At 53.4% G+C, this 70372-nt stretch overlaps 1 protein-coding gene across 1 annotated transcript; it reads left to right on the plus strand.

Moving 5' to 3' along the window:
• The first annotated feature begins 12900 nt into the window (after window positions 1-12900).
• Window positions 12901-29766, plus strand: LOC129127809 (sacsin-like). Its single transcript, XM_054644672.2, has 7 exons — window positions 12901-12963; window positions 16193-16280; window positions 16463-16565; window positions 16823-16969; window positions 17331-18657; window positions 18907-18995; window positions 19482-29766. Exons 1-7 carry the CDS (start codon window positions 12941-12943, stop codon window positions 29537-29539), a joined length of 11835 nt encoding a protein of 3944 aa, XP_054500647.2. The 5' UTR covers window positions 12901-12940; the 3' UTR covers window positions 29540-29766.
• The last annotated feature ends 40606 nt before the right edge of the window (window positions 29767-70372 follow it).

Genomic DNA, 70372 nt, shown 5'->3' on the forward strand with positions numbered 1-70372 from the left:
CCCTCCAGGTAATGGCAGATGTAGCTACCTCTGTCCTCGTAGGTGGCATTAGAGATGGAGAACTCAGCCCTGCCACCACTCTGCTCCAGGGTGGGGACCTGGTGGCTGCCCTTGTACATCATAAACTTCCCATTGCTGCACTGGCAAATGCAGCAGATGGTGGTGGAGCCTCCAGGTGGGATCACCCCTGGTGGCTTCTGGAAGATGGAGATTGTGGGGGCACCTGCACAGGGAGAGAGATGCTGCCAGCCAGACAGGGAGCCCCAAGCAGCTGCCCTGCTGTGAGCCCGGGGCTGCCACCAGGCCCCATCTCTACACAAGGGTGAGTTTTGTTCCAGGGGGCTGTGGAAGAGCCCTGGGAAATGGGTAGGCCCAGAAATGTGTCCAAACTCCCCATCTACCTGCTCAAGATACTCACTCGGTGTAGCCTCGCCCTGTGACACCAGCCAAGCCCCTGCAAGAGAAGCAGCTGTGTAACACCTCCATGGAGTGTCTGGCAACACCTCCTGTCACCCTCTGGGAATCCCCACAGCCTCTGGCACTCACCCAAGGCCAGCACACGGGTCACAGGCAGCATCACGTCCCTCTTGGCTCCCTCAGTATTCGGCTCAAGCAGGACTTCTTCAGAGGAAAGCGTTGGCCAGAGGCACCGAGCAGCTGCGTGGCTCCTTGTGGCTCCTGATACAAGTTCGTTGTCACAAGCCACCTCCTGTCCCACGGCTTGGCTTTCTGCAGCACGACTGCAGGGCTGGGGCGCTTGAACTGGAACCACAATGTCCAGTCACATGCCAGGGCTGGGCCCCTGTGACAACTTAGGTCTTAGGATCCGTCAGACCTTGGGGGAAAGGCTATCGGGACTTTTTGTTTCTCTTTCTTAGATCCGGTCACTTGATGGTGAAATGGTTTCTTCCCTGCCTTATGAAATAGGGGGTTGTTTTGCAACCACAAACCCACAAGTTTGGTGGCTCAGCAGATTGAAATAGGAGGGAAGGAACTTGACTTCCTTTTCAGTCCTTTCCTGGGCTACAGGGTCCGTCTTTGCAGGAGGGACAGCAACACCTCCTACCCATAGGTCTGGGTGCATCCCACAGCATTGGTCCCACTCTTCATCCATCCAAACCCCCTCAGTCCCACACTGGAGCAACCCATGGTCCTTACTGCAGACAGCTGCTCCCTTCCACCCACACCTGGAGCCAGGTGCACCTCAGCTGCATCTTCTCTGGATTGCCAGTGATGAACACAGAGCTCCCTTTGACAATAACGAAGGGCTAATGAAGCAGGGATAGTGGCTTGCACCCCTGGATGTGGGAGAAGGGATGAGTTCTGGCACTGGGGCTGTGTGGGACACGTGCAGCTTGGCCAGGAGTCCTGCTCTGAAGGTGGCAGTGTCTGCAGCTCCCTGTCCTCCTGTGAGCTGCAGGCAGCACATCCTGTCCCCTCTGCATCTGCAGCCTCTGCCACAAATGGCCCCTGCAGGAAAAACAGGGAAGGCTCAGGGCTGGGTGGGTGGGGGTTATATGGGTGTAAACCAGGGGGAAAAGGCAAAGCTGTACTTCTTCCAGACCCTTTTCTACCCTTTTCCTTCTTCCTCCTTCAGCCCTTTTGGTCTCCCTTGGAGATTCCATGGGCAAGGAGAAGTTTTGGCAGCAGGGTGCCCTATGGCCTCTTCCTGTTCTGGGCACCTCCTCTGGCCCTCTCTTCTGTCTAACCACCCTTTGCCTCCCCCAGCCTCAACTGATTCTTGGCATTGATGACTTAGTATTTAAGCTTTTATATTTTTCATATATTTGCAATCCTGCCATTCTTTAGTGTATAACTCTAAACTCCATATTCAGTGTGAGCTGCTGCTTTCCCATTTTGGTCAGACACAACAATTCCTCTCCAGGCCTGGGAATCAAGGACTCCTCACTGTCTCAGGCCCCAAGAAATGCAAACAGTGAGTTGGGGGGAGCAAAGTGGGGGTAAATGATTTCATTACCTGAAGCTGTAATTGGAAGATTAACCCTCAACAGGCAAATGGACCAATCTTATAAAAGTCATAAAACTATGAAAACCTGTGAACCATTGTCCATTTAGGGTGTAGCCCCTGAGGGGCTTCGTCTATCTGAAATAGACAAAGCCTGAAGGCCCTTCAATAAATAGAACTGCTTATTATTCCCTTAATTTTATCTGGCCTCTGTTTTTAGGTAGCCCCAAAAAGGCATCAGTATCTCCTTGGAGAGCCTCCTTTCAGCCCCACAGCCCCCAGTGGAAAAGAGATTTCCCCCTCCATCCCCACTGCTGGGAATTGCCTGATCCAGCAGCCTGAGACAGAGGAGGCTGGCACAGCTCCAAGGCCCCAGGTCCAAGCAGTTGTGAGTCCCTAGAGGACAGGTGGGGTCACACAGGTCTGGACAGGCACACAGGGCCTCCCACAAACAGCACCAACAGGATGTGCCCCTCATTGTATCCCTGCAAGTACATTTGACCTTAAATTTCAAAAGCTTTAATGAACAATGTACTGTCAGGGTCCCACCACCATAAACGGTTCTACAGGCAGTATGGAAAGATGTGGCTGGAGGCAATTCCTCATATCCACTTCAGCAACTCCGAAGAACTGCCCTGTGATCTGGGCTTCACCCTCAGCTACAGCTACACCTCCCTCTACTGCCCAAAGGTTGCTCCTCAGCAACTGCATTGCCTACAAGACGAGGATGTCACCCTCTGACAGGAGTCAATGTCCCCAGCATTCCTGATCCCAGCCAGTTTAGCCCTTTCTACATTCTCACCTCAGAATCACAGAATATGCTGGCTTGGAAGGGAGCCATCAGGATCATAGAGGAAAACTCCTGGCTACAGTGCAAAAATGTGAATCAGTAGATTCTTCTTTTTTTGGCCCTGAAGGAAACCATTATCACTTGTGTCGAGGTTTAGGGCAAATTTGGAGGAGAATTTCCAAATTAGGGCTCCTCCAGTTAGCAAACCCACACAGCCCCTCCCCCCAACCGGTTCGGGAAGGATTTCTCGGAGAGGAGTGGAAAGAACCTGTTTATTTAACAAGCACAGCACCCCCCAGCACACAAAATGAACAATACCGGATGACACCACTCTGAAAAAAGATGACAAATTCAGAAAGTCTCTCTGGGGGTGGTCACTCTGGTCTCAGTCCCTCCGGCGCTGGGGCTGCTGCTGCAGGCCGCAAGGTGCAGGATCTTGGTGTTTCCCAGGTCCCAGTCTGGAGCAGGTTCGAAGTGATCAGAAAAAAGGAAAGGAGAAACCGTCCAGGAAGAAATTGGACAGTTTAGCTGAATTAGCTAAAGAGCAAAAGCAAGCAGAAGCAAAGCAAGCAAGAGCGAGAGAGCAAAAGCAAAAAGCAAAAGCAGCAAAAGCAAAAGCCACAGTCTCCGTGTCCCGCCAGGCTGATAAGAAAACCAAAACAAAACTTTCCCGCTTCAGAGCCGGTCTTAAAGGTACAGAACATAATATCCAATATTAACAGAACACATGAATGGGGATACAAGCATCATAACGTCACCCTAGGACATTCCACCCCTTATCCCCATATCATCAACATACTACCATACATCATGCATTTATTCATACAAAATTTTCATCTGCTCCCGCACAATTTACAAGCAACACTCATTATGTCCTCATCACATCCCCACACTGGACCACTGAATCCATGCCCTATACTACAGAGCGGCAGGATTTCACCCCTTTCACCTTACTCACTCAAAGCTCCATCTATCACTTGCTCAGACCTTCGACACTTGCCCATCTCCTTCTCCATCTCCCACTTGCCCAGACCTTCAACACTTACACATTTCCTTCTATCTCATGTCTGTATGGTTTTCTCACCCCACAATCAGATCTCCCTGTGGTACACATCGTGTTGTTCCATCTCTTTGCATTATCCACCATGTGCAACCTGGTCCCTGAGCAAAGACAACCCCACGAATGGGTTTGTCTGTACTCAAGGCAGAATTGACCCACACATTCTTCCCTAACAAACCTCTGACACGTACCACTGGGACTTTATCTCCATCTATTACATTCAGGGACTCAGACTGGGCAGGACCTGCTCGGTTGGTGGAACCTCGGGTGTTAACTAACCAGGTGGCCTTTGCTAAATGCTGCTCCCAATTTTTGAAAGATCCCCCACCCAAAGCTTTTAGCTGGGTTTTTAGTAGTCCATTGTACCTCTCCACTTTGCCTGCAGCTGGTGCATGGTAGGGGATATGGTACACCCACTCAATGCCATGTTCGCTAGCCCAGGTGCTGATAAGGCTGTTCTTGAAATGAGTCCCATTGTCTGACTCAAGCCTCTCAGGGGTACCATGTCTCCACAGGATTTGGTTTTCCAGGCCCAGGATGGTGTTCCGGGCAGTAGCATGAGACACAGGGTAGGTTTCCAGCCATCCAGTCGTGGCTTCCACCATGGTCAGCATGTGGCACTTGCCCTGGCGTGTCTGGGGCAGTGGGATGCAGCCAATCTGCCAGGCCTCCCCATACTTGTACTTGGACCATCGCCCACCGTACCACAGGGGCTTCACTCGCTTGGCCTGCTTGATGGCAGCACACGTCTCACAGTCATGGATAACCTGTGAAATACTGTCCATGGTTAAATCCACCCCTCGGTCTCTTGCCCACTTATAGGTGGCATCTCTGCCCTGATGGCCTGAGGCATCATGGGCCCATCGAGCTAGGAATAACTCTCCCTTGTGTTCCCAATCTAGGTCTATCTTTGACACCCCTATCTTTGCTGCCTGGTCTACCTGCTCATTGTTTTGGTGCTCCTCATTGGCTCTACTCTTGGGGACATGGGCATCTACATGGCGGACTTTCACAGGTAGCCTCCCTACCCTGGTAGCAATGTCTTTCCACTCATCAGCAGCCCAAATTGGTTTTCCTCTACGCTGCCAGTTAGCCTTTTTCCACCTCTCCAGCCATCCCCACAGAGCATTGGCTACCATCCATGAATCAGTGTAGAGGTAGAGCTTTGGCCATTTCTCTCTTTCTGCAATGTCCAGGGCCAGTTGAACGGCTTTGAGTTCTGCAAGTTGACTTGATCCACCTTCTCCTTCAGTAGCTTGTGCAACCTGTCGTGTGGGGCTCCATACGGCTGCTTTCCACTTCCGGTTCATCCCTAAGATGCGACAGGAACCGTCAGTGAAAAGAGCATAGCGTGTTTCCTCTGGGGGCAGTTGGTTATATGGAGGAGCCTCTTCAGCCCGTGTCACTGGTTCTTGTTCTTCATCTGTGACACCAAGATTCTCACCTTCGGGCCAATTTGTAATTACCTCCAAAATCCCAGGGCGATTTAGTTTACCTATATGGGCGCGCTGAGTGATAAGAGCAATCCACTTGCTCCATGTGGCACTGGTGGCATGGTGAGTGGAAGGAACCTTGCCTTTGAACATCCACCCCAGCACCGGTAGTCGGGGTGCCAGGAGGAGTTGCGCTTCTGTACCAATCACCTCTGAGGCGGCTTGGACTCCTTCATAGGCAGCCAAGATTTCCTTCTCTGTGGGAGTGTAGTTGGCCTCAGAGCCTCTGTAGCCTCGACTCCAAAATCCCAGTGGTCGACCCCGAGTCTCCCCAGGCACCTTCTGCCAAAGGCTCCAGGACAAGCCATGGTTCCCGGCTGCAGAGTAGAGCATGTTCTTCACATCTGGTCCTGTCCTAACTGGGCCAAGAGCTACTGCATGAGCTATCTCCTGCTTGATCTGGACAAAGGCCTGTTGCTGCTCAGGGCCCCAGTGGAAAGTGTTCTTCTTGCGGGTGACCAGGTAAAGAGGGCTCACGATCTGACTATACTCAGGAATGTGCATCCTCCAAAAGCCTATGGCACCTAGGAAAGCCTGTGTCTCTTTCTTATTGGTGGGTGGAGACATTGCTGTGATCTTGTTGATGACGTCTGTAGGAATCTGACGCCGTCCATCTTGCCACTTCACTCCCAGGAACTGAATCTCACGAGCTGGTCCCTTTACTTTGCTCTTTTTAATGGCGAAACCAGCTCCCAGGAGGATTTGGATGATTTCCTTTCCTTTCTCAAACACTTCCGCAGCTGTGTTCCCCCACACAATGATGTCATCAATATATTGCAGATGTTCTGGAGCCTCACCCCTTTCTAGTGCAGTCTGGATCAGTCCATGGCAGATGGTGGGACTGTGCTTCCACCCCTGGGGCAGTCGGTTCCAGGTATACTGCACTCCCCTCCATGTGAAAGCAAACTGAGGCCTGCATTCTGCTGCCAGAGGAATGGAGAAAAATGCATTGGCAATGTCTATAGTGGCATACCACCTCGCTGCCTTGGACTCAAGCTCGTACTGGAGCTCTAATATGTCTGGCACGGCAGCACTCAGCGGTGGAGTCACCTCATTCAATGCACGGTAGTCCACAGTCAATCTCCATTCTCCTTCAGATTTTCGCACAGGCCAAATGGGGCTGTTGAAGGGTGAGTGGGTCTTGCTGACCACCCCTTGGCTCTCCAGCTCTCGGATCATCTTATGGATGGGGATCACAGCATCTCGAGTGGTTCTATACTGTCGTCGATGCACTATGGAGGTGGCAATTGGCACTCGTTGATCTTCTCCCATCAGACATCCTACTGCAGATGGATTCTCAGACAGCCCAGGCAAGGTGTTCAATTGCTGGATGCCCTCTGTCTCTACAGCAGCTATCCCAAATGCCCACTTGAGTCCTTTTGGGTCTTTGAAATACCCACTTCGAAGGTAGTCTATGCCCAAAATACATGGGGCCTCTGGGCCAGTCACAATAGGATGTTTCTTCCACTCATTCCCAGTGAGGCTCACATCAGCTTCCACCACAGTGAAATCCTGGGATCCCCCTGTCACACCAGCAATAGAAACAGACTCTGTCCCCACATGTCTCGACGGAATTAATGTACATTGTGCGCCAGTATCAACCAAAGCTTTATACTCTTGTGGTTCCGATGTACCAGGCCAACGAATCCACACAGACCAGAAAACACGATTTTCCCTGGCCTCTACCTGGCTAGAGGCAGGGCCCCTCTAAGCCTGGTTATCCTTCTTTCCCTGGGCATATGTCTTAGATGTTCCTTCAAGGGGATCAGACATGGCATCATCAGCATCATACCTGGCGGTTCGGCTACGGGCAACTGGAGCTGCTTTCTTCCTGGTGGCTTCCTTCAATTCACGCACCCGTCGTGCCAGAACAGCAGTAGGTTTTCCATCCCACCTCCTCATATTTTCTCCACAGTCACGCAGGTAGAACCACAGCTCTGTTCGTGGGGTGTACCTTCTCTGGCCATCTGGGGAACGTCTGCCTTGGATACCAGAACCTCTGATCTGTACTGCCGAGATTTGGAGAAGGTCTTCTTTAATCTCCTCTCTGAGCTTCTTATGATTCTCCTCTATCTTATCCTCTAAGTTCTGCAGACGTGTTTCTACCGCTGCAATTCTGGCATGTGTTGGGCCATGCACAGCATCTGCATATGCTCGGAGCTTCCTTGCCATATCCAGCACAGTCTCGTCCCTCTCATCCCGCTTCATTATGGCTAGGGCAGAAGCATATTCGTGTGGCCCAAGTCGCACAAGTTTCCGCCACATCACAGACGTGCATGGCACCAAGTCTGGGTTCCTAGTTGTCACATCATCTGAGAAGATCATCTCTGCCACTGCCATCTCTCTCAGGCGTTGGATCCCTTGCTCTATGGTCTTCCACTGTGTCTGTTGCATATAAAGATCATCTGCACACAGGTATCTTTGTGCAACACTTTCCAAGACCCGTGCCCAGAGGCTCTGAGGGTTTGCCCCCCTCATCATTCCTTGGTCAATGACAGGATCATGTGACAGGGATCCCAAATGCCTTGCTTCCGTGCCATCCAGAATTGTAGCCTCGCCTGCAGCATCCCAGAGACGGACTAACCAACTAATTATGGATTCATCAGGTCGTCGGGTGTAATCCTTCCGTAAGCCACGAAGGTCCTTCAGGGAAAAGGACTCAATATTTGCATCTGGTCTTGCACCTGCTGCTTTGACTCCTGATTTTATGTCAGGAGGCATTGAGGTTCCTTCTGCTGCATCATCATCATCATCATCATCCACTGGTCGATTGGTCTTGTCTGTGCATTTCCCACTTCTGGTACTGGTAGCAACAGCCATTGGTTTAGCTGCTGGCTTAGGCTCACTATCTGGTTTGGCTGCTGGCTTTGAGCCTGTGGTGTTGGCTGCAGCCTGAGTGACTGGGATAGCTGATTTATCTCCCTGCCCCCCTGCCTCCGTCTGCTGTCCTACAGTCTCCAACAGAGTGCGATAAGCATATGCCAGGGCCCAGCTCACTGCAATGACCTTTCTCTCCTTAGGCTCATCCTGGTATTTCTCTTTCAGATATTTCCCCACCTCAGCTGGGTTCTGAATTTGTTTATGGGGAAAATCCCAGACTATAGGGTCGGAGAATTCCTTCAGGATGTGGCCCATTTCCTCCCATTTCCCACACCACTCAGGATGTTTCACACCTGGGTCTACTCCTAAGTCAGGGGTCTCATCAGCCCGTCTAGAAATCTCAGCCCTCATTCTGGAGAGACAGCAGACTGTATAGAGGAAGGTTACCAGATTGAATACAAGAAAGATGGTTTCTCTAACATTCAGGGGAAACTGAACATCCTTTACTACTGATGCAACCGATTCATAGGAGAGGAAGGAAACCAAAGGCTGAAAAGCCTCATTCCCTGCTGCTCCTCCTCTAACAAACTGGACGAATAACCATAGCCAAGAACCATTCATACCTGGAGCAGACCCCAACATGTTTATAAACTTCTTGCACATCATTGCCATCAAGCCCAGCAGGATAGCTATTCTGGTCACTGCCCCTCTGCTGTAAAAACTACGTATGAGGGACAATACTAGAACTATTTCAGGATAGGAAAATAAACCTAGGGACCACAGAGGTATTAAAATCTCGAAAAACCCTAGGGACCAGAAGCACATGCAAGCCTTCACCCCAACACTCATCATGAATTCAAAAAGCATGGCTATTAGCTGCTTCAAACAGAGAGTAATGGCAACCAAAATACCCACAAAACAGGCTTTTTCCACTCACTCTCTCGAGCCCAGCGTTGGGCGCCAAGATTTTGTCGAGGTTTAGGGCAAATTTGGAGGAGAATCTCCAAATTAGGGCTCCTCCAGTTAGCAAACCCACACAGCCCCTCCCCCCAACCGGTTTGGGAAGGATTTCTCGGAGAGGAGTGGAAAGAACCTGTTTATTTAACAAGCACAGCACCCCCCAGCACACAAAATGAACAATACCGGATGACACCACTCTGAAAAAAGATGACAAATTCAGAAAGTCTCTCTGGGGGTGGTCACTCTGGTCTCAGTCCCTCCGGTGCTGGGGCTGCTGCTGCAGGCCAGAAGGTGCAGGATCTTGGTGTTTCTCAGGTCCCAGTCTGGAGCAGGTTCGAAGTGATCAGAAAAAAGGAAAGGAGAAACCGTCCAGGAAGAAATTGGACAGTTTAGCTGAATTAGCTAAAGAGCAAAAGCAAGCAGAAGCAAAGCGAGCAAGAGCGAGAGAGCAAAAGCAAAAAGCAAAAGCAGCAAAAGCAAAAGCTGCAGTCTCCGTGTCCCGCCAGGCTGATAAGAAAACCAAAACAAAACTTTCCCGCTTCAGAGCCGGTCTTAAAGGTACAGAACATAATATCCAATATTAACAGAACACATGAATGGGGATACAAGCATCATAACGTCACCCTAGCACAACTTGACATTTTCCTTTCAGTCATCTACCTTCCCCAGTTTAATTCTGCAGCCTCAAGTCACTGGCTAGAGCAGAAGTATGTCCATAATAAAAACAAACAAACAAACAAACAAACAGGGAAGGATAAAGAAATACAAGCTGTTTCCAAACCATGCAAATATCACAAGAAACCACCCCTGCTGCCAAAATCCAGCAACTGCAGCAGTGCTCCGGCTCAGCAAAGCAGACTCCAGCAATGATTTGGTGGGACCATCATGTTTGTAACCCCTGAGCCATGTCGCCCCATAGCCCCGCTGGCCTTGGCTGTCTCTTCCCACCTGGATTCTCCCTGGCTCTTGGTGGAGGCCTTAATCACACAAACTCTCCACAATGCAGAAGCATCTTCAGACAAACTAATCACGAAACAAACTCTGTATGCCTGTTCGCACAGCTCCAGGTGAGCGTGCAGCCGCACTCCCAGCGTGCAGCCAGAACCAGCCTGCAGCAGACTTCCCAGGAAAGGGCTTCACAAATGTCAGGGCAGACTGCACAGCCTTCTAACCTGCCTCTGCTGAAGAGAGGCAGCACACTCGGGCTCTCAAGGCAAGCAGCAGCAACCCACAGTTCACTGAAGTACACCCTAAATTCTACATGGTGCAATATTGACTACAATTTGTGCCACAGACATTTTTAGATTTTAACCATTAAGCTAAGCCACAAATGGTTTTTTACCTGTCACAGAAATTTTAGAACTGTGATTAAAAAAAGCCAAAAAACTTGTTCAAGATAATGCTGCTCAAGAAGACAAATGAAAAGACATTCCTAAGATTAAATTACAAAAATATTTTATGTAAATGATATTTTTATATTCTTTTTTTTGGTTAATTTTTCACACTTTACACTATGCATTAATTCAAATACTGCGATAAAAGCATCATCTTGAATTATAAAATATTCTTCTTGAAAATATCAACAGGAAAATGTTTTTTCCACCTGAGTTGTTTCAGATTAGTTCAGAATAATAAAAACTGATTCTTACAAGCATGTTTTATTGGTTTTTCAGTGAACCTGCATTTTCCAAAAGAGAAAAAAAAATATTATGTCAGACTTGTTTTGGGTTCTACTTTCTTTTCTTATTATCTACCTATTTTTGCCTTTCATTTTCAGTTTCAATTCTGAGAGCCAAGATGCTGGAGAATAAATGTCTCATTAGATCACTCCCTGTCCCTCCTCTCTGAATGCCAGTGTTTGTCCTGGCTGTGCTATATCCAGAGAGAACTACAAAGAAGACTTTGCTCCAGACATGCAAAACTGCTCCAAACAGCCCAGGAGGTACCTCAGCTTGCTCTGTCCACCTCTCAGCCCAGCAAATGAGAAAAAGCAGGGAAGAGAAGGGTCAGTTTTATTGCACCTATCAAGGGAAGGACTCATTTTACTTACCTTCTGTCATGGTATAACCCCAGACTACAACTGAGCTTCACACATGATCCTTGGTGGGACAGTGGAGAGAATCAAGTGGTCAAAGTGAAAAAACCCCCAGTGGTTTGAGGTAAAGGTGTTTAATAAGGGAAGGAAAAGCTGCACATGGAAGAAAAGCAAACCAAGGGATTCATTCCCCACCTCCCACTGGCAGGTTCAGCCATCTCCAGGATAGCCTGGCTCCCACATGGTTACAATGATAGGAGGACAAATGCCACCACCCAAACATCCCCTTCTCTCTTCCCCAGCCTTCCCTGAGAGCACAACGCTGCTGTGTCCCTCTGTCCCCAGCTGGCCAGAGCTCCTGGCAGCACTGCAGGACCCATCCCCACCCCTGCAGAGGGGGAGCACGGAGCACAGGCCCATGGCTATCTGCAGTCCCACCACAGCTCTGAAGGTCACAGGGATGAGGGTCTGGAGGAATGGGAATCTGCCTGGAGAGGGGTCAAAGCCGTGGAGCACTGGCCTGCACATCACATTCGGCAGCAAGGTGAAAGAAGGAAGACGTGAGGAGGCTTCCCTGCAGAGGTGCCTCACTGCATCCCCTGAAATTTGTCCTACATTTGCCCCAAGTCACCGTGTCCTGCAGGTTCCTTCTTCACACATTCCAAGTGGTCTCATGTCTCCGTGGTCTTTCTGCCTGCACTCTGCAGTCCAAGTAGCCTCAATGTGGTGTCATGTGGTCCCCACATGGTCTGTAACAGTCCATGGGGCTGAAATTTGTTTTATGTGATCTCTGCAGTACAAATTATCTCCATATGGCCCCATGATCCATTAGACAGAGCCCCTTCACCCAGGACAGTTTGGGTGTTTCTGCAGGCCAGTCTGAGGCAGGAGACCAGCCCTGATGGCCCTGGGCCCATAGCAGTGTCCCCACATAGTCACACACCACATCTCTGCAGCCATATCCCCATGTATGCCCATATCACATCCCTGTAGGTGCATCCCTACATTTTCCATATCCCTGTAGCCATATCCACACGTGTGGGAAATGGATTTGTAGAGAGTTCTCAGGGCCTGACAGAAGGCTCACACAGTATACATCCATATGCAAACTTTGAGATAAGAAATGTTGACTTAGAAAAGCCATGGAATAGGACAGATACTGGTGAGAGACAAATGGAGCTAGAAACAAGTTTCAAAAGATGGCCTTGCAAATAAGACTAAATACTTTAGAGAAATAGAACCATGAAAGATGCATTGTAGTGGGACCCACAAGGAATCGTTTTAGATGATTGGCTTTAAGGCATCTACAACATGGTGTGGCTAAACCTGATAGGCCAAGAAACAGTTAATAGTGTATTGTAATTAGGAAATAGTTAACTCCTGATTGTGATGATGTGAATTATAACAGCTGTATTGTCTCACCCTTCTCATGACACTGAAAATAGAATAAAAGTTTTTAAAACACCTCTCAGTTATCCCATCTCTAAATCAGAAACACATATCATCCAACACCCACGTATTCCCATACCCCATCCAGGTATCCACATTCCCATATCCCTGCCCCATAGGCAAGTTCCCGCCCCGGTCCCGCGCACCGCCTTTCATGTCTCCTTGCTCCCCGCCGCTATTTTAGAAAAAAACCTAGCAAAAGCACATTTCCCCGAATGTGCGTCTGCAACGGAGAAACGAAACTTTCGGTCTGGGAGGCGGGACCAGGGAGGCGGAGCAGGGGGCGGACCGGAGCTCCGAGCGGCGGCGCCGGGCAGGCAGCGGCAGCAGCTCCGGGAGTGGGCAGGGGTCCCCTGCAGTGCCCACCATGGCCCTCAAGCAGCCAAAGGCGTGAGTGGGTCTGGGGGCATCACTGGGGGTTTGTGGGGGACACAGGGCATGGCTGGAGCGTTCTGGGGGTCACAGGGGGCTGTTGGTGGGGCAGGGGGCTCAAGGGGTGCTGGGGAGAACTGAAGGGTGACTGAGGGAGGTGGGGACTGCAGCGGTCAGGGCTCACAGGGAGGGGTTTTCAGGGGCTGCTGGATGTCTTGGTTTTGACTGGGAGGGAGAGAATTTTCTCCCCAGAAGCTGCTCCAGCGCTGTTTTTGGTATTCAAAGTGAGAACAGCGCTGGTAACGCGTTGAGTTGGAGCCCTGTCGAGCTCACTCCAAGGCAAGGACTTTTCAGTGTCCCATGCTCTGCCAGCAAGGGGGAGCATGGCCAGGAGACCCAACCCCAGCTGGCTAGGGGGATATTCCAGACCACAGAACCTCCTGCCCAGTGCAGAAACTGGGAGGGGGTTGGGAGCCACCGATTGCTACTGGGGAAGAGGCTGGGCATTGGTCAGTGGGTGATGAGCAACTATTGGGCACTGCTGGTTTCTATTGCGTTTTACTCTGTTCTCTCTCCTTCCCATTACTATTTTTAATAGTAGTAGCAGCAGTAATATCAATTTATTTAGTCTTGTTTCAGTTATTTAACTATACTTATCTCCACTAATGGGTTTTACCTTTTCTGGATTCTCTCCTCTATCTCACCAGAGCAGCGAGTGCCTGTGTAGGACTGAGTTCCTGGCTGGGGTTAAACCACAACAGTCCTCTCTTTAGGGCACAAAGAGCTGAGATCTGAACAGAGTGTGGTAAAACAAAGTTGTAAGCATCTCTTGTATTTATTTAATAGCTCTGTGTCACAGCTTGCTCTCAATGGTTCCTGCCCGTGCGCTCACAGGTGCATTTTATAAAATCCTTCCTGGTGTGTGTGGTCCCGTGGGAATGTTCATCCTCCCTGGCTCTGGGCTAAGGTTATCACTCTGTTGTGGTTGGTAACACGGGGCTGTGGTACGAGAGGACGGCTGGAGCTGAATCGAAGCTGCCGGCTTGCTCAGCATTGCCGTCCCCGCTGGGCTTCGGGAGCCATCCAGTGGGAACTGCCAATAATTACACCCTTAGGCTTCTCTCCTGCGAGAGCCAAGCCATGAGACAAATCTTCCAGCTCAGCCTTTCCTTTCCCCTTCCCTTCTGTCATGGTTTGACACTGGCACAATGCCAGTGCCCCCATGAGTATACTCTCTCCCTGGTTTCTGCTGTGAGATGTGACCAGGAATAAGCAAAGCAGGCTCCCACTTAGGAAAAAAAATAATTATTTTATTAGGGAAAGGGAAAAAAAAAAAAGAAACACACAAGGAAAATGAAAACTTCACAAATACATCTCCTCCTCCTCCTCCCCAAATTCCCAATACAATACATCCCCCAAATCATCGACTCTCAGTCCGGCACCACCCTTCAGAATACTCAATCCTCAGTTCATCAAGAGGAGAAGGAGTCCTTCTTGTGCCAATGGTGACCTCTTCCTTTCATGTCCAGCCCTCTCACCACTGAACACGGACCAGGGCTGCTTCTAGGGTCAGCTTTTAAGGATGCTTCGTCCCACTCCAAAAAGGCACAGTCTCAACTTTGGGACATCTGTCCCCCCCATATTTCACCTCTTGGGCCCGAGGGGCACCAACACTGAGCCCTCTTGGTTCTGAGGCATTGCCTCCCCCTAGATGCAGTCTCTGTGTCACAAGGAACATGGTTCTGTCCATGGCTGTACAAAAAGAGTCCAGCAAAAGCCACTCCATCATCTCTTCCCACTAAGATTCTTCTCTATTCTTCCAACATCTCTCACTTGCCCAGACCTCTCTCACACTTGCCCATTTCCTTCTTCATCTTCCACTCTATCTCTCTTCTAGGAAAGGTTAATGTTCTGTAAAGTCTTCATTGTCTGAAAAGAGGTTAAAAGCTCTTACAAGTGGCCGGCTGCACCCCCCCTTCTTCTCCTTCCCAGCCGTGCTGCCGGCACAGGCACGCGTTTATCAAGTCTCAAGGTTACAGTCCCAGGCACCGGCTCTCTCTCTCTCTCTCTCTCTCTCTCTCTCTCTCTGTCTCCCGGGGGGGCTGCCTGATGGCTCCCGGTGTCTCTCTCTCTCTCTTCCACCCTTCCACCCCCGGGCTCAGGCCTACCTCTCCCGGCTACATGGCTTTTCCCCTCCGCCCGCCCAGCCAGCAGCTGGGCTGGGGGAGAGACCCGAACTCTTTCCCTATGGAAACCCAAGAGAGGCTCCCAGGGGAGAGCCCTGCTTTTAACCCCGTGTTCTCAGAGGTGGTCCCAATGGCCACATTAGGTGCCAATATTAAAATCTGAGCACCAATTGGCCTGACCACAGCATCCCAGAAAACATATTTCCTGTCAAACCACCTTCCCTTCCCTTCCCTTCCCTTCCCTTCCCTTCCCTTCCCTTCCCTTCCCTTCCCTTCCCTTCCCTTCCCTTCCCTTCCCTTCCCTTCCCTTCCCTTCCCTTCCCTTCCCATACTCTCTGGTTACCCAAACCCTCAGGACAGTTTAACCCTTGCCCAGCTGTTCCCAGTGGGGGAGAATCAAAAAGAAAAGGTAAAACCTCTGAACTGACACAAGAACAGTTCAATAATCGAAACAAAGCTAAATGTATTGATGTTACTGCTGCTACTAATAGTAATGAAAAGGAGAGAGAATGGGATAAAATCCAAGAGAAACCAGTAATGCCCAATAGTTGCTCATGCCCCACTGCCCAATGCCCCACCCATCCCACAGCAGTGATTGGTGACTCCTGGCCAGCCCCCTCCTAGTTTCTGCACTGGGCAGGAGGTTCTGGGGTCCGGAATATCCCCCTGGCCAGTTGGGGTCGGGTCTCCTGGCTGTGCCTCCCCTTTCTGGCAGAGCGTGGGACACTGAAAAGTCCTTTACTGAGCTCCAACTCAAACATCTGTGTGCAACTGACACTGTTCTCATGCTAAATCCTGAACTTAGCCCTGGACACACTTCTGGGAAGAAAATTAACTTTATCCCAGTCAAAACCAGTGCTCTGGAGCATCCCAGGAAGAGATGGGGGTTTGGGGAAGTGTAGTTGTTGTCCTTGCAGGTGGTTGTTTCAGTGGATCCTGGAAAGAGATGGGGTCCTTGACCCTTTCCAAGCAGAGACACATCCTGTGGGATCCAAGGAGGATGTGGGTGTCATGGTTACAGAGCCTCCCCCACACCTTCTCTCCCTCTCTCTGCTTTACAGGGAGACCTTCTGCCAGCGGGCACCCACCTTCCTTGACTACCTGCACAGCATCCTGCAGAAGTACCCGGATGGAGGGCAGATCCTCAAGGTCAGACCCCCAGGGAACCCCATCTGGGATCTCCTGCCCAGTGGGGCAGGCACTGCAGGCAGTGGGGCCGGTCCCTGTCCAGCGCCAGCCCCAGGACCTTGGTGCCCAGCTGGGAGAGGGGGTCGGTGCTCTTCTCAGGGCCTGTAGGGCCCAGGTCACTGGGCACTGATCTGTAATTCCAGGAGCTGGTGCAGAACGCGGATGATGCCGGCGCTAATGAGGTCGTGTTTGTGTCTGACGAGCGGGAGTTCGACATCACCAGAGGGGGACTGGAGGGCACCCAGGGTGAGAGGCACTGTGGGCACTGGGAGAAAAATCAGATGAAGCCCTGGGTTGGCACTGGCTGGTGCTGGGAGGGACTGGGGGAACTGGAACTGGTGAGGGGTTCTGGGATGTGCTGGGAGCACTGAGGGTACTGGGAGGACTCAGTGCTGCTGAGGGGGGTTTTGTGGGACTGGAGCTTGTGGGGACACTGAGTGTGAATGACAATTCCCACTCCATGTCCCAATTGCCCCCAACCCATGGATGGTGCTGACCGCCAGGCCCAGCTCTCTTGGCCTACAACGATGCCGTGATGTCACCCCGGGACTGGACAGGGATTCAGCACCCAGGGGTGTCACACAAGCGGGAGGATCCCCGCAGTGTGGGGCGCTTCGGCTTGGGCTTCACTTCTGTCTACCACCTCACTGGTAAGTGGCACTGGGAGCCTCAGCTGGGACTGAACTGGGCATGTGGGTTTTACTGGAGGCACTGAAATACAGGTGCTGGGGAGAACTGGGGGCACTGGGGGTGTGCAAAATGGAGGGCTGTGTCCAAAGTGAGGAAACTTGAAGCATCGGGAGGCTTGGAGGGAGGCTGGCTGGCAATGGAGAGCAGGGCTAGGGAGACAAACTGAGGGAGGACTGGTGAATTGGGATTAAGCTTTGGATCATGGGAGGCACCATGGGGTTAAACTTGAGGCCATTGTGTGGGCATTGATGGGTTGGGATGATCTGGGAAGGCAGTGGTGTCCATGTCATCTCTGTGGCCTCATGGTTCCCATGTCTCCAGACCTGCCAGGTGTGCTGAGCCCCCCGTACTTGGGGGTGCTGGACCCCGAATGCCAGGTGCTGCCTGGTGGTGGCAAGCGCTGGGACATCTCTGAGGCCCAGGACCTTCCTGGCCTTTTCGAGCCCTTCTGGGCTGGGCTAGAAGCTGTAGGACAACACCGTGCCTCAGCCCAGGGCACCCTCTTCCGCTTTCCCCTTCGACGGCAACCCTCAGAAATCGCCCCAGGGGTCTCCGATCCTGAGCGCATCTGCAACCTCATCCAGACCTTCCTCACAGAGGCTCCTCTTGCCCTCCTCTTCCTCCGCCATGTCCGCCGTGTGGCCCTGCACCGTGTGGCCCCTGACGGGGTCCAGACACTCATGGGAACACTTGTGGCATCCCCTCAGCCTCTCCCTGTCCCGGTGCCATCAGGGGCTGAGGGGCTGAGTCTAGAGTGGTGCCTGGTGGCCCTGCACGGGGATGAGGTGGGTGCAGGGAGCGAGTGGCTGGTGGCCACAGGCAGAGCCACTGAGGGGCCAGCCGTGGCTCTGGGCACACGGCTGAGGTGCTGCCCTGAGCTGAGCCTGGCACACCCCCTCCACGGGGCCTGCCAAGGGCGGCTCTGCTGCTTCCTGCCACTGCCAGCCACTGACGAGACGGCCACAGGACTGCCTGTCCATGCCAGTGCTCCCTTTGCCCTCTCTGATGATCGCCGCCACCTGCGCTGGCCCCAGGAGGGTGAGGAGGGTGAGGAGGACGCCCACTGGAATGCTCTTCTACTGCTCGACCTCCTGCCCCGGGTCTACAGCCATTTGGCCGCCGTGGCCGTGGCTCTGCCCAGTGCAGATGCCTACAGCCTGTGGCCAGACCCCGAGTGCACGCCGAGCTCCGGCCGGATCCACAGCCTGGTGAGCCGCGTGTGCCGGGAGCTGGTGGCCGCCCCCGTCCTGCTGCCAGCCGGGGGGCAGGGGTGGCTGCGGGCCCTTGAGGCTGTGCTGCTGCCGGTGGCCGCGGGCGATGAGGCCACACGGCGGGCGGTGCAGGCCTTGCTGGTGGCAGCTGGGGAGCCGGTGGCCGAGGTCCCACCCCATGTGTGGAGGGCGCTGAACTTGGGGATGCCGAAGGGTCTGCGGGAGGCCACGACGGGACACGTGCGGGAGGTGCTGCGGCGCCACAGGGCTGCAGAGCTCCCGGCTGCCAGCCGCCTCTCCCTGCTGCACTTCATGGCCGGGGATGGGTGCCATGCTGAGCTCCGCGGCCTCCCCCTCCTGCCCCGTGCCGATGGAACCTTTGTGGCCTTTGGAACTGCATCGGCCGTGGTCTACGTGGACACATCCGACTGCCCCAGGTGAGCCTGTGACCCCTGGCAGCTCCGCTCCTTGCAGAGTGGGCAGGACAGCCAGCTGGCCACAGTCACAGCTCTCGGTCTTGAATTGGGAAGGGGAGGCATGGCCAAACCTGGATATTTGGCCCTGGATATTTGGGCTCCTCACTTCCCTCCTTCTCTAGTGTCACCAAGTGGGAGCTAAGGCAGGTGTCCAGAAAGCTGCTCCCCATTACCCCTCTGGTCCCCCAGCACCTCTGTCTGTTCCCACAGGGAGCTTCTGCCTGGCTTGGCTGGGTCCTTCCTGCCCTCAGACCTGGAGCCAGGCTTGGACAGCCTCCTGCGAGGCATTGCCAAGAAGGGTAAGAGATGGGGGTCCCTGGATCACCTTTAGGTCCCTGGTTGCCCCCCCTAAACCCCAACATGCTCAGGCAGCCTTGTACACCTTGGGGTTCCTCTGCAGCCCAGTATCTCCCTGTACATCCCTGTCTCTCTGGGGGATCCATGTCCTTGCTGTTCTTCCCACATTCCCCTGTCCCCTCTGTGCTCCCTCAGGTGCTGAGTCTCACTCTGCTCCTCCTCTGAAGAACTCTGTGCTCCCCAGTGCTGGTCCCCCTAACACCTTTTTACTTCCCATATCTCTTTCTTACATCCCCACCCACCCTGAGGTTTCTGGGTTCTCTGTGCTCCTATTAAGGGTATCCACCATCCCTCCAGAGCCCAGGTCCTCCCATATCCCATATGGGGGCCACTCATCCCCTGCAGGTTCTTTCTCCCCCATCCTGTGTCCCCCTGCCAGGGCCCAGGTCTCACGTGTTTCTAATGCAGCCTCTGCTTCTTGTACACAGGTCTCTTCCCCAACCTGGTTCTGCTGGACCCAGCCGTGACTGTACAGACCCTGCGCTTGGCTCTGCCCCCCACCTGGACATCCCAGTCTTCAACCCCAGTGATGTGGTGCCCAGCCCAAGGCCTCCCCCAGCCCCCAGCCTCCTGGTTCCCAGCCCTGTGGCAATTCCTGGCCCACCACATGGAAGACCTGGGCCCTCTGGAGGGGCTTCCTCTCATAGCCCTGTCCTCACTGGATGCCCCCACTGTCCGTCTGGCTCCACTGATACCTGAGTCCAGTCTTATCTTCCAGGCATGGGAGGACCAGCTCCTGCCACTTGATGTGGCCCCTGTGCTGGAGGTCCTGGGTTGCCCTGTGGTGCCACCAAGCACATGGCACCGCTCGCTGCCCCGCTATGTCCTGCCTCCATCCCCCCTCAATGCCCTTCGGGCCCTGGGCAGGCAGGGGGCTGCAGCAGTGGCCTCCCGCATGGCCTTGCTGCCTGATGCGGATGTGATCACCCTCCGGAACTACCTGGCAGACCTCCCATCCCTGACAAAGCAGGACATGGCCACTCTGGCTGCTCTGCCCCTCTTTCTGCCACTGCCCTGCTTGGCCACCCCACAGCCCACAGAGCTGGTGCCAGCCGCTGCCACCCCGGTGCTGGAGCCAGAGCTGGAGCTGCCCCAAGATGTGGTGCTGCCGGAGGCCGTGTTGCGGTGCCGGGATGAAGTTGACCGGCAGCTACTCAGGAGGCTCCAGAGGCCCCTCATCAGTGCAGCCTGTGTGATGCTGAAGGCCGTCAGAGCCGTGGCCCAAGGGGCGTATGCGGGACGAGCGGCTGAGATGCAGGCTCTGCTGCTCTGGGTGCTGCAGCACGGAGACACTGTCTTTGCACAGAGCCCCTTGCTCCAGCAGGCCTGCAGCACGCTGGCCTTCCTGGAGACCCCTGCCGGCCCCGCATGCCCGCAAGACCTCTATGACCCCTGTGACAGCACCTTGCAGGCGCTGCTGGGACCCGAGCGCTTTCCTCCTGCTGCCTTCCACAAACCGTCTGTCCTCCATGCCTTGAGGGCCGTGGGCTTGCGGCACGGTGAGGGGTGCATGCTGCCCTCAGACATCCTGGCAGCTGCAGCAAAAGTCAGTCAGGGTGGCACGGCAGCTCTGGACAGGGCTGAGGCACTGATCACAGTCTGCAACCACCCCAAGGCACTGGATGGCTTCAGTGCTGCAGAGCTCGGGCAGCTCCAGGCCCTGCCCTGGGTGCCTCGCTCCAAGTGCACAGGAGAGCCTGGGCAGCCCTTCCTGCCCCCCAAGGAGCTGAGATCCATGCAGTACCAATCCCTGGTGGGGCTTGCCATGCCCCTGACTGACGCCTTTGTGCCAGAGGCAGAGAAGAAGCTGGGGCTGAGCCAGATCCCACCGCCGGAGAGAGTGTGGGAGCAGCTGAGAAAGCTGGCGGGGCGCAGGAACATGGATGAGGTGGGTCCTGCTCTCCAGCCCATCTACTGGCACATGCAGGAAAACCTGAAGGCCTTTGGGACTGCCCCGGATAGCGCTGTTGTGTGGACTGGGTCTGGGCTTGTCCTGCCACGTGATGCTGTGCTGGGCTATCCTGAGAAGCTGGAGCTGGGGATGCTGGTGCCCCGGGTGCCCCCTGACTTCCTGTCCTACGGCTGCCTCTTCAGGGCTTGGGGGGTGGAAGACGGGGTGAATGAGGAGAGGGCGGTGTCAGCCCTGCGCTCCCTGGGGCAGGACATAGACAGGCGCAGCTCCCGAGCGGGCACTGCTGCAGAGTTGGCGGTGGTTGTAGCTGTCCTGGAGTGGCTGAAGAGGCGGGGCCACCAGGGCGAGGGCACTGTGCCGGTTCCTGTGAGGATCCCGCAGGGCTCAGGCTTTGCCCTCCGTCCAGCTGCCTCTGCCGTGTACCTGGACATGGAGCTGGAGGAAGAGGAGGATGTTCAAGAGGTGGTGCACGAGGCAGTGCCTTCCAGCACAGCCATGTTCCTGGGCACGGAGCGTCTCAGTACATGGGTGCTGGGCCCGGAGCCGTTCACAGCCTGTGGCCCCTCGGAGCCCATCACCCGACGCCTCCGCAACATCCTCCAGGAGTACGGCGACGAGGGCGACCTCTTCACAGAGATGGTCCAGAACGCAGAGGATGCCAGCGCTACCGTGTGCCGCTTCCTCCTGGACCTGCGGTGCCGCAGAAAGGCCACCTCTGGGCTGCTAGACCCAGGCATGGCTACCTGCCATGGCCCAGCCCTCTGGGCCTACAACAATGCCCTGTTCACAGAGGATGACCTCCAGAACATCACCCGGATTGGGGCTGCCACAAAGGAGGGCCAGGCAGGCCGGATCGGGCGCTTTGGGCTGGGCTTCAGCTCTGTGTACCGTGTCACGGATGTGCCGGCAGTGCTGAGTGGGGAGACACTGCTCATCTTTGATCCCAATGGCACCCATCTGGGCAAGCACATCACCAGGGCCGGCTCCCCTGGCATCCGCCTGGACTTCTCCAGCCGACCACGCATCCTCCGTGTCTTTGCTGAGCAGTTCCAGCCCTACCACGGTATCTTTGGGTGCTGCCTGCCTGAGCCAGGACCCTTTCCAGGAAGCCTTTTCCGCTTGCCTTTTCGCACTGAAGAGGAAGCTGTGACATCGCAGATTTGCTCTGAGGCCTTTGGTACAGAGCGCATCCAGTCCCTTGGAACTGCTTTCCTTGGCTCTAACCGGCTCCTGCTGCTCTTCCTGAAGAAGGTGAGGGAGCTGTCCCTGGAGATGCTGCCAGACACGGCCACTTCTGCAGAGGATACCATGTCTCTGGCCACGCTGCAGAGAAAGGAGATCCGAGACTTGGGGGCCCCTGGGGATCCCCCAAGTTGGGCAGCCATCGAGCAGCTCTCAGCCTGTGAGGAGGAATCCAGGACCACATGGCACTACCTGGTTTTGGTGTGTCAGGGTGATGGGGAGTTGTTGGAACTGTTTCACCAGAACACACAGGCAGGACTCCATCCTCCACTTCCCATGGCTGGTGTGGCCCTTCCCCTTGCCCCTACTGAAGATGGCAAGTGGGTGCCACGTCTGGACGCTGAGAAAGGGCAAGTTTTCTGCCACCTTCCCATGCCGATCATGTCAGGGCTGCCAATCCACCTGCATGGGGCCTTCAGCATCCTCTCAAATCGCAAGGGGCTGTGGAGCACGGCGGAGCGGGGCAAGTGGAACCAGGTGCTGCTCCACAATGCTGTGCCGATGGCCTGGCTCCGGGCACTGGACCATCTCCGTGCCATGCATGAGGCAGGCGAGTTAAAGAACTATGAGTATCATCTCTTCTGGCCAGACATTAGCACTGCCCGTTACCCCTTTACAGAGGCTGTGACTGGTTTCTACCAGGCTGTGGCAGCCAGGAGTGGCCCAAGGCTCTTTTCCGATGGCCACTCCTGGTGCTCGCTGCAGGACGCCCGCTTCCTGCACCAGGCTGTAGAGAGACACCCTAAGCTGGGTACTGTGGCACAGCGAGTCTTTGCTATCACTGTGCCCCGTCCCCTGTTGGCTGTGGCCTTGCCTGGGAAGGTGCAGGAGGGCCTTGGGAAGGCGCTGGATGCTGGAACCTATGACTGGAGCCGCTTTCTCTGTGAGCTTGTGCTTCCCAACTTGGAAGATCTCCCTGATGCTGACCGGAACCTGCTGGTGCTCCATGCACTGGATATGTCTCATGAGGGTGTGGACAAAGTGCTGCAGACAGTGCCCTGCATCCCTGTCACCCCTCATGGCCACCTGCAGCTCATCAATTACCTGGTGCATCCCAGAGGCCGTGCTGCCCCTTTATACAACCCTGACGATGGGCGCTTCCCCACTGGGAATGCCTTCCTTTCCCTGGAGAGACTAAACCAACTGGAGAGGCTGGGCATGGTGAAGAACACTGTGTCTCTGCCAGAGCTGCTGGAGAGGGCAAAGACTGTGCAGCTTGTCTGGACCAAGAATCATGCCCAGGGCTACCAGAGGGCTGCCTGCATCCTTGAGTTACTTTGGAATGCAGTGAAGAAGGGAACAAACGACACCCTGCAGGCCGCTTTCCAGACTGTGCCCTTCCTCCCTGCTGCACAGCACACCAGTGACCCTGTGCTGCTGCCAGCTGCCCAGCTCTACCATCACCTCCATGAGCCACTAGTGGGACTCATCCAGCCTATCTTGGCTCCTAAAATGCTGGGGAAAAACTTCAGCCTCTCCGAGGAGGTAGCGTCCTTCTTGGGGCTGGACCGGCAGGTACCATCAGCTCAGGTTCTTGAGCAGCTGCGAGCACTCCATTGTTTCTCCAACACTCTCCCTTTGGAGACCCTGCAGTACAACACCAACTGCTGCTACCAGCACCTGAACATGCTGCTCCGGGAACATCCTTCCAGCCGGAATGAGGTGGCTTCGGCAGTGGCCCCAGGGGAGCCCTTCATCTTGGTGGGCTCCCGTTTTGTGCCAGTCACAGCTGTGGCTGAGACACTGTCATTTGAGGCTGCCCCATACCTTCATCAGCTCCAAGACCAGTACAAGCCCTACAGAGAGCTCTGGGAGTGTGTGGGGCTGCGCCACACATTTGCCTGGGATGATTATGCCCGAGTGCTCTGCATCCTGGCAGAGACACATGCGGGAAAGGCACTGCCTGCTGCGGAGCTGAATCTGGCCCTGCGGCTGGTGTCTTGTGGCTTGATGGAAGATGGCAACCAGCCAGATGCCTGCCAGACCCAGCAACTCTTTCTGCCTGATGAGGAGGGCATTTTGCACCCAAGCGACAAGCTCTACTTCAATGATGCACCATGGATTCCGTTGGACAGAGATGTCCTGCTGTGCCATAAACAGCTGTCCCGAGAGGCAGCCCTGCACTGTGGGGTGGCCACCACACGCCACCGAGCACTGGAGAGGTGTGTAGTCAACACTGATCACCTGAGCCTCTGGGCGCAGCCGTTTGGTCCCCATGAAGATTTGCCAACGCGACTGAAGAACATCTTGAAGGAGTACTCTGAGTCCGCTCCTGATCTGGTGAAGGAGGTGCTTCAGAACGCGGATGATGCTGGTGCAGGGCTTTTGCACTTTGTGTGGGACCGCCGGCAGCACCCAGCAAAGGCCACTTTTAGTGAAGAATGGAAGATCCTGCAGGGCCCTGCCCTCTGCATCTACAATGACCGCCCCTTCCAGGAGCAGGACATTAAAGGCATTCAGCATCTGGGGGTCGGTAGCAAGCAAGACCGTCAGGATGTTACAGGCAAACATGGCCTTGGCTTCAACACTGTCTACCACTTTACTGACTGCCCAGCCTTCCTGACTGGAGACAGTACCCTGTGTGTCTCTGATCCCCATCTCTACTACGTGCCCACAGCCACAACTGAGAAGCCTGGTAGCATGTTTACTGTCAACACTGACTTCAAGAAGAATTTTCCAGACATTTATGACACCTTCCTACCATCCTTCTTCAACCTGAAACAGGGCGTCCTTTTCCGGCTGCCGCTTCGCACTGCAGCTGAGGCTGCCAAGTCCAGGGTGTCTGACATGGTCATGCGAGACCAAGACTTCAAGAACATGGAAGAAACACTGGCTAAGGAAGGTGAGGACTTGGTGCTCTTCCTCCGGCATGTCCACACCATCATCTTCTCTGAGATCCCCCCAGATGGGAAAGAGTTGGTGGAGAAGCTGCGGGTAACCACGGAGCTCACAGAGGATGATGCAAAGTTGAGACGGGATTTCCAAGCAAGATTAAGCCAAGCCATGGATGGGAACATCCCCACCCCTCTCTCCTATACCATGAGAGTCAAAAATAGCAGGGCCAAGACCACAAGTTTGTGGAGGGTGATCTCCCAAATTGGGGTGCAGGACAGGGCTGAGGAGTCTCCAGAGCTTAAATGGCTGCCCTATGGGGCTGTGGCTGCCCGCCTGGAGCCTCTGAACCAAGTCACGGGCAGAGCCTTCTGCACCCTCCCACTGCCCTTAGTCACTGGGCTGCCTTTACACATCAATGCCAACTTCTCTGTGGATGCAGCCAGGTGCAGTCTCCACTGGGACAAAGGTGGCACAGGGGCAACCTGGAATGGCTTCTTGCTCCGGCGCTTGGTGGTTCCACTGTACTGTTACTTTCTCACCAGGCAGTGGCAAGCCCTGGAGAAGCTCCAGTATTGGTCCCTGGAATCCTGCCAGCAGCACCTGAACTCCCACTTCCTCCAGTTTTTCCCTGTTATGAAAAGGGTGTTACCTATGTTCCAGGACATGGTGAGAGAGGTCTACAAGCACCTCAGTCATGCACGCCTGCCCCTTGTGCCTGTGTACAGGGAAAAAACGTCACCTGGCAGGGTGACAATAACCTGGGCATCTCCAGGTGGAGGGGACATGCTAACAGAGCCGTACTTCCTCGAGGAGATGCCTCAGCCAGAAGTCCAGAAAGTGCTGGAGCAACTTAACATGAAACTGGTTCCAGCATTCCCCCACCTGCAGCAGATCCGCAAGGAGTTCATTGAAGCCCAAGTGAACACTGTTGTCTTAGGGCCAGACTCTCTCCGATGCTTCCTCAAGGCCCTGGCTCTGCCTGTGCCCTGCAAGCTGGCTGAGACACCCCTGAGGACCCCAGAGAGCTGCACCTACCTGCTGCAGTACTTAACAGGATGGAACAGGCACTCTCAAGGTACTCAAAAGGATAGGGACAAGGCAATCCTGGAAGGCCTGCCCTTGCTGGCCACAGAAGATGGTCTTCTGAATGCTTTCAGCATCCACCACCCTGTCTTCAAGAACTCCTTTGCCCACCTCTTCCCCAAGCACAGCCACCGTTTTGCCCAAAAGTGTGTTCCTGCATGGATCCCACCTTGCTTTGTGAAGGAGCTTGACCTCCCACAGGCCACACCACTCATCCAGGAGGCTTTGGGTCAATGGGAGTGGACTCAGGGGGAAGAGTGGCTTAAGGGGCTGTGGACCTTCTTTGAGAGTGTGGTCCTCTCCAAGACCTCAGATGTGACCATGGACTCATTCATGAATCATCTCCAGAATATGGCAGTGCTGCCTATTCGGGGGAATAAGACAGACTCAAAGCACCTACTGCCACTATCCTCCCTCTCCAGGGTTCTTTATGAGTGTTACTCTGAAGTGGGAAAGGTGCTGCACAAACTGGGCATCCCTGTGCTCCAGAAATCCCTGCTGCCCCAGGATATTGCCTACCGTTTCCTGAAGCCAAGGGCACTGCAGGTCACAGATCCCAGGGCTATAGTGGCCCATCTGGCAGACACAAGAGCTGATCTCTGCTGGGGGGATTTAGAGGAGCAGGATTTGTCAGCCCTGCTAAGGTTTGTCCAGCAGGGAGAGGGAAAGCTGGATTCATGTGCACTGGAGCAGCTCCAGCACCTGCCTCTCTTCCAGAAGTCTGGGGGTGGCTATGTAGCTGTGGCTCCCTACCACAGGGTGCTGTTACTCGACAGACAAGTGCCCTCAAATGCCCAAGCCCTGTATGACTTGGACAAAGACATGCTGCTTCTCACACCAAGCCCGTTCCACAAATGGCTGGCCGAGCGTTTGAAGTGGGAGGTCACAGATGACCAAAAGCTCTTCATGACTGTGGTACTTCCCCGGCTGTCCCAGCTCACACGGCAAAACCTCATGGAAGCTGTACGATTGTTCTTTGTCATGAAACCTTTCTTGGATGATGAGAGTGTGGAGACCATTGTGGCAGCTTTTCAGAAGGTGGCCTTTATACCAGATGCCCACGGAACACTGCGCCTGGCCTCCTACTTCTACCTTGACATGCCCTCCTTCCACACTCTGCGGCTCCAAAACCGCTTTGTGCCTAAATCTTTCTTTAAGGAGCTTCGTTTGAACCAGCAAGAAATTGTGCATTTCTTCCTCAAGGCAGGTGTCCGCACCAGCCTCTCTGTAAAGGATTTTTTGGCACTGGCTGAGGAGATAGAGCATGAAGCCACTCAGGCTACATGCCATGCTGCAGAACTGCTGAAACAACAGCAGGAGATGCTCAAGCAACTTGCAATCCTGTTGAAAAATCCTGACTCAAAGGGTTTCCTGAGCAAAATTGCCTCAATCCAATTCCTGCCTCCACTGGATATCCCCCCAAACTTGATGAACCTTCACCCTCCTTTTGCAGACTGCACTAAGGCTGTGGCTCTGAAAGGCAGCATTTCCTACTGCAAAAATGTGGCTGAACTCCTGTGGACATCAGCCATCATCCTGCCAAAATCCCTTAAACTTGAGAAGACATCCCTGAAAGCCATGGGAGTCCTTGTAGAGATACCCACTGCCCTGGTGGTGGCCAACCTGGAACATGTGTGCAGGGCAGCTTGCTTGACACAAGGGCAGGTAAGCACACGGGCCAAGGTGCTCTGTAGCATGTACAGCTTCCTGCAGACCCATCTGGAGGAGGTGGATGCAGAGCACCTCGCTGAGCTGCCCGTGGTGCTGGCCAAGTCACGCGACATGGCCAGGCCATGGCAGGTGGTGGCATCACTACCGGACGAGGATGACTTTTACCCCTACCTCCTCACGACTCACCCCCACATGGCTGTCTTTAGAGATCTCCTGCAACACCTTGGCGTTGTCCAGGTCCCCACACTTACTCACTACAGCCGTGTCCTGGCCCAAATCTACCAGGAGAGCCATGGCAGTGGGACCCTTTCCAGTAGCCAGAAGAAGACGGTCCTGCTGGCCACACAGCATTTCTTCCAGCTGCTGTGGAAGGAACCGGAGCCCCCTGATTGCTCTGCTGTGGCTGAGCTGTACCTGCTGAGCACTGCTGACTGCCTGGAGCTGTCCCACAAACTCTGCTTCAATGACTGTGTGCCCTCAGAGACTGCTCAGGCCCTGGAGAAGACCTTTGTGTTCATGGCTGCACTGCCGGTGTCTGGGTGTAATGCCAGGTGGCTGCTGCAAAGGCTGCCACCACGGCTGCAGCCACAGATGCTTTCAGAGGTGACAGAGAAGCAGCTGGAGGAGGGTGGTCCACAGCCATGTCAGTATGGCTCTCAGTGTCCTGCACAGAGGCGTCTGCAGACCCTGCTGGTATCCCCGTGGTTTAGGCTGGGGCTGGAGTCCCTGCTGCAGTGGCAGACCCCCAAGGCTATGATGGGAATGGAGGGGGATGGTGGCTTTGCAGTGGAGCAGGTGAAAGTGCAGTGCTGCAAGGACATCTGCACTGTGCTGGTGCACAGTGGGGCAAAGGTGGAGGGCAGCTCCCAATCGCAGGTTATCCACGTGTGCCTGTCTGGTGGTGCCCAGCGTCTCTTCTACATCCAGCACGCAGAGATGGTGCTGAACCGGCAGCAGCTGAGGGTGGTGGAGACACTGGCGCAGGAGATCAACAAGATCCTGGGTGGGCAGCTGGAGGCACGTGCTTTGTCCATGCTGCGTGAAATGCTGGTCTGCCAGGAGCCACAGGACATTGCCTTTGTTCTGGAGGAGAGCAACGTGGCACTGGTGGGGGCTGCACCAGAGCCAGAGAAGAGGCTGCAGGAGGAGGCTGAAGCTGTGGAAGAAGAGGGGCCATGGAAGGATCCCAGCCTGGCAACCTGGAGGCCTCTGCATGGTGTCAGGGGGCCAAAGGTGCGGGGCCAATACAAACCTGTGAGCACCGCCTGGCACCATGGGCAGGGAGGCAGTGGCTCCTTGCTTAGCAGTGAGGAGCTCATGGTCCTGACTCCATCCGTCCCCGAGGCCCTGCGTTGGCTGTGTCAGGCCACGAGTGACCTGCAGGCAGCCAGCAATGATATCTTGCACAGCTGCCCCAACTGGGTGCTCTTCAAAGTGCACCAGGCCCTGGAGAAGGCGCTGGTGGCAGCCGTGCTTTGCCGCGGGGAAGCCTTTGCGGGCCATAGGGGGCTGATGGGCATGGCCCAAAGGCTGGAGGCAGAGGAGCCGGAGCTGAGGGGCCTCGTCGTGGATGTGCAGTGGTTGTGTGACTGCGGTGTAGACGGCAAGGCCACGCAGTACCCGAGTTACCATCCCTTTCCTATGATCCCCAGTGAGGCCTTCCCCAGCGTGGATGAGGAGGAGGTCCTGAAGCGGGCACAGAAAGTGCTGGTGACACTGAAGGACCATGTGGGCAGAAAGTGAGAGGTCCCTACCAAGGGGCATGGCACCTGGGGCACGGTACCACGAGGCGCCCATCATGAACCTGTTGTGGACTCACCGTGGACTTGCCACAGGCAATTCCAGACTGTCCAGCCCTGGTATGGGAATTTTGGTGGCAGATGAAGGCCTAGACCACTGGACATCACAGAGTAGCCTGAGCCATTGGCATGTCTTGAGTGTGCAGTAAATAAAGTGCAAAATAAATGCTGCAGTGCTGGTAGATCCTTCACTGACAGTGGAGTCAGGGACATGAAGAAGTCATGGGCAATGGGTGTTGAAGGTGGAGCTGGTGATGAAGGCATTTGGAGAACTGTGGTGGGTCAGTTTTGTCTAGCCAGGTGCCCATTGAGCCACTCCATTACTTCCCCTCTTTGACTGAAAAGGAGAAGAAAATGTGATAAAAATCCCATGGGTCAGGGAGATCACTGACCAATTACCGTCACAGTTAAAACAGACTCACCTTGGGGAAATTAATTTATTTTATAACCAATTAAACAGAGTAGGAAAATGAGAAATAAGGATAAACCTTAAAACACCTCCCCCTACCCTCCCTTCTTCCCAGACTCAGCTTCACTCCCAACTCTTTTACCTCCTCCCCTCGAGCAGTGCGCAAGATGGGGATTGTGGATTGCTGTCAGCTCATAACACTTGTCTCTGCTGCTCCTCACAGATTCCCCTCTCCATGGGAGACAGTCCTGCGCCAACTTTTCCAATGTGGGTCCTTCCCATGGGCTGCAGTTCTCTAAGAACTGCTCCAGCAAGGTCCCTTTCCATGGGGTACAGTCTTTCAGGAACAGACTGCTCCCATGTTCTGCCAGCTCCTGCATGGACTCCTCTCCACAGAGCACAGCCCCTGCCAGGAGCCTGCTCGAGCATGGGCTCCTCCCAGGCTGCTGCTCCCTTCAGGGCATCTCCACCTGCTGTGCTGTGGGGTCCTTACATGGGGTGCAGTGGGGATCTGTTCCTCTACTCACCTACATGGGCTATGGGTCAAAATCCTCCTCCCTATGGGCTGCACCATGGGCTGCAGGGGAATCTGCTCCAGCACCTCCTCCTTCCTCAGCCTTGGTGCCTGCAGGGCTGTTGCTCTCACATCTTCTCCTTCCTCCCTGCCAGCTGCTGTTGCACAGCAGTGTTAACCCCTTTTTTAGTATCTAATCACAGAGGCCCTCCTGGCATCACTGGTTGGCTCAGCCTTAGCCAGTGGCAGGTCCATCCTGGAGCCCTCTGGAGCTGGCTCTGCCCAACACGGGGGCAGCTTCTGGTGTCTCCTCATAGAGGGTCACCCTGCAGGCCCCTGCTACCCAGACCTGGCCATGCAAACCTGCAACAAGGATGATGAGGTACTACCAAGGGGAGCACAAGGGTCTCAAGAAAAGCATGAGGTAGGGGAAGCAACAAGAGGAGCTCAAATGTCAATGAGCTGTTGTCATTGCCATAGGCCCAGAGACCACCACCAAAGTCCCAGTGTGACTCTGCTGGTATGAGGCCAGGTACACGGCCTGCCCCTGGGTCAGGGCAATCCCAAGCACAGACTTGGGCTGGGCAGAGCTGGGGTTAAGAGCAGCTCTGAGGAGAAGGACTTGGGCACGTTGATGGACAAAAATCTCAGTGTGCCCCAGCCTCTTGTGCTGTCACCCAGAAAACCCCATGTCCTGGGCTGGCACCATAGAGTGGGCAGCAGGGGACAAAGGGGATTCTGCACCTCTGCCCTGCTCAGGTGAGACCCCACCTGCAGAGCTGCCTCCAGCCCTCAGATCCAGCATCAGAAGGATGTGGAGTGAGTCCAGAGAGGCCAAAGAGATGCTCCAAGGGCTGGAGCCCCTCTGCTCTGAGCCGGGCTGGGAGAGCTGGGGCTGTTCAGCCTGGAGAAGAGAAGGCTTCAGGGAGACCTTAGAGACATTTCCAGTGCCTAAAGGGGCTCTAAGAGAGCTGAGGGGTGACCTTGGACAAGGGCCTGGAATGCCAGGACAAGGGGAATGGCTTTCCACTGGCAGAGGGCAGGGTTTAGAAGAAACTCTTCCCTGTGGGGATGGTAAGACCCTGGCACAGGCTGGCCAGAGCAGCTGTGGCTGCCCCATCCTGGCAAGTGTCTGAGGCCAGGTTGGAGGGGGCTTGGAGCAACCTGGTCTGGTGGCAGGTGTCCCTGCCCATGGCAGGGGGTGGAATAGGATGACCTTTGAGGTCCCTCCAGCCCAAACCAGTCTGGGATTCTGTGCTGAGGTGAAACATCACCATAGTGATGACGAATCCAGGGGTTGCCAAGCTGCCATGGCATCACGTCCATTGGGTGGTCCCTGACAAGGCCAAAGGGCAGCTCCTGAGGAGACATGGTCATCTGATTGGGCCAAGGCTGCAGAAGTGGGATGCCCTCACTCAGTGCTGAAGGCTCAATGCCAAGTGCCCTGACCCTTGACCAGTAGAAGGTGGAGGCTTTTGTGCCTTCAAGGCAGGGCAGCCCAGGCACATGGCTTCTGCCTCTCCTGCCTGTGTTTCTCCCCTGTCTGGGCAAGGGATGTGAGCTGAGCTGAGGATGGACATGACATCAGTGTGTGGCATGTCTGCCAGCCTCAGGGACCATAGAAATGGGGATGGCTTCGGCCACCAGAAAGATGCATTGCTGCCACTCACTGTGACAGAAAACATGGAAAAGAGAAAGTTTTGGTTGCAAAATACAGCTTAAAGACTAACTAGAAAATTAGATAAAAGAATGTAAAAGTAGACACATGGGACGTTGGACAGAGCTGGAAGCAGTGGATAAACAGATTATAAGGCACCTAAGTGAGGTTTTTGGCAAAGATTTGTAATAAGAAACAACAGTGCATGCCCTAAGAGAAGTTCAAGGCAAGGGCACTTCCAAATTTGGGGGCTCATAGTGAATATGACCACCAGAGAACCCTTTAGATGACCCTCCAAGACCATAAAAGGACTTCAGCAAGGGACAGAGGAGGGTAAAGTAGTTCTAGGAAAAGTAGTGTTTGTGTATGAGCTAGGATCTACCTTGTGATACATATGATCATGGTGGAATAAATCCCTGTTGTAAAGTTTCTTCACTTAGAGGAGACATCCGCTGCATATAAATATTAGTCATTAATCAACAGTAATACTAGATCCAGGGGTGATCTGAAATGAGTGGTGTCACCACACCCTGGCCACTTCATACACCTGGATCCAGCAGCACTGAGCCTGCTGGTTTGGGAGATTTTCCCTCAGCCATTCACTCAGTCCACATCTCACCAGTCGGGCTGTACGGAGACTGTGTGGCTGTTGAATCTTTTGCAATGTCCAGCAACACCATCCCTGGTCTGCCATTATTTGCAGAGTAAATCAGGTTGGACAGGCACCATGTCCCCCTGGTAAATCTCTGCTGGCTGTTCCCAATGCCTTTCTCTCTCAGTTGCTTGAAAGGGTGTCCAGGAGGATTTGCTCCATCACTTTCCCAGGGATTCCAAAGCAGCTGATTAGCCTGTAGTTCTTCAGACCCTTCTTTATGGCCATCTTGAAAACTGGTGTAATGCTCTCTGAAGTTCTCAGGAACCACCTTCACTGGCCAGCCTCCTCTGAAGACAATGGACAGCTGCTGTAGTTTCCTCCAGTCCTCAGACCTGGTGTATGCCTGGCTCAAGAGGTCCCTAACTGTTCTCCCCCTCCTCTACTGCTGTGGCATAGGAATGTGAGAGACACAAGCTAGAAGCAAGTGAATCTGGCTTATTGCAAAGTTAAGATATTATTTATATATTTTAGTGTGAGTAACTGTGTTCAGCAGTTTGCTCAAAAGCAGTTGCAGGCCTGTAATAAATCCACTGTTTTGACAGCTTGTAATTCTTCTCTCAAGGTTTACAGGCCTGACAAACAGGACCTTTCCAGTTTTCAGATTGTGTGTAATCAGCTTTCTTCCCCATTTCTCACCATTGTTGTTTGCATGATGCAGGGCAGGCTTCCTGTATAACTCCATAAATGCTTCCACAGGAATGTCTGTACACTCCTCCTGGACAGCTTGATTCTTCTTCCACAATTTTTTCTTCCACATTCCTCAACTTCTGAGGTTGATCAGAAGTTTCCGGTTCACTTGATCTCCTGTCACCCAGGGTTGTGATTCTGCTTTTCACCTTGCTAAGTTACTTCAAATTATGCCCTCAACCCTTGACCTTCTCATCCTCAGCCAGTTCTTGAGTATTTTCAGGATCAAGAATTGCTCCCTTCTATCAAAGGTCATAGAAAGATGAGTGAATTAAACACTGGGCAAGTTTCAACTTGGATCTGTCATCATTAATGGAAAAATTGACCTAGGAGGTAAAGGAACTCACAGATATGCAGCTTCAGCCCTTGCCTAGGAATTGTTCCTGATCTTCACAAAACAGGGGCTTCCATGGCTTGAAGAATGGTCTTTGAATGATCTCTACAGCCCAGCTTTTACCTCCCTCAGAGTGCTCCTTCCCACAGTATGTCACACCAGTCTGGCACAGTTCCTGTGCAGGTGACATCCACTGCCACCAACAACAGGACCACTTTACCCACCACCAGTGAGAGGGAGCATGGATCATTCCATTTCTTCCCACATAAGACACAGAGCAGAAATCTCTGTTGTAAATCCTGCCAAATCTTTCTGAATAAGTCCATACAAGCAAAGACGCCTTGCACAGGATCTACTTTCTTGGATCCCTGATGATCAGTGGCACAGAGTCTAGTGGTGGACTGTTGCAGCCTGAAGAGCTGCTAGTAAAGTCCAGGGTAAGGAAGCAAAAAGAGCCTTTGCCTGGTATCCACAGATGTTTAATTCAGCTGCGCGGGGAGATGTTCCGAGTCCCCAGGGACACTCATGGGAGACTCGAGGCTTCTCCCTCCAGAGGGGCAGGGTGTGACCCTGGTCTCCAGGCAGTACAAAAATGAGGGCCAGTCAGGGAATAGGGAGGGAGTGGCCCAGGGACATAGGAACAGGCATAGGGACAGGGGAAGGAGCCAATAGGGTCTTAAGAGCTTTTTGAGGGAAGCTTCTTGTGTCTCCCTAAGCCAGGGGATGCCCCCAGGGTCCCTGCAGTGCACCCCGGAGGACAATGCTGAGCCCAGTCCTTCCTGGGTGCTTTGTCAGTAAACTGGGTGAGGGGGCCAGGCTGTGCCCTCCCACAAACCAGGAGCAGTGGCTGATCTGCCAGAGACAAGTGCTGCCATGCAGAGGGACAGTTCAGCAAGGGGGACAGTCCAATGACAAGTGCTGAGTCCTGTCCTTGGCAGGGAACAACCACAGGCAGCGGTGACTGCTGGGGGCCACCCAGTTGGAAAACTGAAGTTTGTCTGGGTTCTGCTGGACACCAGGATGCCCATGGGCCAGAAATGTGCTCCTGCAGCAATGCAGAACAGCGTCCTGGGCTGCACTGGGAGCTGTGTCACAGCTGGCAGAGGGAGGGGATCCTTTCCCTCTGCTCCACACCAGTGAGGCCAGCCCTGGAGTGCTGGGCCCAGAGCTGGGCTGCCCAGGACGGGACACAGGGACAGACTGGACAGAGTCCAGCACAGGGCCATGAAGCTGATGGAGGGACTGGAGCGTCTCTGCCATGAGCAGAGGCTGAGAGAGCTGGCACTGCCCAGCCTGGAGCAGAGCAGGCTCAGGGCATCTCATCCCTGTGGATGAAAAGCCAGGGGGAGGCTGCAGAGGGGACAGGGACAGGGACAGCCCCGGGGGCCTCGGGCACAAAGTGACCCACAGGAGGGGCCCTCCGAGCTCAGGAGACACTTCTGCACTGGGAGGGTGGCCGAGCACTGCCGCAGGTGCCCGGGGAGCTGGGGGAGTCTCCATCCCTGCAGAGACTCAAAAGCCACCTGGACACATCCTGGGCAGCCGGTTCTGGGTGGCCCTGATGGAGCAGGGGCTGGGCCAGGTGACCTCCAGAGGTGCCTCCAGCCTCCCCCAGCCTGAGATTCTGTGACTCTGAGAACAAACAGGCTGCAGCTTCCTGAGGACAAATGAAAAAGCTCCACACATGGCAGGTTTCTCCTGCCCTCACCAAAGTGGTTCATGGCACATGTCTCCCTTCTGCAGATTCCTCCCTGGAGTCAGGATGCTCCTCAAGGTCACGCCTTGAGGCTGAGAGAAATGTTTGCCCATTATCATTGGTTTGGGTGAGTAGCATCAATCTTTAATTAAGACTTGGTTTTTGCTGGCTGGACTGGGATTGCTTCAATGCTACTTCAGATATAATGCACTATACTGGAAGTTATCAGTCTCTGCACTGGGGAGTAAATAACCCTGATAAAGATCTTTTAGTTTAATCATGATCATAATAAACTCTTTATTTTCCTATAAATATATCCTTTATCCTATGGAACACAGTTGTATAAAGGTTCAATTACACCTATACTATCCTTTAAACATAAACTACTGACTAAGTCTAAAACTACATCTAGCTGCAGCCTGGCTCCTCTCTGAGACGTTCAGGAAGCAAGGAGGTCCCTTCTGCACCTTGTGTCTCCTGCCTGCTCCCTGCACAGCTCTCCAGGTGGTGCTGTCGCTCCTGGGCCAGCTGTGACTGCAGCAGGGCCACCTGAAAGAGGCACAAGGCCCGGCTCAGACAAGCCCACGCTGGCAGGAGCACCTGCAGCCCCACGGTACCGGCTCTCGGGGCAGACACAGCCTCCAACTCCAGCCCTCACCAACACTCTGCCCTTGGGCAAGGGCAAAGGAACAGGCTCCTAGACACAACAGAGCTCAGAGCACCAACAAGTCCACTTCCAGGCTGCCAAACCCTTCCCACGTGCATCCCTCAGCCACCACAGGTCTATTACAGACACTTCCAATGGGATTTAGGAACCCAGCTCTGATTTCCAAAGCACACATTTGGGCCACTGACCCCTTTCTCCCCAGGCTGTGCCTCAGCACGAGGGCTGCTGCTCCTCTGAGATACTGGAGGACTCTTCTATTTCAAAAGTTGACAGATACTGATGGGCAGATATGGGGACAGGCAAGGTAAAGTAGTCTGGGGGGAACATTCTCCTAAAAGTTCTGATTCTTCTCCTTTCAGAGTTTATCTGCACATTGGATGGGAGAGAAGGTCACAGAAACCTGTCAGCAAACATGGAGCAAAAGGACCTCTGGACATCAAGGCAAGGAGATCCCTGCTCTGAGACCCTGAAGTGCACCAGACAACACTGGGGGCAAAAAGCTCTCGCTGGAGGCTGTGCAAGAGAGGCCAGTGTGTGTGTGCAGGGACACGGGGCCAGGGAGGGAGGCAGCACAGTGAAGGTGCCCTTGTGAAAGCCATGGGCTGCCACAAGAGAGAGAACAAACAAAGGGGTGTGCCACAGCAGGGACAGGGAGAGGCAAGGCAACAAGCAGAGGTCTCCAAAGCACTGCCTGAGCTAAGGTGCAGAGTTCCAGAGGAGCCTGAGGCTCTGCAGAGGCAGCCAAAGCCCAATTTACCTGCTTACTACTTCTCCTGGCCACCGTGGGTGATTGATGTTTCTCCGTCTTGTCTTCTGCTGATGCTGCAACCAGATCCTGCACACATTCCATGCCCTTCCTGGAGTCCTCTGACACCTGCTTCCCTTCTGCTCCAACAGCCTGCTGGGTGTTGAGAGAGGAGATGTTCCCATATTTCACACAGGACAGAAGCTATCCCTCAGAAATCTCCATCTTGGGAAGCATCCTCAAAGCACCAGCAGTGCAGCTGCTGTTCAGCCCTCAGAACAAAACTCTGCTCACTTTAGTCCATTCCTCAGCTCAGCTGCTCCAGCCCTTGGCATGCCCAAGCCCATGTTGCCTCCCCTTGCATGGGGACAGGAGAAGCAGCTCCCCATGCCCAGCTTTTGGCCTGGAGCTGGTTTGAAAAGCAAGCTCCAGAGCTGCATCAGTCATTCCACGTGTGCAGGAAACAATCTGGCAGTCAATGGTGTCAGGCTGGAGCCAGGCAGACAGACAAGGCTGCCTGCTGCAGCCCAGGCTGCTTTACCCAATGGGAGTGACAGGGGTAGAGACCCACCTCTTCATGGGAAACATCTCTGGAATAATTCAGGACACTGGAGTAGACAAGAAGGTCAAGGCCAGTGCCAGCCTGGATAGAAGACGTTCCCTTCAGGATGTCCAAGTTTTTCTTCAGAGACCCTTTGGAAAGTTCACTCTTGCTCCTTGCAGCACCCAGTACTTGAGCGTTTTCTCTACATTTCTTCAGTGCAGCAGACAGAATTTGAGCATTCTCTCTCCATTTCTTCAAAGCAGCAGCCCCATGCTCCAAATCTTCCTGCATGCCTGCCCTCTCCACTTCCAATTCTTGAGTATTTTCCTTATGACTTCTCATCTCACGTGCATGCATTTCATTCTCCATTTCCATATTTCTCATCTGCTGCTGGTACAATTCCCGTTCATGCTGCCAAAACAGGGAGAAAAAGGCTCCCTGATTCCCTACCTCACTTTGCTTTTCATACCACATCTGCACTCCTGCAGCAGGGGCTTTCCAGCTTCCCTTCTGCCCTTGCCTGACCTCCTGCAGCTCCACTCCAGGGCTCCTTTGGGGAGGAGCTGCCAGAACTGCAGCCAGGATTTCAAGTGCCCGCTGAGCAGGATTCAGGCAGTGCCACGAGGATGTGCTCTCCATCAGGGAGGAAGGGAAGAGCAAACAGCCACAGCCTTTCATTCCCTGGGGCAGGGCTGACAGCAGTGCTTTTCCACCTCTCCTGTGTAGAGTTCCCATGGCTCCATGCCCCAGAGCCCCACTGCCCTCTCTGGGAGCAGCAATGGCCAGATCAGTCTGTCATTCTCTGCTGCCACTCAGGACCAGTTCTCCCCTTGCAGGCACACGTCCTGCTGGGGATCAGCACTTGGCTTTCCTCTCCTCTCTCCCCACTGGCTGCTCTCCCATGGCCAAGGCCAAACACCTTTCTATTAACAGCAAACTTGGGACTCTCCCCTGTCCTTCCAGATCACGATATTTAGAAATCTGAACATGGGTTTGGACACCAGGAATTCCCCAAACCATGCAATGTCAGTAGGGACACTGAGGACATTGAGAACTAAAGACATTTCTAGGGCACAGAAGCCCAGCATGGAGGAAAATCAGCAGCCTCAGCATTAACTGGCTTTGCCATGACTACAACATCTTCTCCTCCTTATTCAGAAGAATGCAATTACAAAAGTTAAACTGGGAAAAGATGCTCTTTAGAACTATGAACACAAGGCCCAAACGTAGCTAGGAAATGGCCCTTTGTGGCATCTGCCAATCTCACCAGCACATCCTTCCTTTCCTTCTCCAGCTTTTCCAATTTCCTCTTCAGAGATGCCACCTCCTGTCGAAGAGCCACAGCCTCTTCCTGCCTTTCAGTGGCCTCTTTCTCCAGGGCGATTTGGTGAGAGATGTGCTTGGCTTCTGCCTGCAACCACTCTGCAGCAGGGAAGGGGAAAGGAAAGGGAAAATGGGAAGGGGAAAAGCAAAGCAAAGGCAAACTGATGTGCATCCTGCAGAGACAACAGCACTGTCTTCTCTACCTGCCTGTGTTTACCAGGCCCTAAGCCCACAAAGGCTCCAAAGCTGACAGAAACAAAGGAAACTTCCAGGCACAGAAAAAGGCAGGAATGAAAGGGGCAAGGGCTCAGAGGCATAGGAGAGTGTGTTTGTTCTTGGTCTTGTGCAGAGTGAGCAAGCCAAGAGAGACAAAGCACAGGAGATGCCTGTGCAGCCCTGCTCCAGAGAGGCCAATAGCCTGGAGGCTCTGGCAGGGCCTGGAGTTTGGGGGAATGGAGCTGAGGCATCCAGCTACAGCTCCTTAGCACAGACACGGCACCTGAGAGGCACCAGCTGTGCACGGGATCAGCCCTAGCACAGCCAGATGGCACTGCCAGCCACAGCACCTTTCTCAAGAGAAAGCTTTCAGTGGCACTCGGATGGAGAAATCTCCTGCTGGCTGTTTTTCCCTCTCTGCCATTTCAGGCCAGTGCCCTTTTCCTCTGCATGGCATCAGAGATCCCCGCTGGTGAGACAAGATGGGGCAGTGGCTGGGAGAGGAGAAGCTGTACCTTGCTCATATTCCTCCATCTGTTTCTGCAGCTCCTCATTGTGGGCTCTGAGATTGTCCCTCTGAGCCTGTGTCTTCCTCAGCTCCAGCACCACGGCCTTACACTGTGTGGCCATGGCCTCTGCTCTTTCCTCCGAGCTCTGGAGCCTCACACGCAGCTCAGACACCTCCGTTTCCAGCAGCTGCTTCTCTTGACTTGCCTGGTGATCTCTCTTCTCTATCTCTGCCAGCAGCGTGGCCTGCACCTGGAAGATGGATGCACACAGCCTCAGGGACAGGGCTGCTCCTGAGGCAGCAGAGTGGGCAGGAGGGAGAGAAACAAAGGAGAAATTATTTCAGGCAAAATCATGCCCAAAACCAGAAGGCACAGAAGCAAGGATTGCAATGGAGACAAATGGAGAGAAAACAGGAAAAGGGAGGCAATGGGCATCCTTGGGCTGCAGCTCTGAACAGCAGCTGAACTGGCTGTGCTGGAAGTGCCCTGCCCAGCCTGCCACAGCCACCTCTGTGTCCCCACATTGCTCAGTGCCTGCCACAGGCACCAACTCTGTCTGGGACAACACTGCCAACAGAGGGACAGAGAAGCTCCAGAGGAGTCTGCTGCTGCTTCTCCTCCCACATTTCCTGCTGGGATCCGGGAGAGGATGCGGGAAAACTTCTGCAGCAGACACCAGATCCAGGCTCAGCCTCAGGGTGCAGCAGCAGTCCCGGGCAGAACACGGCAGCTGTGGATGCTGCTGGCAGTGGAAAGAGGTTGGGGCCTCCAAGGCAAAGGTGCTGTTGTGTGTCCCTGGAGAAGAGGATGCCACTGCACAGCTTACCTGTGTGTTGACCGCCTGCATTTCTCTTCTCTGCTGAGAACGGAGCAGCTCTGCCTGCTTAAGAGCAGAAAATAACCCAGACACACGATTTTTCAGCGCCAGGTTCTGTTCTTCCAGCGTCCTGAGGCACTGATTCTTCTCCTCCAGAGATAGGATCAGCCTAGAAGGAAAGTATGCAACTCATTGTTACACGGTATCACATTTTAGCAACTCTTAGGACTTGCACCAGCTCAGGGAAAAACTGCTCTGCCTGATGAGGTTTCTCTCAACAACTTGGCTGTTTGTTCCCCCTGCAGTCTCAGCCCAGCATGTGCCTGCTCTGCTTTTATCCCTGAAAGAACAGCGAGTTCCTGCCTCCATGCTCTACCTTCTTTAGGAGATGGGAATGTGAATACAAACCTAACAAAGTCTTGCAATGAAGACATTAGGGGAGAGGAACAATTTTCTTCTTACTAACCAGGCTCCAAAGCGGGGAGGTTTGGTCAGCATGGAAGAGACATTTCCTTCCCCCATCTTACACATCCAGGTAGGAGGAGGAGCACCCTAGAGCCAGGGCATCTCTGGCAAGTTCCCAAAGATTTACCAGCACCCATCCTACTTTCAGCTGGAGAAACAAAGGCCAAAGGGGCAACTGAGACTTGGAGCACAATCTCATGGAAGGCGCAGAAGGCTCCAGGCAAGCAGGAGTGCCCTGCCTTTGCTTTGTCTTCTTCTTGGAGGAAGAATCCTGTGGCACTGAAGCCTGGCAGGACTTGATTGGCTGCAGGAGCCCCCCCATAGCTTGGTCCTGTTTCTTGCATTCTTTGCACAGTCAGAAATGCCTGTGACTGTGCAGGGTGGCAGGGACCCTGCTTGACCCCCTGCAGGCAGCGGGGCACATTTGATGAGGAACCATGCAACAGAGACATTCTTGTTTCTGGGCTGCCTCCAAGGCCAAGCTGGCCTAGAGCAGCACTCAGGGCCTTAAGATGGTTCTGCCCAGAAAAAGCATCAGATGCCAGGCTGATCCAGACCCCAAAGGCTTCAAGTTACAGGCTCCAAGGTGGAGCTGATGGATGTATGCAGCTCCTTACAGTGCACCTCGGGCAGTGTCAACACACCCCCCTAACAACACAATAACCCCTAGAGGGAAAGGGCTGCCCCCAAAGCCTTTATCTTCAGAAAAACTCTATCTGAAGGCTTGAAAGAAAAGAAAATGAAAGAGAACCTCCAGAAAATGAGACGTGTCTGTACGGAGAGGTCAGAATCGGCCACTTAGGGAATGCTGCCAGAGCCCCTGGCAGGTGCAAAGATGGCAAAGAAGGAATCCATTCACCACATTGCAGAGTCCCCAAGGCTTTCATTTACCTGGCTTTTTCCCTCTCTAGGGCATTGACGGAAGCCAGCAATTCTGAATTTTGCTGAGCCATTTCTTCCCATTTAATCCATTCCCTGTCCAAGTACTCCAGATGAACTTGCAGCTCCTTTTTCTGATGTTCTGCCTCCTCCAGCGTCTTCTGGATCTGCTCAATCTCCAACAGTTTCTGTCTGGACTCTTCCTGGGCCTCCATCCCCTCTTGCTGGGCTCTCTGCGCAGTCCTTTCCTGGCACTCTCGCGAGGCTGCCAGCTGAGATGTCAACTCTGCCACCTCCAGTCAAACAGAACAAAGCAGTCAGAGGCTACAGCCACAGCTTCTCACACTCAGCCACAGCACAGGCTGTGAGCAAAGGTAAAGGACAACTTTCCACTCCTCCCTGTCCTGAGAGGACCAGATGCACAAAGGACATGGGCAACTTGTTTCAGTCTCTAAGTGGCCCACCAGCAAGGGCACCTGAGAAAGCACCTGCCAAAGCAAGGCTAGCAAGAAGAGGCCAGCAGGAATCCATGCTGCTGCTTGCTGGCCAGCAGCACAGAGGACTAGCCCAGCTGTCCAGAGCAGCAGCTGACATTCAGCAGAGCCCTGAGTGTCCTTCAGAGCAGCTGCCATGGAGCCCCCAGAGCACGAGACAGCCCCAGGGCTCACCCCAGCAGCTGCTGCTCTGCCATGGAAAAGCAAGAAGGCCACAGACCCCTCGCTGCATGACTGCAGTGCCACTGCCCTTTCACTCACCTGCTTTTGTAGAGCCTCCCTCTGCTCAAGGAGGAGATTCATTTCCTCTTTGAAGTCTTGCAGATCTTCCTCGTGCCTCCTCTGCGCTGCCTGGGCTTCTCTGCGAGCTCTCTGCAGCTCCCCTTGCAGCTCTGCCTCCACACGCTTCCAGGTCATCTGCAGCTGAGCCATCTGCTGCTGAGCAGCAAACAGCCTGGATTGCAGGCTCTCCTTTGCTGACCTACAAGTTGCAAAGATGGACAGACATGAGTTGCTTGCTCCAGACACCCAGAGCCGGTTATTCCAGGACGACGTGGCTCAAGATCCCCACGCCTGAGGATGGAAAATGGGTCAGCTGGAAACTCCTCCTGAGAAGGCACATCTGGGCCATTTCCAGAGCAGAGCAGGGCCTCTGAGGGACTGCCCAGGCCTTCCTTATGGCCTGCCATAGCACAGGCAGCCCAGCCCAACTTGGCCTCAACAGCCAAACCTTCACTTGCTGTTTCTGACCTATGACTCTGGGTACCTGTGTATAAACAGGCTGGAGCAACAAGCAAAAGCCCAGCCCCTGCTCACAGCCCTTCTCTCATCAGCACTTCCAAGCTGCTCTGCAGGGGGACAGAACAGACTCTTGTCCTGGCTGACTCCTGACTTTTTAATGCTCTTGATAATGGACATAAAGGTACATCATCTTCCAGACACCTGGTATTTAACAAGGCTTCAGAACTACTTTGCAGATACAGTAAAATCTCATGGTCATGGCAGCACTTGTAAATAATCAGAACAGCCTTTTGTCCAAATTGCAACTACTTGACTGCAGAGACTGCAGTTTCAAGTCTTGCAAGGTCCAGGAGTAGACTTGCTGCCTTTATTTGAGTGTTGCTGAACACTCAAAGGCAGTAGCCCAAGGGACTTGTCCTTCCTTGCACAGTGAGAGGGACCATCCAAAGGGACCTTGGCAGGTTTGGCAGCTGGGTGCCCATCAACCATCAGCAAGAATGCCCAGAGGCTGTTGAGAATTCCAAAGAGCTTTCCCTGCTGCTCTCTAACCAGCTCTACATCCTGTCCCACACTTCTCAAGAGTGTGCTTGGAAGCAGAAATATCTCAAGATGGTCAGCAGGAGCCTCTGGCTTCACCCTGAATGGCAGCGTGCTACTCCCAACATGCTAAGGTAAGAGCCTGGAATGCTGAAGATGAAGCTTCCTGGTCTGAAGATCAGGATCATGTCAAGTGACTCGGAAAGGAACGAGGGATGTTCAATGCCCAGAAGGAGGAACCAAACCCAAGAGAAACTTGAGGTTTCAATCAGCATCTGCATGGTTCAACTACTCCTCAGTTCAGGGCTGGCTGGATTGCTTTTGACATCCCACAGGAGTGTGCTCGGCGGCACAAACAGGAGCCCAAGGCTCACGAGAGCTTTGCTGGCTTTATGTGACAGAAAAATAACCCTCACATTGTGGCTTTTTTTTTTTTTTTTCTTTTGAGACTCATCCATTTTTTGTCCACGGAATGTAAAAACATCTGAAAAGTTTCAACTCCCTGCCTTTACCTGGTCTCCTCCAGCTGCCTGGCAAGGTCTTGTCGGAGCCCCTCGCTGGCTGCCAGTCGGCCCTCAAGGTCAGCCTTCTGGGCCAGCAGCTCCTCCTCTCGCCTCGCCTGGGCCACTTCATGCCCTTGGCCAGAGGATTCCTGGCTCAGCTGCTCCAGACACCAGCTCGATGACTCTTGCTCCTGGGAAACCTGCAAGTGGGACAAGGTACAGCTGGAGCCCTTCCTTGGGAGCCCTGTGCAGAGCCAGCCAGTGCCACCTCTCAGGCAGCCAGAGGACAAGGAGCCCCTGTGCTCTGTCCTCAAAGATTCACAGCATCTGCCCCATGCAGCTCTGATAGCCTGGCCTGCCAAAAGCCTCTGGCACTGTTCCCTTGGAAGTGCTGTGGCAGGCCCTGCTGCCTTGCCTGGGCCCAGACAGCTCCTTCCCAACAAACATCCCTACTCCAAACTCTGTGTTGCCTCTCAAAACCACTGCATCTTCCACAACCGCCAATACAATTGACTCTATGCACCAGGAGTGCAATTGCTTTTTCGCCATTGGTCCAAAATTCAGCTGGCTTTAGTCCATCACTCTGCTCATGTCCTCTAGTATTTCCCATACTAAACCCAAACCCCCCGGGGTTGGAGCCCTTTGCATGGGCACAGGAGAAACAGCTCCCCATACCCAGCTTTTGGCCCGGAGCTGTTTTGAACAGCAAGCTCCAGAGCTGGATCAGTCATTCTGGGTGTGCCAGGAATCAATCTGGCAGTCAATGGCCTCTGGCTGGAGCCAGGCAGACAGACAAGGCTCTTTACCCAAGCAGGCCTGCACTGACAGGGATAGAGACCCACCTCTTCATGGGAAACATCATTGGAATAATTCAGGGACACTGGAATAGAATGAAAGTCAATGACAGTGCCTGCCTGGATACAAGTCTTTCTCTTCAGCATGTCCAAATCTTTCTTCAGAGACCCTTTGGAAAGTTCACTCTTGCTCAGTGCAGCACTCAGTACCTGAGTGCTGTCCCTCCATTTCTTCAAAGCAGCAGCCCCATGCTCCAAATCTTCCTGCATGCCTGCCCTCTCCACTTCCAATTCTTGAGTATTTTCCTTATGATTTCTCATCTCAGGGGCATGCATTTCATTCTCCTTTTCCAGATTTCTCATCTGCTGCTGGTACAATTCCCGTTCATGCTGCCAAAACAGGGAGAAAAAGGCTCCCTGATTCCCTACCTCACTTTGCTTTTCATACCACATCTGCACTCCTGCAGCAGGGGCTTTCCAGCTTCCCTTCTGCCCTTGCCTGACCTCCTGCAGCTCCACTCCAGGGCTCCTTTGGGGAGGAGCTGCCAGAACTGCAGCCAGGATGTCAAGTGCCCGCTGAGCAGGATTCAGGCAGTGCCACGAGGATGTGCTCTCCATCAGGGAGGAAGGGAAGAGCAAACAGCCCAGCCTTTCATTCCCTGGGGCAGGGCTGACAGCAGTGCTTTTCCACCTCTCCTGTGTAGCGTTCCCATGGCTCCATGCCCCAGAGCCCCACTGCCCTCTCTGGGAGCAGCAATGGCCAGATCAGTCTGTCATTCTCTGCTGCCACTCAGGACCAGTTCTCCCCTTGCAGGCACACGTCCTGCTGGGGATCAGCACTTGGCTTTCCTCTCCTCTCTCCCCACTGGCTGCTCTCCCATGGCCAAGGCCAAACACCTTTCTATTAACAGCAAACTTGGGACTCTCCCCTTCATTCCAGATCCAGATAGTTAGAAATCTGAACATGGGTTTGGACACCAGGAATTCCCCAAACCATGCAGTGTCAAGAGGGACACTGAGGACCTTGAGAACTAAAGACATTTCTAGGGCACAGAAGCCCAGCATGGAGGAAAATCAGCAGCCTCAGCATTAACTGGCTTTGCCATGACTACAACATCTTCTCCTCCTTATTCAGAAGATTGCAATTAGAAGAGTTAAACTGGGAAAAGCTGCTCCTTAGAACTATGAACACAAGGCCCAAACGTAGCTAGGAAATGGCACTTTGTGGCTACTGCCAATCTCACCAGCACATCCTTCCTTTCCTTCTCCAGCTTTTCCAATTTCCTCTTCAGAGATGCCACCTCCTGTCGAAGAGCCACAGCCTCTTCCTGCCTTTCAGTGGCCTCTTTCTCCAGGGCGATTTGGTGAGAGATGTGCTTGGCTTCTGCCTGCAACCACTCTGCAGCAGGGAAGGGGAAAGGAAAGGGAAAATGGGAAGGGGAAAAGCAAAGCAAAGGCAAACTGATGTGCATCCTGCAGAGACAACAGCACTGTCTTCTCTACCTGCCTGTGTTTACCAGGCCCTAAGCCCACAAAGGCTCCAAAGCTGACAGAAACAAAGGAAACTTCCAGGCACAGAAAAAGGCAGGAATGAAAGGGGCAAGGGCTCAGAGGCATAGGAGAGTGTGTTTGTTCTTGGCCTTGTGCAGAGTGAGCAAGCCAAGAGAGACAAAGCACAGGAGATGCCTGTGCAGCACTGCTCCAGAGAGGCCAATAGCCTGGAGGCTCTGGCAGGGCCTGGAGATTGGGGGGAATGGAGCTGAGGCATCCAGCTACAGCTCCTTAGCACAGACACGGCACCTGAGAGGCACCAGCTGTGCACGGGATCAGCCCTAGCACAGCCAGATGGCACTGCCAGCCACAGCACCTTTCTCAAGAGAAAGCTTTCAGTGGCACTCGGATGGAGAAATCTCCTGCTGGCTGTTTTTCCCTCTCTGCCATTTCAGGCCAGTGCCCTTTTCCTCTGCATGGCATCAGAGATCCCCGCTGGTGAGACAAGATGGGGCAGTGGCTGGGAGAGGAGAAGCTGTACCTTGCTCATATTCCTCCATCTGTTTCTGCAGCTCCTCATTGTGGGCTCTGAGATTGTCCCTCTGAGCCTGTGTCTTCCTCAGCTCCAGCACCACGGCCTTACACTGTGTGGCCATGGCCTCTGCTCTTTCCTCCGAGCTCTGGAGCCTCACACGCAGCTCAGACACCTCCGTTTCCAGCAGCTGCTTCTCTTGACTTGCCTGGTGATCTCTCTTCTCTATCTCTGCCAGCAGCGTGGCCTGCACCTGGAAGATGGATGCACACAGCCTCAGGGACAGGGCTGCTCCTGAGGCAGCAGAGTGGGCAGGAGGGAGAGAAACAAAGGAGAAATTATTTCAGGCAAAATCATGCCCAAAACCAGAAGGCACAGAAGCAAGGATTGCAATGGAGACAAATGGAGAGAAAACAGGAAAAGGGAGGCAATGGGCATCCTTGGGCTGCAGCTCTGAACAGCGGCTGAACTGGCTGTGCTGGAAGTGCCCTGCCCAGCCTGCCACAGCCACCTCTGTGTCCCCACATTGCTCAGTGCCTGCCACAGGCACCAACTCTGTCTGGGACAACACTGCCAACAGAGGGACAGAGAAGCTCCAGAGGAGTCTGCTGCTGCTTCTCCTCCCACATTTCCTGCTGGGATCCGGGAGAGGATGCGGGAAAACTTCTGCAGCAGACACCAGATCCAGGCTCAGCCTCAGGGTGCAGCAGCAGCCCCGGGCAGAACACGGCAGCTGTGGATGCTGCTGGCAGGGGCAAGAGGCTGGGGCCTCCAAGGCAAAGGTGCTGTTGTGTGTCCCTGGAGAAGAGGATGCCACTGCACAGCTTACCTGTGTGTTGACCGCCTGCATTTCTCTTCTCTGCTGAGAACGGAGCAGCTCTGCCTGCTTAAGAGCAGAAAATAACCCAGACACACGATTTTTCAGTGCCAGGTTCTGTTCTTCCAGCGTCCTGAGGCACTGGTTCTTCTCCTCCAGAGATAGGATCAGCCTAGAAGGAAAGTATGCAACTCATTGTTACACGGTATCACATTTTAGCAACTCTTAGGACTTGCACCAGCTCAGGGAAAAACTGCTCTGCCTGATGAGGTTTCTCTCAACAACTTGGCTGTTTGTTCCCCCTGCAGTCTCAGCCCAGCATGTGCCTGCTCTGCTTTTATCCCTGAAAGAACAGCGAGTTCCTGCCTCCATGCTCTACCTTCTTTAGGAGATGGGAATGTGAATACAAACCTAACAAAGTCTTGCAATGAAGACATTAGGGGAGAGGAACAATTTTCTTCTTACTAACCAGGCTCCAAAGCGGGGAGGTTTGGTCAGCATGGAAGAGACATTTCCTTTCCCCATCTTACACATCCAGGTAGCAGGAGCAGCACCCTAGAGCCAGGGCATCTCTGGCAAGTTCCCAAAGATTTACCAGCACCCATCCTACTTTCAGCTGGAGAAACAAAGGCCAAAGGGGCAACTGAGACTTGGAGCACAATCTCATGGAAGGCGCAGAAGGCTCCAGGCAAGCAGGAGTGCCCTGCCTTTGCTTTGTCTTCTTCTTGGAGGAAGAATCCTGTGGCACTGAAGCCTGGCAGGACTTGATTGGCTGCAGGAGCCCCCCCATAGCTTGGTCCTGTTTCTTGCATTCTTTGCACAGTCAGAAATGCCTGTGACTGTGCAGGGTGGCAGGGACCCTGCTTGACCCCCTGCAGGCAGCGGGGCACATTTGATGAGGAACCATGCAACAGAGACATTCTTGTTTCTGGGCTGCCTCCAAGGCCAAGCTGGCCTAGAGCAGCACTCAGGGCCTTAAGATGGTTCTGCCCAGAAAAAGCATCAGATGCCAGGCTGATCCAGACCCCAAAGGCTTCAAGTTACAGGCTCCAAGGTGGAGCTGATGGATGTATGCAGCTCCTTACAGTGCACCTCGGGCAGTGTCAACACACCCCCCTAACAACACAATAACCCCTAGAGGGAAAGGGCTGCCCCCAAAGCCTTTATCTTCAGAAAAACTCTATCTGAAGGCTTAAAAGAAAAGAAAATGAAAGAGAACCTCCAGAAAATGAGATGTGTCTGCACGGAGAGGTCAGAATCGGCCACTTAGGGAATGCTGCCAGAGCCCCTGGCAGGTGCAAAGATGGCAAAGAAGGAATCCATTCACCACATTGCAGAGTCCCCAAGGCTTTCATTTACCTGGCTTTTTCCCTCTCTAGGGCATTGACGGAAGCCAGCAATTCTGAATTTTGCTGAGCCATTTCTTCCCATTTAATCCATTCCCTGTCCAAGTACTCCAGATGAACTTGCAGCTCCTTTTTCTGATGTTCTGCCTCCTCCAGCGTCTTCTGGATCTGCTCAATCTCCAACAGTTTCTGTCTGGACTCTTCCTGGGCCTCCATCCCCTCTTGCTGGGCTCTCTGCGCAGTCCTTTCCAGGCACTCTCGCGAGGCTGCCAGCTGAGATGTCAACTCTGCCACCTCCAGTCAAACAGAACAAAGCAGTCAGAGGCTACAGCCACAGCTTCTCACACTCAGCCACAGCACAGGCTGTGAGCAAAGGTAAAGGACAACTTTCCACTCCTCCCTGTCCTGAGAGGACCAGATGCACAAAGGACATGGGCAACTTGTTTCAGTCTCTAAGTGGCCCACCAGCAAGGGCACCTGAGAAAGCACCTGCCAAAGCAAGGCTAGCAAGAAGAGGCCAGCAGGAATCCATGCTGCTGCTTGCTGGCCAGCAGCACAGAGGACTAGCCCAGCTGTCCAGAGCAGCAGCTGACATTCAGCAGAGCCCTGAGTGTCCTTCAGAGCAGCTGCCATGGAGCCCCCAGAGCACGAGACAGCCCCAGGGCTCACCCCAGCAGCTGCTGCTCTGCCATGGAAAAGCAAGAAGGCCACAGACCCCTCGCTGCATGACTGCAGTGCCACTGCCCTTTCACTCACCTGCTTTTGTAGAGCCTCCCTCTGCTCAAGGAGAAGATTCATTTCCTCTTTGAAGTCTTGCAGATCTTCCTCGTGCCTCCTCTGCGCTGCCTGGGCTTCTCTGCGAGCTCTCTGCAGCTCCCCTTGCAGCTCTGCCTCCACACGCTTCCAGGTCATCTGCAGCTGAGCCATCTGCTGCTGAGCAGCAAACAGCCTGGATTGCAGGCTCTCCTTTGCTGACCTACAAGTTGCAAAGATGGACAGACATGAGTTGCTTGCTCCAGACACCCAGAGCCGGTTATTCCAGGACGACGTGGCTCAAGATCCCCACGCCTGAGGATGGAAAATGGGTCAGCTGGAAACTCGTCCAGAGAAGGCACATCTGGGCCATTTCCAGAGCAGCGCAGGGCCTCTGAGGGACTGCCCAGGCCTTCCTTATGGCCTGCCATAGCACAGGCAGCCCAGCCCAACTTGGCCTCAACAGCCAAACCTTCACTTGCTGTTTCTGACCTATGACTCTGGGTACCTGTGTATAAACAGGCTGGAGCAACAAGCAAAAGCCCAGCCCCTGCTCACAGCCCTTCTCTCATCAGCACTTCCAAGCTGCTCTGCAGGGGGACAGAACAGACTCTTGTCCTGGCTGACTCCTGACTTTTTAATGCTCTTGATAATGGACATAAAGGTACATCATCTTCCAGACACCTGGTATTTAACAAGGCTTCAGAACTACTTTGCAGATACAGTAAAATCTCATGGTCATGGCAGCACTTGTAAATAATCAGAACAGCCTTTTGTCCAAATTGCAACTACTTGACTGCAGAGACTGCAGTTTCAAGTCTTGCAAGGTCCAGGAGTAGACTTGCTGCCTTTATTTGAGTGTTGCTGAACACTCAAAGGCAGTAGCCCAAGGGACTTGTCCTTCCTTGCACAGTGAGAGGGACCATCCAAAGGGACCTTGGCAGGTTTGGCAGCTGGGTGCCCATCAACCATCAGCAAGAATGCCCAGAGGCTGTTGAGAATTCCAAAGAGCTTTCCCTGCTGCTCTCTAACCAGCTCTACATCCTGTCCCACACTTCTCAAGAGTGTGCTTGGAAGCAGAAATATCTCAAGATGGTCAGCAGGAGCCTCTGGCTTCACCCTGAATGGCAGCGTGCTACTCCCAACATGCTAAGGTAAGAGCCTGGAATGCTGAAGATGAAGCTTCCTGGTCTGAAGATCAGGATCATGTCAAGTGACTCGGAAAGGAACGAGGGATGTTCAATGCCCAGAAGGAGGAACCAAACCCAAGAGAAACTTGAGGTTTCAATCAGCATCTGCATGGTTCAACTACTCCTCAGTTCAGGGCTGGCTGGATTGCTTTTGACATCCCACAGGAGTGTGCTCGGCGGCACAAACAGGAGCCCAAGGCTCACGAGAGCTTTGCTGGCTTTATGTGACAGAAAAATAACCCTCACATTGTGGCTTTTTTTTTTTTTTTTCTTTTGAGACTCATCCATTTTTTGTCCACGGAATGTAAAAACATCTGAAAAGTTTCAACTCCCTGCCTTTACCTGGTCTCCTCCAGCTGCCTGGCAAGGTCTTGTCGGAGCCCCTCGCTGGCTGCCAGTCGGCCCTCAAGGTCAGCCTTCTGGGCCAGCAGCTCCTCCTCTCGCCTCGCCTGGGCCACTTCATGCCCTTGGCCAGAGGATTCCTGGCTCAGCTGCTCCAGACACCAGCTCGATGACTCTTGCTCCTGGGAAACCTGCAAGTGGGACAAGGTACAGCTGGAGCCCTTCCTTGGGAGCCCTGTGCAGAGCCAGCCAGTGCCACCTCTCAGGCAGCCAGAGGACAAGGAGCCCCTGTGCTCTGTCCTCAAAGATTCACAGCATCTGCCCCATGCAGCTCTGATAGCCTGGCCTGCCAAAAGCCTCTGGCACTGTTCCCTTGGAAGTGCTGTGGCAGGCCCTGCTGCCTTGCCTGGGCCCAGACAGCTCCTTCCCAACAAACATCCCTACTCCAAACTCTGTGTTGCCTCTCAAAACCACTGCATCTTCCACAACCGCCAATACAATTGACTCTATGCACCAGGAGTGCAATTGCTTTTTCGCCATTGGTCCAAAATTCAGCTGGCTTTAGTCCATCACTCTGCTCATGTCCTCTAGTATTTCCCATACTAAACCCAAACCCCCCGGGGTTGGAGCCCTTTGCATGGGCACAGGAGAAACAGCTCCCCATACCCAGCTTTTGGCCCGGAGCTGTTTTGAACAGCAAGCTCCAGAGCTGGATCAGTCATTCTGGGTGTGCCAGGAATCAATCTGGCAGTCAATGGCCTCTGGCTGGAGCCAGGCAGACAGACAAGGCTCTTTACCCAAGCAGGCCTGCACTGACAGGGATAGAGACCCACCTCTTCATGGGAAACATCATTGGAATAATTCAGGGACACTGGAATAGAATGAAAGTCAATGACAGTGCCTGCCTGGATACAAGTCTTTCTCTTCAGCATGTCCAAATCTTTCTTCAGAGACCCTTTGGAAAGTTCACTCTTGCTCAGTGCAGCACTCAGTACCTGAGTGCTGTCCCTCCATTTCTTCAAAGCAGCAGCCCCATGCTCCAAATCTTCCTGCATGCCTGCCCTCTCCACTTCCAATTCTTGAGTATTTTCCTTATGATTTCTCATCTCAGGGGCATGCATTTCATTCTCCTTTTCCAGATTTCTCATCTGCTGCTGGTACAATTCCCGTTCATGCTGCCAAAACAGGGAGAAAAAGGCTCCCTGATTCCCTACCTCACTTTGCTTTTCATACCACATCTGCACTCCTGCAGCAGGGGCTTTCCAGCTTCCCTTCTGCCCTTGCCTGACCTCCTGCAGCTCCACTCCAGGGCTCCTTTGGGGAGGAGCTGCCAGAACTGCAGCCAGGATTTCAAGTGCCCGCTGAGCAGGATTCAGGCAGTGCCACGAGGATGTGCTCTCCATCAGGGAGGAAGGGAAGAGCAAACAGCCACAGCCTTTCATTCCCTGGGGCTGGGCTGACAGCAGTGCTTTTCCACCTCTCCTGTGTAGCGTTCCCATGGCTCCATGCCCCAGAGCCCCACTGCCCTCTCTGGGAGCAGCAATGGCCAGATCAGTCTGTCATTCTCTGCTGCCACTCAGGACCAGTTCTCCCCTTGCAGGCACACGTCCTGCTGGGGATCAGACCTTGGCTTTCCTCTCCTCTCTCCCCACTGGCTGCTCTCCCATGGCCAAGGCCAAACACCTTTCTATTAACAGCAAACTTGGGACTCTCCCCTTCATTCCAGATCCAGATATTTAGAAATCTGAACATGGGTTTGGACACCAGGAATTCCCCAAACCATGCAGTGTCAAGAGGGACACTGAGGACCTTGAGAACTAAAGACATTTCTAGGGCACAGAAGCCCAGCATGGAGGAAAATCAGCAGCCTCAGCATTAACTGGCTTTGCCATGACTACAACATCTTCTCCTCCTTATTCAGAAGATTGCAATTAGAAGAGTTAAACTGGGAAAAGCTGCTCCTTAGAACTATGAACACAAGGCCCAAACGTAGCTAGGAAATGGCCCTTTGTGGCATCTGCCAATCTCACCAGCACATCCTTCCTTTCCTTCTCCAGCTTTTCCAATTTCCTCTTCAGAGATGCCACTTCCTGTCGAAGAGCCACAGCCTCTTCCTCCCTTTCAGTGGCCTCTTTCTCCAGGGTGATTTGGTGAGAGATGTGCTTGGCTTCTGCCTGCAACCACTCTGCAGCAGGGAAGGGGAAAGGAAAGGGAAAATGGGAAGGGGAAAAGCAAAGCAAAGGCAAACTGATGTGCATCCTGCAGAGACAACAGCACTGTCTTCTCTACCTGCCTGTGTTTACCAGGCCCTAAGCCCACAAAGGCTCCAAAGCTGACAGAAACAAAGGAAACTTCCAGGCACAGAAAAAGGCAGGAATGAAAGGGGCAAGGGCTCAGAGGCATAGGAGAGTGTGTTAGTTCTTGGCCTTGTGCAGAGTGAGCAAGCCAAGAGAGACAAAGCACAGGAGATGCCTGTGCAGCCCTGCTCCAGAGAGGCCAATAGCCTGGAGGCTCTGGCAGGGCCTGGAGATTGGGGGGAATGGAGCTGAGGCATCCAGCTACAGCTCCTTAGCACAGACACGGCACCTGAGAGGCACCAGCTGTGCACGGGATCAGCCCTAGCACAGCCAGATGGCACTGCCAGCCACAGCACCTTTCTCAAGAGAAAGCTTTCAGTGGCACTCGGATGGAGAAATCTCCTGCTGGCTGTTTTTCCCTCTCTGCCATTTCAGGCCAGTGCCCTTTTCCTCTGCATGGCATCAGAGATCCCCGCTGGTGAGACAAGATGGGGCAGTGGCTGGGAGAGGAGAAGCTGTACCTTGCTCATATTCCTCCATCTGTTTCTGCAGCTCCTCATTGTGGGCTCTGAGATTGTCCCTCTGAGCCTGTGTCTTCCTCAGCTCCAGCACCACGGCCTTACACTGTGTGGCCATGGCCTCTGCTCTTTCCTCCGAGCTCTGGAGCCTCACACGCAGCTCAGACACCTCCGTTTCCAGCAGCTGCTTCTCTTGACTTGCCTGGTGATCTCTCTTCTCTATCTCTGCCAGCAGCGTGGCCTGCACCTGGAAGATGGATGCACACAGCCTCAGGGACAGGGCTGCTCCTGAGGCAGCAGAGTGGGCGGGAGGGAGAGAAACAAAGGAGAAATTATTTCAGGCAAAATCATGCCCAAAACCAGAAGGCACAGAAGCAAGGATTGCAATGGAGACAAATGGAGAGAAAACAGGAAAAGGGAGGCAATGGGCATCCTTGGGCTGCAGCTCTGAACAGCGGCTGAACTGGCTGTGCTGGAAGTGCCCTGCCCAGCCTGCCACAGCCACCTCTGTGTCCCCACATTGCTCAGTGCCTGCCACAGGCACCAACTCTGTCTGGGACAACACTGCCAACAGAGGGACAGAGAAGCTCCAGAGGAGTCTGCTGCTGCTTCTCCTCCCACATTTCCTGCTGGGACCCGGGAAAGAATGGGGGAAAACTTCTGCGGCTGACACCAGATCCAGGCTCAGCCTCAGGGTGCAGCAGCAGCCCCGGGCAGAACACGGCAGCTGTGGATGCTGCTGGCAGGGGCAAGAGGCTGGGGCCTCCAAGGCAAAGGTGCTGTTGTGTGTCCCTGGAGAAGAGGATGCCACTGCACAGCTTACCTGTGTGTTGACCGCCTGCATTTCTCTTCTCTGCTGAGAACGGAGCAGCTCTGCCTGCTTAAGAGCAGAAAATAACCCAGACACACGATTTTTCAGTGCCAGGTTCTGTTCTTCCAGCGTCCTGAGGCACTGGTTCTTCTCCTCCAGAGATAGGATCAGCCTAGAAGGAAAGTATGCAACTCATTGTTACACGGTATCACATTTTAGCAACTCTTAGGACTTGCACCAGCTCAGGGAAAAACTGCTCTGCCTGATGAGGTTTCTCTCAACAACTTGGCTGTTTGTTCCCCCTGCAGTCTCAGCCCAGCATGTGCCTGCTCTGCTTTTGTCTCAGAAAGAACAGCGAGTTCCTGCCTCCATGCCCTACCTTCTTTCTGAGATGGGAATGTCAATACAAACCTAACAAAGTCTTGCAATGAAGACATTAGGGGAGAGGAACAATTTTCTTCTTACTAACCAGGCTCCAAAGCAGGGAGGTTTGGTCAGCATGGAAGAGACATTTCCTTCCCCCATCTTACACATCCAGGTAGGAGGAGGAGCAGCACCCTAGAGCCAGGGCATCTCTGGCAAGTTCCCAAAGATTTACCAGCACCCATCCTACTTTCAGCTGGAGAAACAAAGGCCAAAGGGGCAACTGAGACTTGGAGCACAATCTCATGGAAGGCGCAGAAGGCTCCAGGCAAGCAGGAGTGCCCTGCCTTTGCTTTGTCTTCTTCTTGGAGGAAGAATCCTGTGGCACTGAAGCCTGGCAGGACTTGATTGGCTGCAGGAGCCCCCCATAGCTTGGTCCTGTTTCTTGCATTCTTTGCACAGTCAGAAATGCCTGTGACTGTGCAGGGTGGCAGGGACCCTGCTTGACCCCCTGCAGGCAGCGGGGCACATTTGATGAGGAACCATGCAACAGAGACATTCTTGTTTCTGGGCTGCCTCCAAGGCCAAGCTGGCCTAGAGCAGCACTCAGGGCCTTAAGATGGTTCTGCCCAGAAAAAGCATCAGATGCCAGGCTGATCCAGACCCCAAAGGCTTCAAGTTACAGGCCCCAAGGTGAAGCTGATGGATGTATCCAGCTCCTTACAGTGCACCTCGGGCAGTGTCAACACACCCCCCTAACAACACAATGACCCCTAGAGGGAAAGGGCTACCCCCAAAGCCTTTGTCTTCAGAAAAACTCTATCTGAAGGCTTAAAAGAAAAGAAAATGAAAGAGAACCTCCAGAAAATGAGATGTGTCTGCACGGAGAGGTCAGAATCGGCCACTTAGGGAATGCTGCCAGAGCCCCTGGCAGGTGCAAAGATGGCAAAGAGGGAATCCATTCACCACATTGCAGAGTCCCCAAGGCTTTCATTTACCTGTTTTTTTCCCTCTCTAGGGCATTGACGGAAGCCAGCAATTCTGAATTTTGCTGAGCCATTTCTTCCCATTTAATCCATTCCCTGTCCAAGTACTCCAGATGAACTTGCAGCTCCTTTTTCTGATGTTCTGCCTCCTCCAGCATCTTCTGGATCTGCTCAATCTCCAACAGCTTCTGCCTAGAGTCTTCCTGTGTCTCCCTCCCCTCTTGCTGGGCTCTCTGTGCAGTCCTTTCCAGGCACTCTCGCGAGGCTGCCAGCTGAGATGTCAACTCTGCCACCTCCAGTCAAACAGAACAAAGCAGTCAGAGGCTACAGCCACAGCTTCTCACACTCAGCCACAGCACAGGCTGTGAGCAAAGGTAAAGGACAACTTTCCACTCCTCCCTGTCCTGAGAGCACCAGATTCACAAAGGATATGGGCAACTTGTTTCAGTCTCTAAGTGGCCCACCCGCAAGGGCACCTGAGAAAGCACCTGCCAAAGCAAGGCTAGCAAGAAGAGGCCAGCAGGAATCCATGCTGCTGCTTGCTGGCCAGCAGCACAGAGGACTAGCCCAGCTGTCCAGAGCAGCAGCTGACATTCAGCAGAGCACTGAGTGTCCTTCAGAGCAGCTGCCATGGGGCCCCCAGAGCACGAGACAGCCCCAGGGCTCACCCCAGCAGCTGCTGCTCTGCCATGGAAAAGCAAGAATTCCACAGACCCCTCGCTGCATGACTGCAGTGCCACTGCTCTTTCACTCACCTGCTTTTGTAGAGCCTCCCTCTGCTCAAGGAGGAGATTCATTTCCTCTTTGAAGTCTTGTAGATCTTCCTCGTGCCTCCTCTGCGCTGCCTGGGCTTCTCTGCGAGCTCCCTGCAGCTCCCCTTGCAGCTCTGCCTCCACACGCTTCCAGGTCATCTGCAGCTGAGCCATCTGCTGCTGAGCAGCAAACAGCCTGGATTGCAGGCTCTCCTTTGCTGACCTACAAGTTGCAAAGATGGACAGACATGAGTTGCTTGCTCCAGACACCCACAGCCGGTTATTCCAGGACGACGTGGCTCAAGATCCCCATGCCTGAGGATGGAAAATGGGTCAGCTGGAAACTCATCCAGAGAAGGCACATCTGGGCCATTTCCAGAGCAGAGCAGGGCCTCTGAGGGACTGCCCAGGCCTTCCTTATGGCCTGCCATAGCCCAGGCAGCCCAGCCCAACTTGGCCTCAACAGCCAAACCTTCACTTGCTGCTCCTGACCTATGACTCTGGGTACCTGTGCCCAAACAGGCTGGAGCAACAAGCAAAAGCTCAGCCCCTGCTCACAGCCCTTCTCTCATCAGCACTTCCAAGCTGCTCTGCAGGGGGACAGAACAGACTCTTGTCCTGGCTGACTCCTGACTTTTTAATGCTCTTGATAATGGACATAAAGGTACATCATCTTCCAGACACCTGGTATTTAACAAGGCTTCAGAACTACTTTGCAGATACAGTAAAATCTCATGGTCATGGCAGCACTTTTAAATAATCAGAACAGCCTTTTGTCTGAATTGCAACTACTTGACTGCAGAGACTGCAGTTTCAACTCTTGCAAGGTCAAGGAGTAGACTTGCTGCCTTTATTTGAGTGTTGCTGAACACTCAAAGGCAGTAGCCCAAGGGACTTGTCCTTCCTTGCACAGTGAGAGGGACCATCCAAAGGGACCTTGGCAGGTTTGGCAGCTGGGTGCCCATCAACAATCAGCAAGAATGTCCAGAGGCTGTTGAGAATTCCAGAGAGCTTTCCCTGCTGCTCTCTAACCAGCTCTACATCCTGTCCCACACTTCTCAAGGGTGTGCTTGGAAGCAGAAATGCCTCAAGATGGTCAGCAGGAGCCTCTGGCTTCACCCTGAATGGCAGCGTGCTACTCCCAATGTGCCAAGGTAAGAGCCTGGAATGCTGAAGATGAAGCTTCCTGGTCTGAAGATCAGGATCATGTCAAGTGACTCGGAAAGGAACGAGGGATGTTCAATGCCCAGAAGGAGGAACCAAACCCAAGAGAAACTTGAGGTTTCAATCAGCATCTGCATGGTTTAACTACTCCTCAGTTCAGGGCTGGCTGGATTGCTTTTGACATCCCACAGGAGTGTGCTCGGTGGCACAAACAGGAGCCCAAGGCTCACGAGAGCTTTGCTGGCTTTACATGACAGAAAAATAACCCTCACATGGTGGCTTTTTTTTTTTTTTTTTTTTTTTTTTGAGACTCATCCATTTTTTGTCCACGGAATGTAAAAACATCTGAAAAGTTTCAACTCCCTGCCTTTACCTGGTCTCCTCCAGCTGCCTGGCAAGGTCCTGTCGGAGCCCCTCGCTGGCTGCCAGTTGGCCCTCAAGGTCAGCCTTCTGGGCCAGCAGCTCCTCCTCTCGCCACACCTGGGCCACTTCATGCCCTTGGCCAGAGGATTCCTGGCTCAGCTGCTCCAGACACCAGCTCGATGACTCTTGCTCCTGGGAAACCTGCAAGTGGGACAAGGTACAGCTGGAGCCCTTCCTTGGGAGCCCTGTGCAGAGCCAGCCAGTGCCACCTCTCAGGCAGCCAGAGGACAAGGAGCCCCTGTGCTCTGTCCTCAAAGATTCACAGCATCTGCCCCATGCAGCTCTGATAGCCTGGCCTGCCAAAAGCCTCTGGCACTGTTCCCTTGGAAGTGCTGTGGCAGGCCCTGCTGCCTTGCCTGGGCCCAGACAGCTCCTTCCCAACAAACATCCCTACTCCAAACTCTGTGTTGCCTCTCAAAACCACTGCATCTTCCACAACCGCCAATACAATTGACTCTATGCACCAGGAGTGCAATTGCTTTTTCGCCATTGGTCCAAAATTCAGCTGGCTTTAGTCCATCACTCTGCTCATGTCCTCTAGTATTTCCCATACTAAACCCAAACCCCCCGGGGTTGGAGCCCTTTGCATGGGCACAGGAGAAACAGCTCCCCATACCCAGCTTTTGGCCCGGAGCTGTTTTGAACAGCAAGCTCCAGAGCTGGATCAGTCATTCTGGGTGTGCCAGGAATCAATCTGGCAGTCAATGGCCTCTGGCTGGAGCCAGGCAGACAGACAAGGCTCTTTACCCAAGCAGGCCTGCACTGACAGGGATAGAGACCCACCTCTTCATGGGAAACATCATTGGAATAATTCAGGGACACTGGAATAGAATGAAAGTCAATGACAGTGCCTGCCTGGATACAAGTCTTTCTCTTCAGCATGTCCAAATCTTTCTTCAGAGACCCTTTGGAAAGTTCACTCTTGCTCAGTGCAGCACTCAGTACCTGAGTGCTGTCCCTCCATTTCTTCAAAGCAGCAGCCCCATGCTCCAAATCTTCTTGCATGCCTGCCCTCTCCACTTCCAATTCTTGAGTATTTTCCTTATGATTTCTCATCTCAGGGGCATGCATTTCATTCTCCTTTTCCAGATTTCTCATCTGCTGCTGGTACAATTCCCGTTCATGCTGCCAAAACAGGGAGAAAAAGGCTCCCTGATTCCCTACCTCACTTTGCTTTTCATACCACATCTGCACTCCTGCAGCAGGGGCTTTCCAGCTTCCCTTCTGCCCTTGCCTGACCTCCTGCAGCTCCACTCCAGGGCTCCTTTGGGGAGGAGCTGCCAGAACTGCAGCCAGGATGTCAAGTGCCCGCTAAGCAGGATTCAGGCAGTGCCTCGAGGATGTGCTCTCCATCAGGGAGGAAGGGAAGAGCAAACAGCCACAGCCTTTCATTCCCTGGGGCAGGGCTGACAGCAGTGCTTTTCCACCTCTCCTGTGTAGAGTTCCCATGGCTCCATGCCCCAGAGCCCCACTGCCCTCTCTGGGAGCAGCAATGGCCAGATCAGTCTGTCATTCTCTGCTGCCACTCAGGACCAGTTCTCCCCTTGCAGGCACACGTCCTGCTGGGGATCAGCACTTGGCTTTCCTCTCCTCTCTCCCCACTGGCTGCTCTCCCATGGCCAAGGCCAAACACCTTTCTATTAACAGCAAACTTGGGACTCTCCCCTGTCCTTCCAGATCACGATATTTAGAAATCTGAACATGGGTTTGGACACCAGGAATTCCCCAAACCATGCAATGTCAGTAGGGACACTGAGGACCTTGAGAACTAAAGACATTTCTAGGGCACAGAAGCCCAGCATGGAGGAAAATCAGCAGCCTCAGCATTAACTGGCTTTGCCATGACTACAACATCTTCTCCTCCTTATTCAGAAGAATGCAATTACAAAAGTTAAACTGGGAAAAGGTGCTCTTTAGAACTATGAACACAAGGCCCAAACGTAGCTAGGAAATGGCCCTTTGTGGCATCTGCCAATCTCACCAGCACATCCTTCCTTTCCTTCTCCAGCTTTTCCAATTTCCTCTTCAGAGATGCCACCTCCTGTCGAAGAGCCACAGCCTCTTCCTGCCTTTCAGTGGCCTCTTTCTCCAGGGCGATTTGGTGAGAGATGTGCTTGGCTTCTGCCTGCAACCACTCTGCAGCAGGGAAGGGGAAAGGAAAGGGAAAATGGGAAGGGGAAAAGCAAAGCAAAGGCAAACTGATGTGCATCCTGCAGAGACAACAGCACTGTCTTCTCTACCTGCCTGTGTTTACCAGGCCCTAAGCCCACAAAGGCTCCAAAGCTGACAGAAACAAAGGAAACTTCCAGGCACAGAAAAAGGTAGGAATGAAAGGGGCAAGGGTTCAGAGGCATAGGAGAGTGTGTTTGTTCTTGGCCTTGTGCAGAGTGAGCAAGCCAAGAGAGACAAAGCACAGGAGATGCCTGTGCAGCCCTGCTCCAGAGAGGCCAATAGCCTGGAGGCTCTGGCAGGGCCTGGAGTTTGGGGGAATGGAGCTGAGGCATCCAGCTACAGCTCCTTAGCACAGACACGGCACCTGAGAGGCACCAGCTGTGCACGGGATCAGCCCTAGCACAGCCAGATGGCACTGCCAGCCACAGCACCTTTCTCAAGAGAAAGCTTTCAGTGGCACTCGGATGGAGAAATCTCCTGCTGGCTGTTTTTCCCTCTCTGCCATTTCAGGCCAGTGCCCTTTTCCTCTGCATGGCATCAGAGATCCCCGCTGGTGAGACAAGATGGGGCAGTGGCTGGGAGAGGAGAAGCTGTACCTTGCTCATATTCCTCCATCTGTTTCTGCAGCTCCTCATTGTGGGCTCTGAGATTGTCCCTCTGAGCCTGTGTCTTCCTCAGCTCCAGCACCACGGCCTTACACTGTGTGGCCATGGCCTCTGCTCTTTCCTCCGAGCTCTGGAGCCTCACACGCAGCTCAGACACCTCCGTTTCCAGCAGCTGCTTCTCTTGACTTGCCTGGTGATCTCTCTTCTCTATCTCTGCCAGCAGCGTGGCCTGCACCTGGAAGATGGATGCACACAGCCTCAGGGACAGGGCTGCTCCTGAGGCAGCAGAGTGGGCGGGAGGGAGAGAAACAAAGGAGAAATTATTTCAGGCAAAATCATGCCCAAAACCAGAAGGCACAGAAGCAAGGATTGCAATGGAGACAAATGGAGAGAAAACAGGAAAAGGGAGGCAATGGGCATCCTTGGGCTGCAGCTCTGAACAGCGGCTGAACTGGCTGTGCTGGAAGTGCCCTGCCCAGCCTGCCACAGCCACCTCTGTGTCCCCACATTGCTCAGTGCCTGCCACAGGCACCAACTCTGTCTGCGACAACACTGCCAACAGAGGGACAGAGAAGCTCCAGAGGAGTCTGCTGCTGCTTCTCCTCCCACATTTCCTGCTGGGACCCGGGAAAGAATGGGGGGGGGAAAACTTCTGCAGCAGACACCAGATCCAGGCTCAGCCTCAGGGTGCAGCAGCAGCCCCGGGCAGAACACGGCAGCTGTGGATGCTGCTGGCAGGGGCAAGAGGCTGGGGCCTCCAAGGCAAAGGTGCTGTTGTGTGTCCCTGGAGAAGAGGATGCCACTGCACAGCTTACCTGTGTGTTGACCGCCTGCATTTCTCTTCTCTGCTGAGAACGGAGCAGCTCTGCCTGCTTAAGAGCAGAAAATAACCCAGACACACGATTTTTCAGTGCCAGGTTCTGTTCTTCCAGCGTCCTGAGGCACTGGTTCTTCTCCTCCAGAGATAGGATCAGCCTAGAAGGAAAGTATGCAACTCATTGTTACACGGTATCACATTTTAGCAACTCTTAGGACTTGCACCAGCTCAGGGAAAAACTGCTCTGCCTGATGAGGTTTCTCTCAACAACTTGGCTGTTTGTTCCCCCTGCAGTCTCAGCCCAGCATGTGCCTGCTCTGCTTTTGTCTCAGAAAGAACAGCGAGTTCCTGCCTCCATGCCCTACCTTCTTTCTGAGATGGGAATGTCAATACAAACCTAACAAAGTCTTGCAATGAAGACATTAGGGGAGAGGAATAATTTTCTTCTGACTAACCAGGCTCCAAAGCAGGGAGGTTTGGTCAGCATGGAAGAGACATTTCCTTCCCCCATCTTACACATCCAGGTAGGAGGAGGAGCAGCACCCTAGAGCCAGGGAATCTCTGGCAAGTTCCCAAAGATTTACCAGCACCCATCCTACTTTCAGCTGGAGAAACAAAGGCCAAAGAGGCAACTGAGACTTGGAGCACAATCTCATGGAAGGCGCAGAAGGCTCCAGGCAAGCAGGAGTGCCCTGCCTTTGCTTTGTCTTCTTCTTGGAGGAAGAATCCTGTGGCACTGAAGCCTGGCAGGACTTGATTGGCTGCAGGAGCCCCCCCATAGCTTGGTCCTGTTTCTTGCATTCTTTGCACAGTCAGAAATGCCTGTGACTGTGCAGGGTGGCAGGGACCCTGCTTGACCCCCTGCAGGCAGCGGGGCACATTTGATGAGGAACCATGCAACAGAGACATTCTTGTTTCTGGGCTGCCTCCAAGGCCAAGCTGGCCTAGAGCAGCACTCAGGGCCTTAAGATGGTTCTGCCCAGAAAAAGCATCAGATGCCAGGCTGATCCAGACCCCAAAGGCTTCAAGTTACAGGCCCCAAGGTGAAGCTGATGGATGTATCCAGCTCCTTACAGTGCACCTCGGGCAGTGTCAACACACCCACCTAACAACACAATAACCCCTAGAGGGAAAGGGCTACCCCCAAAGCCTTTGTCTTCAGAAAAACTCTATCTGAAGGCTTAAAAGAAAAGAAAATGAAAGAGAACCTCCAGAAAATGAGATGTGTCTGCACGGAGAGGTCAGAATCGGCCACTTAGGGAATGCTGCCAGAGCCCCTGGCAGGTGCAAAGATGGCAAAGAGGGAATCCATTCACCACATTGCAGAGTCCCCAAGGCTTTCATTTACCTGGCTTTTTCCCTCTCTAGGGCATTGACGGAGGCCTGCAATTCTGAATTTTGCTGAGCCATTTCTTCCCATTGAATCCATTCCCTGTCCAAGTACTCCAGATGAACTTGCAGCTCCTTTTTCTGATGTTCTGCCTCCTCCAGCATCTTCTGGATCTGCTCAATCTCCAACAGTTTCTGTCTGGACTCTTCCTGGGCCTCCTTCCCCTCTTGCTGGGCTCTCTGCGCAGTCCTTTCCTGGCACTCTCGGGAGGCTGCCAGCTGAGATGTCAACTCTGCCACCTCCAGTCAAACAGAACAAAGCAGTCAGAGGCTACAGCCACAGCTTCTCACACTCAGCCACAGCACAGGCTGTGAGCAAAGGTAAAGGACAACTTTCCACTCCTCCCTGTCCTGAGAGCACCAGATGCACAAAGGATATGGGCAACTTGTTTCAGTCTCTAAGTGGCCCACCCGCAAGGGCACCTGAGAAAGCACCTGCCAAAGCAAGGCTAGCAAGAAGAGGCCAGCAGGAATCCATGCTGCTGCTTGCTGGCCAGCAGCACAGAGGACTAGCCCAGCTGTCCAGAGCAGCAGCTGACATTCAGCAGAGCACTGAGTGTCCTTCAGAGCAGCTGCCATGGGGCCCCCAGAGCACGAGACAGCCCCAGGGCTCACCCCAGCAGCTGCTGCTCTGCCATGGAAAAGCAAGAAGGCCACAGACCCCTCGCTGCCTGACTGCAGTGCCACGGCTCTTTCACTCACCTGCTTTTGTAGAGCCTCCCTCTGCTCAAGGAGGAGATTCATTTCCTCTTTGAAGTCTTGTAGATCTTCCTCGTGCCTCCTCTGCGCTGCCTGGGCTTCTCTGCGAGCTCCCTGCAGCTCCCCTTGCAGCTCTGCCTCCACACGCTTCCAGGTCATCTGCAGCTGAGCCATCTGCTGCTGAGCAGCAAACAGCCTGGATTGCAGGCTCTCCTTTGCTGACCTACAAGTTGCAAAGATGGACAGACATGAGTTGCTTGCTCCAGACACCCACAGCCGTTTATTCCAGGACGACGTGGCTCAAGATCCCCACGCCTGAGGATGGAAAATGGGTCAGCTGGAATCTCCTCCTGAGAAGGCACATCTGGGCCATTTCCAGAGCAGAGCAGGGCCTCTGAGGGACTGCCCAGGCCTTCCTTATGGCCTGCCATAGCACAGGCAGCCCAGCCCAACTTGGCCTCAACAGCCAAACCTTCACTTGCTGCTCCTGACCTATGACTCTGGGTACCTGTGCCCAAACAGGCTGGAGCAACAAGCAAAAGCTCAGCCCCTGCTCACAGCCCTTTTCTCATCAGCACTTCCAAGCTGCTCTGCAGGGGGACAGAACAGACTCTTGTCCTGGCTGACTCCTGACTTTTTAATGCTCTTGATAATGGACATAAAGGCACATCATCTTCCAGACACCTGGTGCCACTGACTAATTTTATAAAAATACTTTTGATCGGACTTTTTCTCCTGAGAAGCTGAGAGGCCTCAGAAATGAAACGTAAACAATAATTATCTGCTGCTGTGCAGATGATTGGTGCATCTTTGATGTCTTTGATTGGCCTCATGTGGTTGGTTTTAATAAATGGCCAATCACAGTCCAGCTGCCTTGGATTCTGTGGTCAGTCGCAAGATTTCATTATCATTCCATTCCTTTCTATTCCTTGCTAGCCTTCTGATGAAATAATTTCTTCTATTCTTTAGTGAAGCTTTAATAAATCATTTTCTTTTAATATAATATATATGAAAAAAAATAAATCAGCCTTCTGATACACAGAGTCAAGATTCTCATCTCTTCTCTCATCCTGGGACCCCTGTGAATACCACTACACACCCGGTATTTAACGAGGCTTCAGAACTACTTTCCAGATACAGTAAAATCTCATGGTCATGGCAGCACTTTTAAATAATCAGAACAGCCTTTTGTCTGAATTGCAACTACTTGACTGCAGAGACTGCAGTTTCAACTCTTGCAAGGTCAAGGAGTAGACTTGCTGCCTTTATTTGAGTGTTGCTGAACACTCAAAGGCAGTAGCCCAAGGGACTTGTCCTTCCTTGCACAGTGAGAGGGACCATCCAAAGGGACCTTGGCAGGTTTGGCAGCTGGGTGCCCATCAACAATCAGCAAGAATGTCCAGAGGCTGTTGAGAATTCCAGAGAGCTTTCCCTGCTGCTCTCTAACCAGCTCTACATCCTGTCCCACACTTCTCAAGGGTGTGCTTGGAAGCAGAAATGCCTCAAGATGGTCAGCAGGAGCCTCTGGCTTCACCCTGAATGGCAGCGTGCTACTCCCAATGTGCCAAGGTAAGAGCCTGGAATGCTGAAGATGAAGCTTCCTGGTCTGAAGGTCAGGATCATGTCAAGTGACTCGGAAAGGAACGAGGGATGTTCAATGCCCAGAAGGAGGAACCAAACGTGAGAGAAACTTGAGGTTTCAATCAGCATCTGCATGGTTTAACTACTCCTCAGTTCAGGGCTGGCTGGATTGCTTTTGACATCCCACAGGAGTGTGCTCGGTGGCACAAACAGGAGCCCAATGCTCACGAGAGCTTTGCTGGCTTTATGTGACAGAAAAATGACCCTCACATGGTGGCTTTTTTTTTTTTTTTTTTTTTTTGAGACTCATCCATTTTTTGTCCACGGAATGTAAAAACATCTGAAAATTTCAACTCCCTGCCTTTACCTGGTCTCCTCCAGCTGCCTGGCAAGGTCTTGTCGGAGCCCCTCGCTGGCTGCCAGTTGGCCCTCAAGGTCAGCCTTCTGGGCCAGCAGCTCCTCCTCTCGCCACACCTGGGCCACTTCATGCCCTTGGCCAGAGGATTCCTGGCTCAGCTGCTCCAGACACCAGCTCGATGACTCTTGCTCCTGGGAAACCTGCAAGTGGGACAAGGTACAGCTGGAGCCCTTCCTCGGGAACCCTGTGCAGAGCCAGCCAGTGCCACCTCACAGGCAGCCAGAGGGCTCTGTCCTCAAAGATTCACAGCATCTGCCCCATGCAGCTCTGATAGCCTGGCCTGCCAAAAGCCTTTTGGCACTGTTCCCTTGGGAGTGCTGTGGCAGGCCCTGCTGCCTTGCCTGGGCCCAGACAGCTCCTTCCCAACAAACACCTCTCCTCCAAACTCTGTCTTGTCTGTCGCTGTCGAGGCGGTCACGACATAAAGCAGAGACTACAGTCTCAGTTGGCAACACTTTATTATTGAACGTGGCTGACTTTTATACACTTTCTAATTTTTTATGTTTCTTCTCTCTTTACTATTGACTACAATAAATCAACAAAATACAATTGGTGAGAAGTTATTGTGACTTAAGTAACTTTCTAAAAATGCTTTGCTAGCTGCAAAGTTCTTTTATCTTTCTTCTCTCGGTCTCCTTGGTTACAGCCTTGGAGAGATCTCGTTATCAGCTTCTTACTTCTCAGCTTCTTCTCGCTCCTTTAGCTGACAAGCCTGCTGTTAGCCTCTTCCACAGTTGTCTCTCAAAACCACTACATCTTCCACAACTGCCACTTGGCTAACAAAATTGCTATCTGGACCTCTTTCAATGCTGGACATTTTCAGGAACGTTTGGGAAAACAAATTTGCTTGCTGAATCAAGGGAAAATATACAGGATTTCTCCTTTCAAAAACAAAACCCACATCAAAGTGTCACCTCCTCACATATTCCAAGCAACTCTCTGCAACAAGAGGATGCTTGGCAGGGAAATGGCTCTTGTGCTGAGCAGACATTTAGTGACTGATGAATGTCTGGCTGATGTGGCCAAAGCAAAACCTCTGATGTGCATTTGCCAAACCTACCACATTGCCCAGACCTGAGAGTGTCTGACAGAGACCCTCTGAAACACAGCCTTCTCTTGAAGCTATCCTGTAACACCCAATCCAAACCTCCCCTACCACAGCTTGGGGCTGTTTCCTCTTCTCTTGTCCCTTGTTCCCTGGAAGCAGAGCCTGACCCTCACCTGGCTGCAGCTTCCTGTCACAGGGACTTGGAGAGAGCAAGAAGGTGCCCCCTGAGCCTCCTTTTCTCCAGGCTGAGCCCCCCCAGCTCCTTCAGGCACTCCCAGTCACACTTGTGCTCCAGACCCTTCCCCAGCTCCCTTCCCTCTTTTAGAGGCTCTGTGGCTGCCCAAAGCAACACATTTTGCAGAAGCATGCAACACTTTGCTGATGAACATGCACATCCCTGGCTAAGAAATGCGTGTGCCCTCTTGGGCCAGGTGTGCACAGCACTGTGCCTGTCTTCTAGTGCTAGAAAGAGCATCAGGCTGATCTGGCTGCCACAACTCCCACTGCCACAGGTGCTGCCTAGAAATAAGGTGTTCAGAGCCCTGCTACCATCATCCCTCCCTTGCTCCAGCACATCCCTCTGAAGCTGCAATTCCTCCAAAGTCTGCCTCTTGACTTCCAGCTGCCTCTGCAAGGATGGCCCTTCTCCCTCGAGTGCAGCCAAGTCCTCCACTGTACAAGAAGGGGCAAGACAAGTTTTCAAGGGAAAACCATCTCATTTCCAAAACCAACCTCCATCCTGTCCTGCTGTTCTGCCTCTTCTGCCTGGGCTGACGCTTCCTTCCGCTCTGGAGCTCTGGAGGAACGTCCCTGGTGAGAAAGCCCTCGAGCTCCCTGCAAGTGCACAGGCAAGAGCACACTCAGACTGCATGGCTGCCCCTCAGGCAGTTGCCTCTAAGTGCTTCCCAGCCTGTCCCAGAGCACAGCACTTCCAGCTGAGCTCCTCCTCCCCTTCTTGGCAATATTTTCAGCCCAGGAGTTTGAGAGCAGTGCAAACCAACATGCTGCAAGGTGTCTGATCACTTCTAAGAACACCAGAAGGGGAGCTGCCCAGAGCCCAATCCAACCTGGCCATGAATATTCCCAGGGATCCAGGGGCAGCCACAGCTTTTCTGGCACCCTCAGAGGGCAGAATTCCCTCCCAATATCCCATCCATCCTTGCCATGTCTGGCTGGGAAGCCTTGTCCTGTCCCTGCAGTTCCTTTGCTTAAGTCCCTCTCCAGCTCTCTTGCAGCCCTTTCATGCATTGGAAGGGACTCTAAGGTCACCCTGGAACCTTCTCTAGCCAGGACAACCCCAACTCTTGCATCCTTTTCCCTTGGCACAGGTGCTCCAGCCCTTGCAGCATCTTCCTATCATCCTTGTGACCTCCTCTGGGCTACTGGGGATCATTTTGGAGATGTCAGGGAGAAACTCATTCTTGACTCTGGGTAGCACCGAGTCTGCACTCTAATTTGGGTGAGGGGAAGGCAATGAAAAGCTGCTCCCTTGTTTGTGCCCACGGCCTCCAGTGGGACAAGGAGAGTGGAGGAGATGTGGCTGCGCTCTGGGATAGCCAGGAGCCCCCCATTCCCTCCCAGGCCTGGCCCCAGGGCAAGCACCACAGCTGCTGCCAGCTCTGGAACAGCCAACAGTTAATCCCTTGCAGATCCCAAAGGGAACTGTTCCCCGAGGCACAGCCCAGGCCCACCCAGGTCGCTGCTGGGCTTGGCACAAGGAGAGCAGCGGCTTTGTCACTCACCCTCTGGGTCTCCATCTGCCCCTCGCACGAAGAGAGAGAGAGAATATCAGTGGCCAAAGGCCCTTGGTCTTTGCAGGGTCTAAACCCCGATATCCAAAGACCCTTGGCCTTTGTAGGGTCCAAACCCCAGTGCCCAAAGGCCCTTGGCGTTCACACGGTCTACACCCAGATATACAAAGGCCCTTGGCCTTTGCAGGGTGGAAACACCAATATCCAAAGGCCCTTGGCCTTTGCAGGGTGTAAACACCAATTTCCAAAGGTTCTTGGCCTTTGCAGGGTCAATAGCACACAATCAAAGTGCCGTTGGCCTTTGCAAGGTCCAAGCCCCAAAGTTCACGAGCTGTTGACAGCTCCAGGGTGCAAACCCCAATAGCCAGGAGCTGTTGATTGTTGCCAGGATCCAACCCCCAGCATTCCATGGCCTTTGTGACACTTGCCAGGGTCATACCCCCAATGTTCCATGGCCTTTGTGATGGCTGCCAGGGCCCAAAGCCCAGCATTCCAGGGGCTGTTGGAGAGGCCCTCCCTGGCTCTCCCCCCATCCCAGCTCCCTGCTGGTCCTGGCACTGGCCCTGCCTCCCCCATATCCCCAGAGCCCTCCTGGGCAGCTGGGCAGGGACCTGCCTCAGAAGTCAGTTTTAAGGCTCAGCATTCTCAAGACCTGCAGGCTCTTTAAGGATGTACTTCATTCCCGAGTCACAGGAATTCTTCTGTCTTCCCTGACAAAGGGGACGTGTAATGAAAAGCCTAAAAAGATTCTTGGTGTTACAAATATTCATGGAAAGAAAAGCTTTGTGTTTAGAACAGACACATGAGGAGGAAAAATGTTGTTTCAGGGGCTTTTCAAAATTCTACAGAGAAATGCCAAGAGCTGCAGTGTTTAAGGCTCACAAAATAGATTAAGATTTCTGAGACAGACATGAGTGCATTTTTTTCTCTGCTCTCTGTTTGGCAATGTATGACAAGATCTTGTAGGCAGAAGAAAAGTCTTGCTGCTTCCATCAAAGATTCCTCACTAGGAACAACCTTCAAGAACCAAATGGATCTGCTTGCAGAAGCTTTGGCAGCTACTTTTTGCCCTCCTCTTTGACAGTGTTCATCTGTGTCCTAGGGAGGATTTTTGTGCCCCTGTTGACAGGAATTGACTTCTGAGCAGGGCACAAATCCTGCGTGGAAGAGAAGAACTGCAGCTGCCTTCTGTAAGGCCTGTCTCTCCAGAGAGACACACGGCCCAAGGATGTCACTGCCAAGTTAAGGTTCAGAGAGTGATGCAGCTTCAAGTCTCTGCTTCCACAAGAGCAGCTTTGGGCTCCTTGCACAGCTGCAAAGGAGCAG

Source organism: Agelaius phoeniceus, chromosome 17 (genome assembly GCF_051311805.1).
Source record: "Agelaius phoeniceus isolate bAgePho1 chromosome 17, bAgePho1.hap1, whole genome shotgun sequence".
NCBI classification, from domain to species: domain Eukaryota; kingdom Metazoa; phylum Chordata; class Aves; order Passeriformes; family Icteridae; genus Agelaius; species Agelaius phoeniceus.

Bases quoted from the DNA above. Each gene is read 5' to 3' on its own strand.
- LOC129127809 (XM_054644672.2), top strand. From the start codon at position 12,941: ATGGCCCTCAAGCAGCCAAAGGC. The intron at 12,964-16,192 runs GTGAGTGGGTCT...TCTGCTTTACAG, and splicing joins GCCCTCAAGCAGCCAAAGGC to GGAGACCTTCTGCCAGCGGG. The intron at 18,996-19,481 runs GTAAGAGATGGG...TCTTGTACACAG, and splicing joins GCGAGGCATTGCCAAGAAGG to GTCTCTTCCCCAACCTGGTT.